We start from the raw sequence: 72,089 nt of genomic DNA, 5'->3' as shown, positions 1-72,089 counted from the left end.
ACCTGAATGTAGAAGGACAGGCCTCAACCTGAGGATGTGGGAACAGGAGAGTCAGCCCTGAACTGAGGACACAGGAGTTGGAGAGCGGGCCCTGCCCTGAGGACATGGGAGCAGGAAAGCCCACCCAGCCATGATAACAGCTGGCCCTGCCCTGAGGACATGGCAGCAGGAGAGCTTGTCCTGCCATGAGGACTAGTGAGTGGGGCCTGATTCGGGGTTCTGAGTCTACCTCAGAACCAACATCTACTCCATGTATGACCTTCTGGAACACATCAAGGGGCCAAGCCTGCAGATTCAAAGATTAAGAATCTCCTTGACCCACAGCAACAAGGGGATATCTGACAGCAGTCCCAGTGAGGATCCAGTAATGATAGAGTAGGCCTCCAACCAGACCCATGACTTGTAGCCATGAACATTTGAAAGTAAACATATGTGGACAAAAGGCTATACTATATAATACACTATAGCTTCTGTGACAAGATTTTTTGTTGGTCTGTTTTATTTTACTGGTGGGAAGAGAGGGATTTTGGTGCATGATGTGTAAATCATAGACATTCAATAAAAGTAAAATAAATGTAACTTAAAAATGTATAATATTTATACCAAGTCAGAAATTATTGGAATGTGTGACCATCACAAATTTTGTTTTCTGTTTCCTGCTTCAATTTCTTATATTAGTTAATTTTTTTAGGTAAGTTCACACATGTACACAATGCATACTGTCCACTCTCCTCCTCTTCTCTTTCCCATTTCCCTACCACCTCTGGCTACACCCATCTTCCCTCCAAATATATCTGTTATGTTCATGTCTAATTGTTTTATTCTTTGGCTTCTGGATTGAAAGCCCATTTTCAAATATCAGAGCCCACAAAAGGTAAGAAGAGAGAACAAACTTCTCCCATGTACAAATACACACTCAATAATAAATAAAAAGATTTTATTATATATTTATGATTTATTCCTTAAATATTTTATACATATGTACAATGGTTGCTTTTTTACATTTATGCTCCACTCTCCTACTACATCTCCCTCTAGGTAGGCATACATATGTGTATGCAAATACATCAGCAGCCACTAGCAATATGGCTCCTCAGCTAATGGTGTGGCCTCAGGATGCCTTCCCCATATCACAATGAAATTTGAAATTGGTTGACTTTTTTCAGGTCCTGTGCATGTAATCATAGCTTCTTGCATTCTTATGTGCAACAGGCATGCCATCTCTAGAAGACGGCATTAAAAAAAGGATACATACAACAAATTTCGTCGAAAATAAAAATGTTATGGATCTGTTTTAAACTAAAACATATTTTTTATAGTAGAATAACTATACAACTATCTATATAGAGCTATTCTTTAAACTTTTGTTTTGATATTTTTCTTATTTAGTATGTAAACATATTTTTGTTGAATAAATATGCCTGAATATTGTAATTTACACTTAAGAGTGGCTTTCTCACCAAGAGCTACAACAACTGAGCAGCTGCATGCTGATGACACGTGTCTTGGGCTCATTCTTGCTGCCACACAGCTCATCTTTCACTCTGACTGCTTTGACTGAGACTTTTAACTTTTACCATCTATTAATAACCAACTTTGGGCTGCATTGTATATTTGCTTAAATCCTAGCCTGAATATCTTGATTTATACCATCTTGTGGGTTGTTGCTTTAAACTCTCATTAGGTCATAGAGAAGCATTGTCTCTCAGAAGTATATCCAGCTGTCTGTTAGGATCAAAACCATCTACACAAGCAGAAACTTAAATTGTTTTTTAAACCATTTTCCTTGAGGCTTTGAATGGGACTAATCACAGACCAGGTACTCACAGTAAGTTTACTTTTGCTAATAAATGCACAGTTTTGTTTAATTTTGTTTCACAAAATCCATTTTCTGAAAAGATCTCTGTTGGAAAAATGAATAGTTTATCATGACAGCATATTCAGACAAAGATTTCCTATAATATCTTTTTGAGGAAGGGTCTTATGTATTTCAATATGGTCTCAAACTCAATATACAGTCTTAGATGACATGCCCCATGCTAAATTGCATTATACACAGTCTCTATAGTATGGACTCTTGTCCTCAAGGCTATGTGCACGCTAGGCAGGTATTCTGTGGGCTAAGCTACATCTGCAGCCCAATTTCTTTACAGATATAAAACAGAAACGTTTAGATGATTTTAAATTCAAAGACATGCTGACCTGCCCAGGACCAGTACTGCCAAATAAGTACTTCATCTCAGACAACAACTAAAGTGTCAGTTTCTAAAAGAACCTGCTTGGGTAGATTGACTGAGAGCCCAGTGATGATCTCTGTGTGAATGTTCAACATTTCTGTCCCAGAGAACTCTAGTAATTCTGGAATCTGATAGCACAGGCAAGAAGCCTGCCAGTTGGCATGGTAGCCTGGGTAGATTTTCTTCTCAAAGACGCAGTGCTTTAATCTTGGAATGCTAGTTGATTGAGCATATTAGGCTACACGGCAGGGAGAACTACTGATAAATATAGAGAAATAATATAAAGTTAACAAAGGTCATGAATCAAATGGACCTAATCGATGTCTACAGAAGCTTTCACCCAAACAGAAAAGAATATATTTTCTTTTTAGCACCACACAGAACCTTCTCCAAAATCAAGCATATGGTCACTCACAAAACAAACTTCAACAGATACCTGAAGATCAAAATAACCACTTGCACCTTATCAGGACACCATGGAATAGAGCTGGAACTCACCAACAAGAGAAACAACAAACAGCCTACAAACTCATGTAAACTGAACAACTCTCTACTTAATGACTACTGGGTCAGGAACAAAATAAAGAAAGAAAAGAAAGATATTCTAGAAACCAATGAAAATGAAGGTACAATGTAGCAAACTTAAGGGCCACAATGAAAACAGTGCTAAAAAGAAAGCTCATAGTCCTAAGTGCCTTCATACATAAATTGGAGAGATTCCATACTAGCAATTTAACAGCACACCTGAAAGCTCTAGAACAAAATGAAACAAGCTCAGCAAAGAGGAGTAGATGACAGGAAATAGTCAAAGTTAGGGCTGAAATCAATAAATTAGAAAAGAAAACAGAACTAAGAATCCATGAAACCAAGAGCTGGTTCTTTGGGAAAATCAGCAAGATAGACAAACCCTTAGCCAAACTAACTAAAAGCCAGAAAGAGAGTATCCAAATTTGTGGGACCAGTGCCAAATTCTGGCGTGCCAGAAATCCTGTGCTTAGGCTGTATGCTATGATCTTCAAGTTGCTGACCTTTACCTCACCAGGAGGTCTTGTCTTCTAGGCTATCCTTGGACTATTTACCTTTGAAAGAAGTAGAGAAATCTCAACTTGGAACCACCCAGAGGATCTAGGAAGTTCTTACAAGGAACTACTCAGAGAACTAGGAAGTTCTACAGGGAGCGATTTAGCCTATTGCATTCTTGCCCAGGGCCTAGGGTGAGTGAGATAAGAATAGATCCTGTTGACCTTGCCCTATATATGTTCCTGCTAGTCGGCAATAAAGTGAACCTTGATCAGAAATTTCCTGACTTGATTCATTATTTCTCGTGTCTCTGTATCCTACTTTCAATCCCCACTCCCTCTTTCAGGTAAACCCTGATTTGATTTTTCCCGTAGGCTGGGACCCAACACAAATTAACAAAATCAGATATGATAAGGTGAACATAAAACAGACACTGAGGAAATAAAAAAAATCATTAGGTCTTACTTCACAAAATAGAGGAATCTAAAGAAATGGGTGATTTTCTTGATAGATTTCAATCACTAAAGTTAAATTAAAATCATAAAAAAGGAAACAGAAATAGTCATCAAAAACTTCTCAACCAAAAAGAAACCACAGGGCCAGATGGTTTTAGTACAAAATTACCAGACATTCAAAGAAGATCTGATACTAACACTTCTCAAACTATTCCAGAAAATAGAAACAGGAGGAACACTGCCAAGGTCTATCTATGAAGCCGCAGTTTCCCTGATACCCTAACAACACAAAGATTCAATAAAGAAAAAGAATTCCAGATGTACTTCATTCATGGATATTGATAAAAAAATAATATACTTTCAAACTGAATCCAAGAGCACATCTAATACATGATCCACTATCATCAAGTAGGCTTTATCCCATTGATTCAGGGATGGCTCAACATACATAAATCCATCAATGTAATTCAAAATATAAACAAGCTGAAAGAAAAAAAAATCACATGATCATTTCATTAGATTCTGAAAAAGCCTTGGACAAAATACAATGTGCCTTCATTATGAAAGTCTTGAAGAGGTCAGAGATTAAAAAAAAAAAAAACTACACCTAAACATAATAAAGGGTATATACAGCAAGCTGATAGCCGTCATCAAATTAAACTGAGAGCATCACTACTCACAGATGATATAATAGTACACATCGATGACTCTAACATTCTACCAGAGATCTCCTACAGCTGATAAACACCTTCAGCAAAGTGGTTGGATGCAAGATTTAAAAAGAAAACATTAGATCCTGGAATGGTGGCATATGCTTTTAATCCCAGCACTTAGGAGGCAGAGGCAGAGGCAGGTGGATCTCTGTGAGTTCAAGGCCAATCTGGTCTACAAAGTGAGTATGGGGAGGACAGGTATACAGAAAAACTGTGTCTTGAAAAACAGAAGGAGGAGGAGGAAAAGGAGGATGAGAAAAAGAAAAGAAGAAGAGGAAGAGAACAAGTCAGAGAAGAAGAAGAAGAAGAAGAAGAAGAAGAAGAAGAAGAAGAAGAAGAAGAAGGAGAAGGAGAAGAAGAAGAAAGAAGAAGACTGTTCCTTCCAAGAAGATAGATGAACTTGGAGAATAGCAAGCTAAGTGAAAAGACACAGATAAATAGAAAATACACTCACTTATACATGGAATGTAAAAAGAGTCAGTCTGAATGAAACAAAGTAAAATGATAGTCACAACTGGTTAAGACTGAAGCCAACTGAGAAACTACTGGTCAAAGAACAGAAGATATTAGACAAAAGGTATCAAGATATCATCACATCACAAGTGATTCTAGTTATACATTATATAATGTTGTATAGTTGCATACATACAATAATTTAGCAATGTATTGTATAAAAAAAGTAGGTTTTCAAGTGTCCTTGCTGTTTATTTTATTTTACATCTATTTATTTTTTGTTTGTTTCCCGAATAACTGGACTTTGCAAAACAAACCAAAACAAACAAACAAAATCAGTACTCCTCCCATAAACAAATGACAAATGGGCCGAGAATGAAATTAGGGAAACTACACCCTACACAGTAGGATGGGGAGGGAGAGAGGAAGAGGGAGGGAGGGTGGGACTGAGAGGTGAGGAAGGATGCAGCTATGACCAGGATGCAAATTAATTATAACAAAAACCTTTACATCTATGGTAATTTGTCACAGCAATAAAAAGAAACTAATACATTTTCCCTGGTGATCTTCAACTCTCCTGGGACTCTCTTCCTCAGCAGATGTCTGAGCAGTGGGGAATGTATGGATGAGCTCAAAGGCCATGCATGTCTAAACCTTATGAAATAGATTGGCATCTCTGACTAGAGATTTCAAGAAGAGAGCAGGTTCTCACAGGGACATGGCATGTCCTGGAGAGACATTAGGATTACTTCTCTGTTTCCCTCTCCTATGTGCACCTTCCCCTCATGAGGAAATAAATAGTCAATGCTAGTGCTCTGGGCTCCTTGAAATTATGTATAATGTTATAACAAAGAATATTATACCTTTAACATGTTCAGAAAATCTCAAGTATTAGTCATCAAAAAACAGAATTGTTGGGCTGGAGAGAAGGCTCAGAGGTTAAGCGCACTGCACTGGCTGTTCTCCCAGAGGTCCTGAGTTCAATTCCCAGCAACCACATGGTGGCTCAAAACCATCTATAATGAGATCTGGTGCTCTCTTCTGGCCTGAAGGTGTACAAGTAGGCAGAACATGGTATAAATGATAAATAAATAAATCTAAAAAAAAAAAAAAAACCAGAGTTGTTAAATGGAACCAAATATATGAATTGTTTAATGAAAATTAGCATGAGAAATCACTTAAAAATATCCACAGCAATAACAATCATGTGCCCTTACCACACAAACACACAGACAGATAGACAAGACACATACACACACACACACACACACACAATTAGCATTTAAGGTGCTTTTCCAATAGAGCAATAGTTCAACCTGTAGGTTGACACTCCTTTAGTGGTCAAGTTACCCTTTCACGTGATTCACATATCAGATATCCTGCAAATCAAATGTTTACAATATGGTTCATTACAGTAGCAAAGTTAAAGGTATAAAGTTACAATTAAATAATTTTATGGTTGGTGGTCACCACAACTTGAGTAATTGTAGTAAAGGATCACAGCATTAGGAAGAGTGAGAAGTGCTTCAATAGTTTTTCACCATTTCTAGAATGAGTCTAGTTTGTTAGCATACAAAACAATTATAAAGCCACAAGTATTCTGATTCCATTTTGGAGAAATACTATTATAGCTAAAGGCAACAGAGTGTAGGCGCAATTTTCTTAACAGATATATTGTATTATGAACTTATTAACTGAGCATACGTCACTTATAACCTGACTAACTGAAAGAATAGAAAAAGAAGATTAAAGAATACAAAAACAAAACCGTAAGAATATCAGTTCTAAGGAATGATTCTCCTGGCATAATCAGCTGGATTTCTTCTGCTGGAACCTGGAGTAACCAGAACCCACGACCTCAGCAGGAGCCCGGAGCCCCGAAGCCTTCCCTCGAGCAGTTCTCTCTCGGAGCGTCTCACCTACTGTATTGTTTTGATGTTCTGGAAAGCTAATATGAACTGTTTCTCTTACCCATTCATCTAATGGAGCTCCTTTTTCATTTAAGGGTCTACTTGCATTCTTACGTTCTGTGTTAGCATTCTCATATGCCTTAATAAGTTTCAATGCCTGTTTGGTGTTAGCATCTGCTATTGCTCTATCTAGTGCTGAGAGCAATCTCTGCAAAACTTCTGTGAAGGCCTCTCCAGGCCCATGAAATATCTTAGTAAAGGGAATAGTTATCGTATCAGGTTCCTCCACCATGTCCCAAACTCTTTTTTTTTTTTTTTTTACTGTTTATTTATTTTATTTTATTTTATTAATTTATTCATATTACATCTCAATGGTTATCCCATCCCTTGTATTCTCCCATTCCTCCCTCCCTCCCCTTTTCCCTTTACTCCCCTCCCCTATGACTGTGACTGAGAGGGACTATGTCCCAAACTCTTAAGGCTGCAGCATGACATTGTTCGATCATCATATCATCATATTTTACTTGTCTCAAGTCAGCATATCACCCTTCACCAAGTAATTGCTCCTTACTAACATTTATGTCTCTTCTCCTATTTTCTTGTTTTATTCTCTTTGCCTCCCTTTGCCACCATGATAACCAGTGCAGCTGTTGCACTGTTTCTAATACCACTGAAACCAAACTTTTCCAATCTTGGGGAACAAGTCTATGCTGCATGGCCCAGTTGTTCAACATTTCTTTGATGAAAACGGAATGTAGTCCACAACTGATGACAAATTCTTTAAAATGTCTTAAATCTAACATATCTGTTGGACTTCATGCCGTTTCATCATAATCCTCAGAACCATTCTGAGCAAGCATACGTCTTACAGTTACTGGAAAAGCCGATGGTGATGGTGGGACTCTGGGGGGTTCCTCTATGGGAACATTTTCCTCCAAGGACCCTTTTGTTTTTCTGTTCTCCTGCTCTTGTAGTATTTTTACATCCTTTCTGGCTCTCTGTTTCTCTCTGCCCTCTTCCACATGCTGGTGCTCTGCCCACCTGGCCCATGGGTGGGGCAACAATTGTGGGAAACACTCACTCTCAATTACCAGGATTTTCTCCTTTACCAATGGCACTTTTCGTTTTCCAATTGCTTCAACCTCTATCTTTGAATTTTCGACTTGTACTGCCAACTCTGCAATCCTTTCCAGAATGATAGAATTTACTGACCCTTCCAGTTTTTGCATCTTATCAGTCTTTCTTCCAATCCTTTAAAATATGTTATACAGTAAAAAAGACCAAAAAAAAAACAAAAGATTCCATCTGGGTATAATGGGGAAGGCAGGAAAGGACTTTGTAACAGCAGCTGCAAATTTGCCGACCCTGAGAAAGCATTACTATCTCTTGAAAACCATTATCTTCCTCTACAACATTAGAAGTTAAGTTACCCATGATGCCCAGAGCACGTTGGGTGCCAACAGAGTATTTGGAATACTTTAATGCCTGACATGAGGTATCCTGTATATTTGTGACAAAAAGTTTGAACTTTGATTTTGCAGGGGATTACTTAAATTAAAAGTATGTACCAAAGTAAATATTTAATAGAGTTAAATTATAACAAAGTAAAATATAACACAAACAAATAAAAAATAACCCAGCTGATTAAATTCACCTGTACACATTTTACTAATTAAATTTTCAGGAAAAGAATTGGCTGAAGATTTAGAAATTTATTCAAATTACCACCATTTGTAGCAAATAAAAATATCCAAATTTTGTTATTTGAGCATTTATGATGGTGGGTATGTTCATCTATGTAGTTGACACAATTTATATAACATAACACAAAATCACATTCTTGTCATCCTTGCTTTAGAAGCTAGAACAGTCAGTGCATAAGGAATGTTTTATCTATTTCAGTCTTAGCTCCAAATTTCCTTCTAATAAAGATAATCAAGTGAGGTGCAGGGTTGATGTTCAACTCTGTTTCCTTTTGGCATCAGATCATTTTTTTTCTGCCTGTGGCACAGAGAAGCTGTGCAGCTCTTTCTCAATAGGGAGCTGTGTGCAACTTCCAGAATGCATGCTGTTGTAACCTTATAAAACAGCTATTAGATTATATTCACTCCCTTTCTGTATGAGAAATATGATTAAAGCTAGAGCTGTGAGCCACCCATATGGGTGCTAGAAACAGAACTTGGGTCTTCTGCAAGCTTAGAAATTGTTCTTATCCTTTGGACCCCTCTCCAGCACCATAACAATGGTTCCTAACTAAACATATTTTAAAATGGAACATCACGGACATTTATATAAAATAAGAAGGTCAGAAAGGATACAACAAAATAGCTACTTTTCAGATGTACTTGTGTGCATTGTGGCTTAAATGAATGTCTTTTTTTTTTAAATAGAGAAGTAACCCTTTGTATTTTATAGAATTCTACTTATATTTATGCTTAGGCAAAAAAAAAAAAAGTAACAGTTCATTTTAAGCTTATATTAAAATAAATTAATTCATGTTTGGAATTCTTGGTGATGAGATATTCTTTTATACTTTGTTTCTTAGCAATATTGAGAGCAGAAGAACCTGGAATTCCCTTTGATAGGTGTGCCAGCATTTAATAATTTCTACTTGGAGTCCTATCCCTATAATTGTGAGAAGAGACATGCTTTATCTGGGGTCTGTCTCCTGCAAGCATTTCCAGAACCCATTTTATCAGGACATAGGAATGCAAAAAGCAAAATAACAGATGTGTAGTAGCTTCAGTAACGTATGACTTCCCAAACTGAACCTAACCAAATAAATGCATTCATTATTCACATTCCTCCATGACATCACCAAGTGTGGGAGAAGAGGTCTGAGGAAGAATAGATATCCTGGCTTCCCCCTTACTTCCCTTCTGTGTTGTGTTTTAAAAGATTAGCACCAATATGCTCCCTGTCTCTTCAAATCATTTCTGGGTCTTCGGACCTGTTTAATGTTGTTTGTCTCTGCAACAAGAGATAACATTGTCATCCTCTTCTCTGTGGCTTGGATTAACATGTGGTGGACATTTTTTCCTAGTTATGTGAGCGATGATGCAGTCTATTAGATCGATAGCCCAAAACAAGCCAAGCCTCATCACACACTCATCACATGAAGGGGACACCATAGTTGAAGCAAAACAAAAACATCCACATAATTCAATAATGAAAAATGCATAATGTAGCGTATTTTAAAACAAAACCCTAAACATTTTATGAGATTGGTGTGTACAATAGGAAACAATTATCTATAATAACCCTGTATCATGGTTCTCTAGATTCATGGGTCCTACATATAGCCACATTGTTTATTTTGACCCATAGTTTCCGACTCCCAAGCACTGTTAATTATGTTTCTCCTCTGCTTTTGTTTATGCAATTCTGAAGTTATAAAAGAAAGGAAGCACATGTAGTATTTTGTTTCCCTAACCACTTCATTAAGGGGTGAGTAACAAATAAGAGCCAGTTCTATGGTTTATTCACAACTAAAGGAACCATCTCATGGAGTGCATGCGCACATCACTAGTTTTCTTCCTTCATGAACAGTAATGGCTCTCACTTACATTGGAGAATCAGTGGTTTCGACGTTTAAGCCATACAGTCCCCTGCTGATGTATCCAACTGGTCCATGTTTGTCCACACAGACAAAACTCAAATTATACTTCAGGTGTTTCCAAAACTGAACTAATACCTGGACAAATACCCACAGAAAATGAGTGCAAAATTTAGTGTAGAGAAATAAGACCATTTATTGAAAATCATATAGAACCACACTTCAGTCAGAAGATACATGCTGTGAGAATAGATATTGAAGATATAAGGATTCTAATAAGGAAAGCTGTAGATCATATCACAAAGTCCAGCCATAGGGAAATACCATCAACATTCAGCAAGCTTTCACTTCTCTGTATATAAGACAGATGCACAATATGAACCATATTATCACAGGCATTCAGTGTGATTAGTTATTATAGGGAAGCTTGTTGCACAATGCAAAGCTCTTAATAATGGGAAGAAGTAACATAACATCACATACATGTGGAAAACTACAGAAGAAATATCATCAAATTGCCTGACAATAGAGATTGCTTTCTGACAATGATTGATTCTGTCTTTGTGGGATGATAACGGAATACATTTTCACAAGCTAAGATGCTTACCAAAGCACTGGGCTACACAACTTATCAAACTATAATGAAGTGTACTTGGAGGATCCATGAGTATATGGACTGCTTATGTCATTACAGGATTCACTGCTCTCCCGCAGGGCCTAGTCCTAAGCATAGTGTTTCAGTGCAAAGGTGTGCCAAGAGATTGGCCTATAGTCTATGTGATGAGAAAGGAAGCTTTGACTTTCACATCCAAGAATGATCACAAATAGCCCGGTTAGCTGGACGCTTTATTTGCCTCTCTGAGCTAGTAGGTTTTTCACCCAAGCATTTGGTTCTTGAGTCTTTATTTGTAAAATGTAACGCAAGGCTACACATAGAAACCCTGCTTCCAAAGGCACAAAAAGCAAAAGAAAAATAACCCTCAAACAAACCAACCCCCAGAAACCAAAAACCAAAAAGAGAAGACTAGAAAATGGTCAAAATGGGGAAACTGTCAATAAAATGACAAGACATTAATTCTCCAAGTAGATGAAAAAGACTAGAAAGAAAATTCAGAAATTATTTTTAGGTAGGAAGATGTCTTCATAAGATATTTAAGAACCATACTTTGTAGCCTTAATTACTAGTCTTAACCTAAGGATTGCTACAATTTACAACAGAGAGAATATTATACACAGGGGAGTTAATGAGTGTCTCACAATCCATAAAAAACAACTTTTAATTGCTTCTACTTTCCACCAGTTCATCCCTGATGAAAGTATTTCTTCAGAGAGTTGCCTTCTATAAATAGTTATGACTTTACTTAAGTATGAACAATTTTTGTAAATAATGTCATTTTGGTATATTCTTTGGGTTGAAGCATGAGGAAGCTGTTAGATGAATCACAACATTTGGCTCATAGTGTGTATGTGAGCCACACAGCAACTAAGATCTGAAATCTGATGCTGAAAACAAAGGGAGCCAGAAGTCTGTTTTGAGTCACCAGCATCAGCTTCATTCTGAGCTCTTTGCTTCAGAAAGCATTTAGCCTAGCTTACTTCAGATCTGGACAAAGCTTCCTTTAAAGAAAGAGTAAGTACCTGAATTCCATTTGTGCTTTTAAACCTCCCCACATGATGTAAGACCCTCATGCAGAGGAGCGTCCCCACAACCTTGGGGGTTTCCTGACATTATCTGAAAGACATCAGTCAAATTTTGTTGAACCTACATCACAACAGTGCTCCAACTATCTGACCATTTATAATTGGCATTTCAGGTTTTGTTTGTTTTAAAACACAAGCATGCTTTATAATGTGACCACAAATCTTTAATCAGGAACAGAGGATAAAAGCATGTTATACTGTTTTTTGCACAGTCTGTTTCACTTTCTGCATGACGCTGTTGAATGTCTAGACCTAGATATATACTGTTTTAAAAATATTTTCATCCTGTCTAAGACGATATCATTAAATGTAAAAAGATACAGGCTTTTAATAATACTGTATTATGTTGTCATTTTCATGGATGTCTGCTATATGTTTGAATGAAGATCTTTGGTTTGTTTCAGAGAGTGTTCTAAATAATTATTTTCATGCAACTATATAATTATTTCAGACTATTTGTTTAAAAATCCTTCTTTTTTTCATTAAATTTTATGATTAAAACAAAACACAGTTATTCATTGGCATAACAAGTCATTGCCTGTTCAAATTTCTTAATATATGTTACCATAATTATTCAAATGGCTTCTACTCTTGATTATTATAACTTTGTATGCTTTTTCTGATGAGGAAATGTGAGCCCACTACTTTGCTCTTCTATATCAAACTTCTGTTGATTATTCCAGGTTCAGGTTCTTACGAGCATTTTAGAATCATCTTGTCAATACATGCAGGTATAAGAGCAGGGTTCTTGTAGGCAGCACATTGGACTAGAAACATTTGAGATGGACAGACATTTACATGGAGTGAATGCATTCAACTCTTCAACATAGCTTTCCTTTCAATATATCCCAAAAAAGCACCTTTTCTCCTCACAACAACATGTTACAATATTCTATTGAAAACGGATTTTTCATAATTATATTTTGATTACAGTTATCACTCCACCAATTCCTCCCAGATCCTCCTCATTTCCCCATTCTCCAAAATCTACACCCTTTTTCTTTTATTAGAATGAAAAAAGGCATCTGAAATCAATAAGATAAAATAAACTAAAAGAAACCAGATTAGAGTAGAACAAATTAACTGAAAAAAAGAACCAAAGGAAAAGTGCAAGAATGTAGAGAAACATACATTCACACACAGAGAGAAAGTCTATAAAAACATTAGGAGAAATCATAATCTATATGTAAAATATCTATATGGGGAGGAGAAAGCCCGGATAAAGCACTTGGAAACAAAATAAATGAAAAATTAAAATTAAAACAACTTAAAAACTCGAAAGGTACCAACATGTGCATTTTGTGTTGGTCTTCTACTGCTGACATCGGGCCTGCCATTAAATGTAGTTTGTATACCCACTGAGATTCCATTGGGGGTGGGGAAAGCTATTATTTTGACTTCAAGTGATTATCAATCAAAAAGAGCTTCTAGGTTAGGAATGGGCCATGTGTCTACTTCCCCACTTAAGGCAGAGGCCCCTTATGACTTAGACCTGTGCAGCTCCTGTGAATGATGGCATTATCTCTGTGAATTCCTATGTGCATCAGTCCTAATGTGTTTAAAAGGCCTTGTTTTGTTGGTGTCCTCTATTTCCACTGGCTCCTTACTACAGTTTACTGAGCACTGAGGGGAAGGATTTTATAGAGATAGTCCATTTAGGGTTGAGTGTTCCAGCGTCTCCCACTTCTGCATATTGTCCAGGTGTGAGTTTCTGGTTTTGTTCTTTTTTCTTAAATTTTTTATTAGTTTATTCTTGTTACATCTCAATGGTTATCCCATCCCTTGTATCCTCCCATTCTTCCCTCCCTCCCATTTTTCCATTATTCCCCTCCCCTATGACTGTTCCTGAGGGGGATTTCCTCACCCTGTATATGCTCATAGGGTATCAAGTCTCTTCTCGGTAGCCTGCTGTCCTTCCTCTGAGTGCCACCAGGTTTCCCCTTCCAGGGGACATGGTCAAATGTGAGGCACCAGAGTTCATGTGCAAGTCTGGTTTTGTTCTTAATCACTGGAGAAGGAAGCATCGCTGATGATGGCTGAACAAGACACTCTTCTAGGAGTATAGTAGTAGTATGTCATTAGGAGTCATTTTATCGCTGCAGTCCTTTAGCGGAACACTGGTATATAGCTTCCTCTAGATCCTTGGCCTATCCACTATCAGATTCTTGTCCATCCAGGCAGTGTTGGGCATGGGTTCCACTGGATGGATGTGGGAGAAGCAGATAGTGGTTAGTTTCTCTCACAACTTTTGTGACGCTATCGCATCTGCTTATCTTGAAGACAGGTCACCATTGTAGTTCACAGCGTTTGTAGCTGGGCTGATGTTTACACTTCTTATTTGGTAGTGTGCAGAGTACCTTTCAGTACCATGAATGCTAGTCAGTAGGGGTGAAGGCTCCAGGTATGTATCAGCTCAACTTCTCTTTGTTCTTTGATCCATTAGGTGTTGCTTTCAATAATAAGGTCATACTATCAATTTGTGGAGCCCATCCAATAGCCTCGCCGATACATTGGTTGTTTTTGAAGGCTTCCACAGGATGCCTTTGTCTGACAACTTGATTAGATGTGACATATTCCTCACACTGACGGTTTCATTTGGTGGCAGGAGACATCCAGTTGGGATTTTGTCTTCCCTCTTATTTTGTTATCTCAATGTATCTTTCTTTCATATATGTCTATATTATAAAAAGCTTCTACTGTGATAGATTTCCATTAGACCCCATGGACAGGTCTTATGGAATGCAAATGGAGAGGCGGTAACGGGCAGCTAAAATGTCTTACAATTTTAAGAGCACAGCCTTTCATTTTTTCCTTAAGATTTTCTACATAGGTCATTCCTTTCATTTTTTTTTTCAATTGGATTATTTTGCTTTTTGTTGCAAGTCTATAGAAATATAACTTACCTTTAGACTGTTTGGTGTTTAGTGACCTCACCTGACCCTAATTGGAGGTAGAGGTATTGTTTGTGGATGTGTTGAGATTTTAATATACACATGTTTATATAATGTACGAAGAAACCTTTTTTATTGTCCTACCAAGATGATTATACTTATATCTTGCCTCCACATTGCTTAATCTATCACCCATAGTATGAAACTGAATAGGATAGAAGGGATTTTTGTTTTTGCTTTCTGTTTGGTTTGGCTAAGGGAGGAGAGAGAAGTCTTTGAGACTTTCACTAGTAAATTTGGTGTTGGTCACTTATATGTGTTGGTCATTGATGTTGTCATTATCTCAACATATCAAAATCTGTTTTGCATCTGGAGTCCTAATATGATTACAACTCAGGCATGGGAACCTATTGAAACACTCACGTCAAGTTCTTAGAGTAATTATTGTGTGGTTCACACTTGGATATAACATGTAAGCCTAGAGCCTAGAGCATAAGTGAGGATTGTCCTATCTGATATTTGATTACGGGCCTCATGCATTTGGATTCCAGGACTCTGACTAAAAATATTGACTAGAAATTTGCAAGGAGCTGGAGATATTTGATGAAAAAGACTCGAATTCTTTTTGTAACTTTATTATGTAAAAGAAAATTAAGTATCTGTCTTAAAAAGTTATTTCTCTTTCAGCTTAGGAGCCCAGAAGAAAATGGCAGAAGGAAATTACTCCACTATGACAGAATTTGTCCTCACTGGCTTAACAGAGAAGCCAGGGCTCCAGCTGCCCCTCTTCTTCCTCTTCCTGGGAATCTACACAGTCACAGTCCTAGGGAACCTGGGCATGGTCATGCTAATCCTGCTCAGCTCTCACCTCCACACCCCCATGTACTTCTTCCTCAGTAATCTGTCTTTTGTGGACCTCTGCCAGTCCAGTGTCATCATGCCCAAAATGCTGGAAAAATTTTTAATGGTAAAGAGTGTAATTTCTTATGCAGGATGCATGACTCAGTTTTACTTCTTTGATGTTTTTGCTGTTTCAGAGTGTCACATGCTGGCTGCCATGGCCTATGACCGCTATGTAGCCATCTGTAACCCCTTGCTCTACAATGTTAAGATGTCCTACAAAGTGTGTTCCTGGATGGTAGTGGGGGTATACAGTGTAGGCTTGGTGTGTGCCACAGGGGAAACAGTCTGCCTGCTTAGACTGATTTTCTGCAAAGCTGAAGATATAAACCACTACTTCTGTGATCTTTTACCATTATTGGAACAATCCTGCTCCAATATATTTATCAACGAAACACTAGGACTGTCCTTTGGTTCATTTAATATCATTGTCCCAACTCTGACCATCCTCAGCTCCTATGTCTTCATCATCATCAGCATCCTCCGCATTCCTTCTACAGAGGGCAGGTCCAAAGCCTTCAGCACCTGCAGTTCCCACATCTTGGCTGTAGCTGTCTTCTTTGGATCTTTAGCATTCATGTACCTGCAGCCATCATCAGTCAGCTCCATGGACCAAGGGAAAGTGTCCTCTGTTTTTTATACTATTATTGTTCCCATGCTGAACCCACTGATCTACAGTCTGAGAAATAAGGATGTCAAAGTTGCCCTCTATAAGTTTGTAGGAAGAAGACAATTCATGTGAAATGGAGAATTTTGTTAAGCAAATTTTTCCACTGAGGAGCCTTTGGAAGTATACAGTGAAGACATGTAGTGCGTCCTCCTGAGTCATAAAGGGTACAGTGCAAACATTCTGTTCAGCCTCGTGAGTCATGAGGTTTGCTAACGCTTGATTATTTTGAACAAAAGTGACAAGGGCAGTATTGGATTCTGAGGATGGAATCCACCTCTTCTCTGGGGTGCCCCGTAGTCTGCCTGTCAAAAAGTACATATTTTGCTTCTAAATAGGTTTTTAGAGAGCAAATAAACCCACATAGTTATTTTGATCCCTAAGGCTAGAACACTTGTTCTTTTTAGTTAAAATTTGTATTTGTCAAATCAGATAATAATGCATTTTTCTGTTTGAATTGCTTAGTATTTGGGCTTCTTGAAATTATATATTAAATGTATTGATAGTCATGATATTGAAACTATGGCTTATAAGAGAATAATTATAACCATTTGAAATAAAAATGTACAACCTTACTTTTTACTACATTCATAGAAATATGGTAGACTATATATACATATATATATATGTATGCATAATTAAGGTGAGAGTTTTTACTTGTAATGGTAGACCATATTGACAAAGATTGAATTCGGTATGCACATGATGGCAGGAGTTAATGTAACATTACTTCTGGCCCAGTTTCAGGATTATATCACTGTCTGAGCTTCCTAAAGTGATTTTTATCTTTCCCATAATTCAAGGATTGTTTTTTCATTTATTTTTTTTTTTCATGACATTTACAAAATTTCGGATTCAAAATTGGCATTCTTGTGCGGAAGACATGGCTCTACGCTGAGTTCAAAGTTTTCTTAGAGAGCACCCAGCGATTCCTGACAGCCAAATTGGGCTCCCAACTCCTGTAACTCCAGCACCATCAGACGTTCTAGTTGTGCCCTCACGTGCACAAACTCATAATAGCTCACATGTAATGTAATTAAAAATAAAGACAAAATATCTTTTAAAAGGCATCTTTGTAGGCTTTGGGTTTTGTTTGTTTGTTTGATTGATTGCTTTTTTGACCCAGGGTTTCTCTGTGTAGCCTTGGCTCTCCTGGATTCACACTGTAGTCCAAGCTGGCCTCAACCTCACAGCGATCCTCCTGCATCTTCACTTCCAAGTTCTGGCATTATAGGTGTGCACCACCATGCCTAGCTTTGATTTTTTTAAAACCAACTTTATTTAGAGTTCCTTAACGCCACTACCTTCTTTCTAACCCACCAACCCTAGGTAGGAGAGTAAGATGGTTACTAGGGACAGGGGATGTTGACCTTTGGAGACCTAGTTCCTTGGAGTAATCCTACTCTTTGTTATAGGGATTCCAGGTGTCCAGCTAAACAGCAAACAGCAAGCAGCAAACAGCAGCAGCAACAGGAGCACACACCAGTAGCAGCCTTCTCAAAGTATTCTCTGGTATGTTTCTCTCTAGGTGCATCTTAAAGTACCTCCCCCCCACAACACACACACACACACACACACACACACACACACACACACACACACACACACCACAAACACCTCTCTCTGGGCTCCCATTTATACTCAGAGGCTGCGTAAGGATGCTTTCCAGCTGAGAAAAGACCACATCCCTTCACCAGGCAGTTTCCAGCTGACAAAGTTCACACACTCTCTCACAAGCCTGCTATCAGTTGTGGATAAACTAAAGGCAGTTTCACATCCCACACATGAGATCACAGCAAAGACATGTTTATATCTTTTAAAATTACATTCATCTTAGCCACTTATCCACATGGAAAAGTTAAAATGGGAAAACAGTTTTCTTACCCTTGAACTTATTGCTGTCCATTCTGAAAACATAATGTATTGCTATTTTGAGGAACATGAAAATAAACTTCCAATCAAAACCCTTACCCCATCCAAAATGAAGTACCTTGCTTGTTGTCACCTAAGACTTAGGTTATGCTGGTGACCCCAGGCAGGTTACTCACTGTTATGAACCTGGAAGGAGCCATTTCTACCACCAAGACCCACCAGCTGTGTAACCATCCATGGGCTGCTCAATTGCTAGATCGCCTCTGCTATAACAAATGCAAGGTGAATTCTTATGTCTCTCCCTAGAAATGCTTCTCAAACTCTAGCAGAAAACACGTTTTCATTTTGTTTCTGGAGCATTCTATATACTCTTTTTTTAATTTATTTTATTTTATTTTTTTAATATTTGTGCCCCAAAAAATGGAACAATGGGATGGGACATTGTCTGTCTGTTGCAATCATTTCTGGATTTTGTTTCATTCTGTTGTCTTTTCCTACACTAAAATGTCAGCTGTGATTTCCTGGTTCTAATATATACAGGCAGTGTGTATTTACTAAGGGTCTTACCTCTGTGATTTTATCCTTGAACAATTGCTGCAGCACAGGGGCTACTCTAGCCACTGCATTCCACTTACTGTGCTTTATTGCCCTCTGGTGGACATCAAAACATTTTCTATCTGTGCATAAGGAAAAGAAAACAAAACAAACAAAAACCCAAAAAACTCTCTCTTGGCCAAGGGTCATTATAATTTAAATGATTTGACAATCAGGGAAATATTCACCTTTCTATCTCTCAGATTCAGTTTTCAGTGTAGGCAGCAATCAAGATCAGAGCCATGCTGAGGTGAATGTATCTTTGAGACTTAGGATGCCTTTGTTCGCTTTTGTTCATAGTTTTGAGAGGTAGAAACATGGAAACTGAACAGCAACTATAAGTACTCCCAAATGCATTGCTTTTGGGGTTCTCCCCTCGCTAATTGGAAAAAAGAAATTCAGTCACCCCTGCATGAAGAGTTAAAGGCAAATAAAAATCACTGAGAGATGAATAACTAATCTCCCCTAAAAATGAGCCCACTGTTTATCCAATACCTAGACATAATCCCTAGAAAGATACACTTGACAGCAACACTGAGTGGACTGTGTAAGTTGTATTTATGTGTTGATTTGTTAGTATTTTTTGTTTGCTTTGGTTTTTTTTTTTTTTTCAAGGCAGTGTTTGTCTGAGGTTCCTCGACTCTCCTGGAATATTTTTGTAGATCAGGTTGGCCTTGGTCTCACAGAGATCCACCTGTCTCTGCCTCCCTGAGTGATGGGATTATAGGTGTGTGCAACTACACCCTGCTTGGCTTGTTTGTTTGTGTATGTAATAATGGTTAAAAGCTAGAAAGATTTAAATTCCAAAATTTTCTCTGGTGCAGTATCAGAAATGGGAGGGGTTGAAGGGATGAGAACAGAGGGAAAATTATGCAATTATACCTTTTTTAATTTTAATTTTATTAGTTTATTCATATTACAACTCAATTGTTATCCCATCACTTGTATCCTCCCATTCTTCCCTCCTTTCTGCTTTCACACTATTCCCCTCCCCCAGGTCTAAGACCAAGCGGGACCTCCTCCCCCAATTATATGGTCATAGGCTATCAAGTCTCATCTTGGTAGCCTGCTTATTCTTTCTTTAAGTGCTATCAGGCCTCCCCACCAAGGGGATGTGGTTAAATATGGAGCACCAGAGTTCATGTCAGAGTCAGTCCTTGCTCTCCACATAACTGTGGAAAATGTCCTGTCCATTGGGTAGATCAGAGTAGAGGTTCAATGTTTACTATTTTTATTGTCCTTGGTTAGTGCACTAGTTTGAGCAGACACTCCTGGGCCCCAGTCCACCCATCATGATGTTCTTCTTGTAGGTTTCTAGGACCCTCTGGGTCATTCTATTTCCCCATCTCCTACATTTCTCTTACCTAGAGTCTCAGTAGCATGTACTCGCATCTATCCCAATCTCCTAGTAAGTGGAGACTTTGTGGGACATACCTTTTGGGCTAGTGCCCAATTATAAGTGAGTATATACCTTAATTAAATAAAAATTAAAGAAAAAAGGAAATTCATGGACTGCAGAGGGTGAGTTTTAGAAGGACTTACTTTTCATGAGGAACTTTGGACAAAAGAACAAAGACAGACCTCCTGCAGATAAGATAGAGTCTCCAGGAGTGGAAGACAGTTAAGTCAGTGTCTAGGGATAATAAAGCTTACAGGATTATGAACAGAGGGGAATATGGCCTGGCCAATGTAGTTCCCATTGATATTGCTGCAGAGTGTGCATCCAGTGGTAACCTAGCAAGCTTTCTACCCTGATGATTTCAGTGTCTGATCCTGGGATATTCACTTCTGTCTCTCAGATTCAGTTTTCAGTGTAGGCAGCAATCAAGATCAGAGGCACAGTACCTGTTTCTTTCCTAATCCCAAATCTCAGAGTCTGGTCTATAAGGTCTGGTCCCTCCCAGTACAGGGGCAGTTAGTGATGAGGTCATGTGTCAAGTGCCACTTGCTTATGACAACTTCTTCCTAGGATGATTTTCACCTCAGCTTGCTTCTCTCCTGTCTCATCATTCTGTGGTTTGCACCTTCCACTTCTGTATCACACTCTCATGTGAATTTCAGATGGATAGCCTCTCTTTCTCTCCTTGGTATATGGACTTTTTCTTATCATCACTCTCCTCTTTCACTGGGTTACATGAACGCAGTGGTTTTTAATCAGTAAACTCAATCCCTTAAAAAATAGAGAACATGGGCAAGTTGTAGATAAGTTCTTTCAAAAATGTAACGAGAACATCCTATAGCACAGTTCCCAATAACACTAAAGTTCATTAGTACAGAGTTTTCTGTCCACAGTTCCATTGAGCTTCTGGTGTTCTGAGAACATGCCGTAATTGTCCTTTAAGCTCAGCTTGCAGACTTCTGTGTCTAGCCTATCTTCAAAGGAAAGTCCCAAGTGACACACTTCCTCCAAATATGCCTCCATTCCTAAGGTTTCTCCCATGTTCCAGAATGGTGAGGTTATACTTGGCTTTTAAAAGATAAGATACAGAGGTAAAATTATTCCAAGTTTTCTGAGAAAGCACCAGATTAATTTCCAAAGTGTTTGTATAAGATTGCACTCTCATCAGCAATGGAGGAGTGTTCCCCTTTCCCTACATCCTCACAAACATGTAATGTCCCTTGAGTTTTTTTTTTTTTTTTTTTTTTTTTTTTTTTTAATCTCAGCCGTTCTGACAGGTGTAAGATGGAATCTCAGAGTCATTTTGATTTGCATTTCTTTGATGACTACATTTGGCATTTCTTTAAGTGTTTCTTGGCCATTCGATATTCCTCTGTTGAATATTTTCTGTTTAGGTCTGTACCCCATTGGATTATTTGGTTTGGTGGTGTTTAATTTCGTGAGTTCTTTATATATCTTAGATATTAGCCCTCAGTCAGATGTAGGGCTGGTGAAGATCTTTTCCCAGTCTGTAGACTGTCATTTTGTTCTGTTGACAATGTTTTTTGCTTTACAGAAGCTCTTCAGTTTCATGAGGTCCCATTTATTAATTGTTAATCTTAGAGCCTAAACTATTGGCATTCTGTAGAGGGAGTTGTCTCCTGTGCCGATGAGCTCAAGGCATACACCCCCAAAATTCCCCACCGTACAAGGACATTTGCTCAACTATGTTCATAGCAGCTTTATTCATAGTAGCCAGAATCTGGAAACCACCTAGATGCCCCTCAACTGAAGAATGGATAAAGAAACAGTGGTACATTTACACAATGGAATACTATTCAGTTATTGAAAACTAGAAAATCTTAAAATTTGCATGCAAATGGATGGAACTAGAAAAGATCATCCTCAGTGAGGTAACCCAGACCCAGAAAGACATGCATGGTATATACTCACTCATAAGCAGATATTAGCCATATAATACAGGTAACCACACTACAACAGAGACTGCTGTACCAACTGAGGACCATGTGTGATGTGGACCTAGACACTCTGCTCAGATGCAGTAGATATGCAGCACAGTCTCCTTGTGGGTCCCATAATATGGGGAATAGGGACTACTTCTGACGTGGACTATCCCCCCCCCCCACACACACATTGATCACTTCCCCTGGTGGGGCAGCCTTGCAGGGCCACAGAGGAAGAGAATACAGGTAGTACAGATGGGACTTGATAGGCTGAGGTCAGATATTAATGAAGGAGGGTTTACCTTTCTGAGGACTGGGGTAGTGAGGGACATGATATAAAGGAGAGAGGGTGGGATTGGGAAGCAATGAAAGATCAGGATGTAAAGTGAACAAATTAAAAATACACTATGGAATACTACTCAGCTATTAAAAACAAGGAATTCCCTAAATTTGTGGATAAATGGATTGAGCTAGAAATGATCATAATGAGTGAGTTAACCCAGAAGCAGAAAGAATCAAATGTATTACTCACTTATATCTGCATACTAGCCCAAGGGCATGTCACAAAAGCCTTCACTTACCAGGAACCTGGGACAGAGGGGAAGCATCCTATTGGGACTCTAAATGAGAGACGCATGGAGAACAGCAAAATAAAAGGATCCAGAGGTTCCTAGAAATCTACAAGTAGAACAATATGATAGGCATATTTGGGCCCAGGGGTCCCGCTCAAACTAAGCACCAGCCAAGGACAAACACAGGAGGTAAACTTTAAAACCCTTCCCAGATCTAGCCAATGGTCAGAATATTCTCCACAGTTGAGTGGAGAGTGTGATACGACTTTCTCACGTGTTCTGGTGCCTCACATTTGACCATGTCCCCTGGAGGGGGAGACCTGGTAGCACTCAGAGGAAGGACAGCAAGTAGCCAAGAAGAGACTTGATATCCTATGAGAATATATAGGGGGACGTAATCCCCCTCAGGAACAGTCATAGGGGAGGGGAATAATGGGAAAATGGGGGTGGGTGGGAATGGGAGGATACAAGGGATGGGATAAACATTGAGATGTAACAAGAATAAATTAATAAAAAAAATATTAATAACAACAACAACAACAAAAAAAAAAAGATAAAACTTGCCTGGCAGCACTCAGAGGAAGGGAAAACATCCTATCCAGATGAGACCTGATAGGCTGTGGCCCTACGGTGGGAGAGGAGATATGCCCTTTTGTCAGAGGTCTAGGGGAGGGTAATAGGGTGAAAGTGGGAGGGAGGGTAGGAATAGGAAGATACTAGTGAGGGGATAACAATCAGGATGTAATATGAATGAATTATAAAAATGATAAGACTCATTTGTGTTACATCAGGGCATAAGCACAGTTATTTCTGCATCTTTTGGTTCTGTCATCAACGTTTCCAAAACTGTGATATCTGAAACAAATAAATAAGCACTTGAAATATATAATATGTATTCATAGTTCTAGCTAATTATATAAAACTACATTAGGGTACATGAAGGCACATCAAATATTATATTGAAGTCTTACCCATAAAGATAAGGAAAGATGATTGTCAATTTGTAAAGAAATGGACAAGAGGAAATAGTGGGACGAGAGAGGAATGTGACATAGCTGTAGTTAAGAATTCATAGTGCACTCAGATCTGTTCTTATTGGCACTTCCCTTCATATCTCAGCCAGGCCATGTTCCTTCTACTCTCTTTTTTCATTATCAATAGTCTCACTCCAGCTCACCTTTCCAAACTGTATATACCTTCCTACTTCAGCAGACGTCAGCTTCATCCTATATTTGCTAATGATTTCTTCTGTGACACTGCTTACGTTTAAAGGATTCTTTTGACTTATAACAACTGTCAAAATATTAAGAACATATTTGGGTCCTGCACTGTGGATTTCAGTACTAAGTTTCAAAAATTATTGAATACCATCTTTCCCGGTATTCAGGAAATGCTTTGCAAAAAAGCTCTTACATTTTAAGCTCCCAATGCTCTGCTACAGCAATTCACACATCGTCTTTAAGAAACAGGTTAAAGCTTTATGTTTAAACAGAATTTTCACATTTCAAGGAAATTTAATTAAGAAAGCAGCATTCAGGTATTAGGTGAAAAATATATACAATTTAATACATTAAACAACATTCAATAAAATCTGACTGCAAGTAAATGCTTTGATATGAAAATAATTGCTACATCATTGTCACCTTTATTGTTCTTTAATATTTTGTTTTACAAAATATTATATAACAATAACAATTACTATATCCTGACAAACAAGGAACAACTCACATGTCATTAGAAATATCTAAATTATTTTAATTATGAAACAGTAAAGTTTGCTTTTATTCAGTTTTCAAGTTAAAATGTTTTGGAAATATATCATAGTATCTAAGCACATTAAGCTTATGCCAATAAAAATATAAAAAATAAACCAAGTGCTCCTTTTCATTGTCCTTGGCTCTTTTCCCTACTTTTTCATTTTATTTCCTTATAAGATGTTACTGTAAACAATTCCTATACTGTATTTCTTAATAAGTTTATGAAATTTAGAATTTAGAAATGTATTATTACTCAACTTTCTGGAGCTCCAAATATTAATTCTCACATTGCTATTTTTCAATTTTTAAATTAATTATTCACTTTATGCCCTGGTCATAGCCTTCTCTCTCCTCCCCCCATTGTCCTCCCTTTCTCTGTGTTCCTCTCCCCTCTCCCCTATTCTCTAAAGAAAGGGAACCCCACCCACCCATTCCAGCATATCAAGTCTCATCAGGTCTAAAGGCATCCCATTCCCCATGTGACCCAGCAAGACATCCCTGCCAGGGGAAAGCAACAAAAGAGCAGGACACAGAGTCTATGTGAGAGCCATCCCCCACTTCGCTCTCTATAGTACCCATATGAGCTCCCTATAGGCTAAATCTGTGCAGGATGCCCTGATCCAATCCATGCTGGAGCACTAGTCTCCACAGGCCCCCTGGTCCCTGGTGAATTGGCTCTCTTGGTCATCTCATGGATCTTCTGTCCCCTCTGAGTCCTCCATCTTTCTCCCAATATTCCCCCAAGACTTTCAAAGTCCACGCCATGTTTGGCTGTAGGTCTTACATTTGCTTTCATCAGATGCTGGGTGGAGACACTCAGAGGGCAGCCATGCTAGGCTCCAATCCACATGCACAGTGGAGTATTGTCAGTACTGCCAGGGGCTGGCTGTCTCCCATGGGTGGGTCTCTGGTTGGACTAGGTACACCTGTTGGGTATTTTCTCACCCTCTGCTCCATTCCTGTCTCTGCACATTCTGTAGACAGGGCGGGTCCTTGGTTGAAGTTTCCATAGGTGGGTTAGTGTTCTCTTCCTTCCACTAGGTATCCTTTCTAGTTAGAGGGTGTTCTCTTCAGTCTCCATGACCAAGAGTCTCAGTTAGGGTCACCTTCATATCCTCCCTGGAGCTGTCATGGGTCTCCAGCTTGTCTAGAGAAGCTGTTGCCCAAGATTTCTTTTCTCTACAAGCCCTCTGTCTTCCTGCCCCCACTAACCCCAGGTCTGATATCAACTCTCATTTGTCTCTTTGCTCACTCTACTACCATGTACCCTCTCTTTAACCCCTTCCACTGTCTATTCTATTTCCAGAACTGAGTGAAATTTAGGCATCTGACCTTGGGTCTTCCTTGTTACTTATCTTCTTTGAGTCTGTGAATTGTAGTATGGTTATCCTGTAATATATGGCTAAAATCCATTTATACCATGTGTGTCTTTCTGGGTCTGGCATATCTCAGTATAATCTCTTCTAGTTCCATCCATTGGCCTGCAAATTGCATGATTTCCTTGATTTTTATGTAGATAGAAATTAATTCTTTTCTCAATAATATTTTCATAGTATATTTTTATTTAAGATATTTTTCAGGATCATTTATTAATTTATTCAGATTATTATCTCGATTGTTATCCCAACCCTGTATCCTCCTGTTCCTCCCTCCCTCCCACTTTCACCCTATTCCCTTCTTCAGGGGGGGTCTGCTGAAACTACTGCACCAACCAAGGACAATATAAGCAGTAAACATAGAACCCCTACTCTGATCTAGCCAATGGACAGGACATTCTCCACAGTTATGTGGAGAGCGGGTACTGACTCTGACATGAACTATGATACCGCATATTTGACCAGTTCTCCTTGGTGAGGATGCCTGATGGCACCCAGAAAAAAAATAAGCAGGCTATCAAGATGAGATTTGATAGTTTATGACCATATAGTGTGGGTGGGGGAGGTGCCCCTCAGTCATATATTTCCTTGTTTTTAATAGCTAAGAAGTATTTCATTGTGTAAATGTATCACAATTTTTTTATCCATTATTCAGTTGGGAGACATCTGGGTTGTTTCCAATGTCTGGCTATTATGAATAAAGCATATATGTATATATATATATATACACACGCGCCCAGGAGTGGTATAAATGATTCTTGAGGTAGAACTATTCCCAATTTCCTGAGAATGGCTACATACAGAAATATGCAAATCGATCCTTAACTATTACCAAATAAAAATTCAGATCCAAGTGGATCAAAAACATCAATAGAAAACCAAAACCACTAAATCTATTAGAATAGAAAGTGGGGAAGATCCTTGAATTCATTGACAAAGAAACCAATAGCTTAGGAACTAAGATCAACAATTAATAAATGCGGCCTCACAAAACTTGAAAAATTTCTGTAAACGATCAATAGAACAAAATGACAGTGTACAGACTGGGAAAACATCTTTACCAACTCTCCATCTTACAGAAGAGTAATAACCAAAATATATAAAGAACTCAAGAACTTTAACATCATCAGACCAAATTATCCAATTTTTTAAATGCGGTACATAGATAAACAGAGACTCCTCAAAAGAAGAATATTGAATGACTGAGAAACACTTAAAGAAATGATTAAAAAAAAAAAAAAAGAAATGATCAACATCCTTAGTCATGAGGGAAATGCAAATCAAAAGGATTCTGAGAGTTCATCTTACACTGGTTGGAATGGCTAAGATTAAAAAACTCAAGGGACAGCATTTGCTAGCAAGGATGTAGAGAAAGGAGAACACTCCTCCATTGCTGGTGGGAGTGCAAAACTTGTACAATCACTCTGGAAATCAACCTCACATTACTGTTTAGATACTTAGTCTAACGAAAGGAATGAACGACACTCACAGGAAAATGCTACTTGAGCCAGTAAGGAAATAAAGATTTCTAGTTATTGGCTTTCCCCATTATGAAACTTGTAGGATAAGGTTTTAGTGGGAGGTTATTTTCACTGTCTGAACAGTCTTATTGTCTCTTTGCATCATATAAAATAATGTTAATAATGCCTTGGCTTCATCAGAGTGCAGTTAATGACTCCAAGAATGCTCTGGAAGTATCCCTTTTTATCTTCAAAGCCAGCTTTCTTTTCAGAATGAGGAAATTACAGACCATAAGACTTTTTCAGAGAATGCCACATCTGATTCCCAGAATTCATCTTTTAAAATTTCATCACCATCTGTCCCCTGTCTCTTCTAATCCACAGAGAGATGTACATAAACACGTATGCATACTGCCCATGTGTGCTAGGAGCCAAGCTCACCGAGGAACAGGTGTAGTTAGCATCCTGTAGATCATGCAGTGCCAAGTCCTGCAATTACCTCCTTGTTTACTTTCTCTCACCTGGACCTGAGTGAGAGCTTGTTTCCGTTATTTTGAATCTGTGCTGACTCAGGTCAATACAGCAGTTTTATTCAATGCACTGTAATTATTACTTGTTATAAGCAGGACAAAATGAAAAGAATCATGCTGAATTTACAATTTCGTATAGAAGGAATGTTGCTATATGATGTGTGTCATAATAATTGATTCATGATTAAATATGTGCTATTTAAGAATATATGAAGCATACTTATGGGACTATAGAAATAGTCCTACTTCCTGGATATCACTATTAAAGGTCTTGCAGTTACTGCTGTTTTGTAGAATAAACTTAATAGAACAAAACTGGGATGAAACAATATGAGCTAAAATTTGTGTAGATTACCCCCTTATATACTCAGGTCATTAAATATCTGCTGGAGAATAAAAGAAAAAACCTTTCTCTTTGATTAACAAATGACATAATTTAAACATTATTAATAGTTTGAATTCTATCATACAGAGTGAAAAATATTACAATATAAAAATTGGATACCCAATAAAATTGTACATTATGACATCTATTAATGTAGACCATACCAACAAGTATGTTAATGGAAATAAAAAAATTAAAAACCTCCAAGATATTTCAGAGACATAGGAAAATAAAATATTGAAAAATTACTAACATATATGAACTTCTGGGTTCAGTGGGTAGCTATTTGATTTTTAAAACATGGGTCAGTTATATTCCTGTGTTTAAGAGACTTAGGTCATAGAAGACATTTTCCTAAGAAAACAGAAAGTACAAGTTGATATGAGACTGAAACCTGTTCAGTCTACAATGTAAGTTAAAGAGACACTACAGACAGTCTAGAACCTCTTTTTATCTAGTGTCATGCTTCTGAAAAACACTGGCAAAATGTTTATCCTTAGTATTTGAAGTAAATGTTTCACTTCCTCCTTTAGAGGCATTTACAGTGAAGCTAACCTCTATCAAGTTAGGCAACATGTGAAAAACAGGATGTAAACATCATGTGTTTGTGTTTGTCTTCACTGTTTGTATGATAAACAATGTGACAAAAAGCTTTACTTCACTTACATGTTAATGTCTGTCACTGAAGGAAGCTAGGACAGGAGCTCAGAGAAGGAATATGGAGGGAGGGGCTGAATACGAGATGGTGGAGGAAACATGCTTACTGACTTGTTTCCTCTCTTGTTCAAAAACCTTTCATATGCTCCCCTCACTCATCTGCTGAGGGATAGTACTCTTCACAGTGCCATAGTACATCAATTAGTAAGAAAAAGTCACACAGGTATGGCTGCAGACCAATCTGGTGGAGGCAATTCTCTAATTGAAGTTCCTCTTCTATTTTATCAACTTTGTCAAGTTGATAACCCTTACAAGTTTGACTTTTCTCAATTTGTAACACAAAGTTATTTCATAGTTATTAAGAAACAACAGAGCAAAGCAATATCTGCTATGTTGACATTAGTGACTCCTTGCCTTGAAATGGCCTTATGTCTTTATTGCTTTTCACTGGGTTTAGGGACATGTGTCACAGGTATGGCTATGCACCAGATCATAATGGCTGAAAACTAAGGGTTTATTTCTGCAAACTTTGTGTCAACCAGTATTTCAGGAACCTTCTCCCTTTCCTAAAAATGTCTTGTTATAGTAGTTACATGAACAAATTGCAAATTTTTCTGCATTTAGCATCTTTGGCCTGAACTTGACTATAGTTCTTTCTTTTTTTCCAGAGTAGTTACCCTCCTTTTGCAAGAGCTGGTTTTAATCACTTTCTTGTACCTTTCAGTGGCATTGTTTGTCAAACCTTCCCATAAAAGTTCAAAGTAGAATGATTCCAGCACTATCATCATTCATCCTCAAGTACTGTGTGATTGATTTGGAGGTAATTTACCTGTACCCCAGTCTCCAGCTTGTCTCCTGCTTTTCTTCTTCACTGAATGAGGCACAGTTCTGAGCACCAATAAAATGCATCCTCCCTAGGCATTTGAAACAGTCCCTGTAGCCCACTGGCTTCTGCTGGAAGTGCTCTTCCACGCCCCCACACACTGTGCAGCTTTCTTTTCCCAGGGATGTACGGTTGTGAAACCAATCCTGAGATTTTGCCCCAAATCCCATAATTTTAAACCATTGGATGCTCAGAGTTACTCGTCACTTCTTGTAGCATTGCAGAGAAGTGACTTTCTTGTGTTTCTATGCTGCTCCATGAATCTGCTCCTTGCCACCATCTATAGTACATCGGTTGTGAGAGAAGAGGGCACAGGTGTGGGTGTCAGATGGGCACAACAATGGATATCTTTATGTGCATGATGGCCTCAGTTTCTAATCCTTAGACAATGATACTTCTAAAGCTTTAGGAATCTCTCTTACCTGCCTGCTCCAATCAGTTTTTTAACTGGCAAAAGTACCCATTCCACCTTGAAGATGAGTCCTAGAGGCAAAGTCTTTGTAAAATTAGAAAGGAAAAAAAAATGGTATTTGCAGAAAAGGCTAGCAACTAGAAAGCAGTAGACGGCTCAAGGATGCTGGAAGCAAGCCTTTGCCTTGCACCAACTGACCTGCTGTGGGTGATGCATGGGTGGCAGGTAGGGCCAATGGAATGATGGCAGAGACAATGACCTGGATAAGCTGACACAGTGGCCGCCTTCCACAGGCTGAGTTTGGGGGTCAAACAGACCTGATGTGATTTTAGGGAAGAGCACTGAGTGCTGATGAACAGGACTAGGTAAACTTAGGTTGAGATACTTTGTAATTATTTTGCATTACTTTGGCTGGTGAACATAGTTATTGATACTTTGCTACTACCTTGCATTCTTTTGGCCAGTAAATTTAGGTATTAATACTTTGTAACTCTTTGGCACTACTACGGCCAGTAAATTTAGCTATTGATACTTTGTACTGATTTTGCATTGCTTTGGCCTTTAGCCAGTTTTGTAAACTTATTTCCCGGAACCATTTCTCTGATATTACTTGTAATTTCTCTTTGTTTTGGTAACAGATAATAATACTGATTAACTGGCTAGAAGTTTCTTTCTCCTGCTTCCCAGCATATTGTCTGTCCTTTAAAAAAATAATTTATTCAGATTACATCCTGAGTGTTATCCACTTACTTGTATCTTCCAGTTCCTTCTCCCTCCCTCTTTTCACCCTATTCCCTTCCCCTGGACCTGTGACAGAAGGGGACATCCTCCCCCACCATATGATCACAGTTTATCAGGTCTCATCCTGATAGCCTGCTTCCCTTTCCTATGAATGCCACCAGGATCCAGAAAAATACACATGGTGTATGTTCATTTATAATTGGATATTAACCCAACATGGATGTCCTCTGAGAATCTTCACTCAGTGAGGGATTGGGACAGATGTTGGAACTTGCTATTGGGACTCCAGGTGAGAGTGGTGTGGGAGAATGGGAGCTAGGAGGACCAAGAGGATCCAGGAACCTTACAAGAAGATCACCAAAGCTGGAGGATCTGGATCCAAGGGGGCCTGTACAAACTGCCATCCCAACCAAGGGCAATGAGGGCAGTAAACCTAGACCACCTATTCCTGTCTAGCACATTCTCCACAGTTGTGTGGAGAGTGGAGACTGACTTTGGCATCTATAGTTCTTAAATATACATCATTTTCAGTATCCTCCACATTCGTTAAATAAGGACAAGTGCAAGTCATCCAGCATGTGCATCTATCACTTGTTTCCTGTTGTCAGCCTTAGATGTAGGAATTTTCTGAGAATGCAAAAGGTAGTGCTTGCCACTACATGGTCCCTTGTTATATACTTTTTGATTGATTACACGTTTCTCTAATGATTCTATTTGTTGCCAGAGAAGATTCTTTGTTCATAGAAGAGAACTACACCTATCTCTGGGTGTAAAATAAGCATTTAGGGTACAGGTAGGGTTTATGCTGCCTTACTAAAGTGGTGATCATATAACACAAGGTTTACTTCCAATACTTTGAAAGTATTATTGAAGGCTGTTTAGGATAAATAAGTTACACAAGTTAATTGCTAATTGATCAAATCATGGTGATAGCAATTACTAGTCTACTTTTATCACAAATATACATCTTAGTTTGCAACAGATAGTTATGATTCTATAGAAAGATAAAGTAAAATAGAAAAGATCTCCAAAAACCTCAGAGACCTACAGAATATGGCATTTTAAAGTGTGTTTTATTATTTTAAAGATTCACTGGCAATCCCCAACCTACCTCAAAGAGGAAGATGAGCATCAAGGACCCTCCTTATGTAGATGGCTTCAAATGTTGCAAACTAGCCACTGTACAAAATGTCCTCATTTCTACCACAGACAAAATTCTGCCTAAAAAAGGGCAATCTTGGATGCAGGCAAAGTCAATGGCCAAACTCTGCCAAGACAGGGTAAACAAGTCTTCAATAGTTCCTGCCTCACAAATATGTCTGTCAGATATATTGGGCCAGAAGGCTGAAGATGATGCTCCAATGTTAAAGAGAGTTTTCGGTGACTATTCAGGTAGCAACCTGTCTCTGTCACTTTCTTATTTGGAGAGCTACTAACCTGAACTACTGGTATACTTAGGCAATCAATTTTATTCCTTTTCGAATCTCTGATGGAGTTGAAGACCAGATTGTTTAGTTTTACAATTAAGCTTGGTTGTTTAGGGGTTAAGACGTTTTTAGGTCTAGATAGATGTTTTACGTTGATAATGCCAAGATATAATACATTTACAATTTTAGACACACCAAGAAAGAAATGATTTTTTAAAGGCTGTCAAATACAAATGACCAAAACACTAAGAATGTAACATTTACATAATTCCTGATTGCTCCATGGTTCTTCTTGCTATAGGTTGTATATTGTACATATCTGTAATAATACAAATATATATGTAAAAATTAAAAGAAATTAAAAGAAACAGTGAAATAGAGCCTCAGACAGCATCCAAATAGTAAAAGTGTTTCAAGATCATTAATAGCTATAATGCTTTTAGTTTTTGTATGTTTAAAATTGGTCATGGCTTAAAAATTGTTACTTGTGATGATTAATTTTCTCTTAGGTGAATAAATATGCACTTTTGTGGAAAAGAATAGGGCTGAGAAAATAATTCCTTTGCTAAAATGCTTGTTTCAAAAGCACTAAGAACCGATCGGGATCTCTAAATTTTATTTTAAAAGTAGGCATGGTAGATTGCAACAGCTTGTTGTCCAATCAAACTAGTCTACTTGGCTAATTCTAAGCCATTAAGAGGCCTTGCATCAAGAAATTGGACAGCCAAAAGAGCAGCCCGGAGTTTGTTCTTTGCCCTTCACATGCTTATTCACACATCCACCTGCACCTTCATTTCATGCATACACACATACACCTAAATACCTAAGGTTCCTTGGTATACTAAGGTATGCCTGTAATCCCACCTATTTGGGTCACTGGTAAAAGTTCTCAAATATATAAATTACAGATTTAGAATTATTAAAATTAAATAAAATTAAATTCTCTAGCCTTCTTTTCTGTGAGATAAAACTGTCAGAACATTTTATAGATCCTAGACCATCTCATTTTAATGTGGGCTTAAACAACCATACTTTCTGTTTGCGTATAAGAAATGTAGAAACTTAAATTATATTCAGATTTCATTTGTTACAATATTTGTTTTAATACAGATAATCTCTGTATATAAATTGTTACCACCATATAAAAATTTGATGATAAGAAAAGATTAACCATCTGGGAAATAGCATTTGTTTCTCTTTTCAAGAGATTTCACCTTGAGAGATGGAAATCCTTGGAGAACATCCTGTCATGCTATTTGGAGTTGGCATATATAAGTCCAAGGTACACCTTCAGAGAGTAGGAGGCAGAACTGCTCAGCAGACTGTGAAAGGTAAGACTTTGCTAAGACTAGAAATGAAGAAGCACTTGGAGATGTTCACCTTTCATTAGGTGGACTTCACAAACAGCTCTGAGGCTGAGGCCTAGGCCCTGGTCTCCTAGCACTGATGACTGTGGCATGTCCAGCACACGTGAGCCCCGTAAGAGTATATTTTATTATGACCTCATAACCCATACACCAGGCTCTCAAACTTCTTGAATATACATAATGTCATCTTTGTTACACCATAGTGGGATGAATAGTTGAGAGGTGTTGTTTCTGATGAGAACCAACAGGCTTCTTCAGCATAAAGGACAAAACTCAGCAGCTCAGCACACTCACAATCTTTCCTGATGCTTGAATTGCCTGTCCTTGAATGTGCATGTGCATTGCATATCTTATATGAGTCATTATCACATTATGACCACTGCGTATTTATAAATGATGTCTCATAGGTCCATTTCCTTATACATGATCGAAGAATGTGTTTGCTTAAGTGGCTTAGTAAGGATTTATGCCTTGATGTTTTTATATGGATTACATAAAATAATTTATCTTGGATGTGATGAAATATTTTCACACCAAATTTTATATATTCTTCATTAAATTTAAAAAATTTTAAGAATTTTCTTGGTTTGAGGACCATTTTCATTGTTTCTTTTTACTTCTATGTCTGAAGTTATAGTAACTTTGAAAACATGCTGGCCACAAGAAGTACCCCTTACCATGAGAAAGTGGTGATGCTCAGCTCAATCTTGATGCAAAAAGGTTTCATAGTGTTTGACTCCTTAAAATCCTACTAATGTTGTCATTCTTACTATGATGACTGCTTTTCAAGTAACTAAGTTCCATTACAAGATTCGACCTTCTTTTCTACATTGCAGAACTTATAGGCCCACTAAACTCGATTTAATTAGAGACCAAATTTTAAACAAAATGCTTAAGTAAACATGCTTGGTATTTTTAGTTTATCCTAATAATCATTGGTTATCATAAGGTGTTTTACAAGCAAAAATTTTCAAAGAACCATATTAAATCTATAGGCATTGGAATAATTGGGTAGCAAAAGCATTTTATAAATTATAAAACATAAAATGATTAATTAGTGTTACACCTTTGAATTGAATAGAGGTGATTCCTTTGAAATAATTTATGATTGTGAATTTACTCAAGTTTTTCTCATTATGAAGGATTACAGTGAGTATTGGCACATTATTGTACTTAGTGTAAGCCTATCAGGATACAATAATAATAAATTCCTTACAATTTTATTGCTTCTCCCTCAAAGTTTTATTTTGCCTGTAAATTTTTATCACCTATTAGAGCCTAGTTCTAATTAACATATGCTAATATTGCAAATTTAGATTGTGTAATTTTTAAAGCAGAGTGGTTATCACTTTACATTTTACTGCTGCAATGAGCTGAGGTATTGTCATTTCCTTGTATGAGCTCCCAGTCTACCTACAATGAAACATAAAATTTAAATATAATAATGATTAAGGAGCTAATGACATTGGCTTAATATAACTGAGTGTAATATGTTGATATTTATTACAATATTAAAGTCTGTGAGTCTAGAAATAGAATAGGAACTAGTTATTTACAGCTGTGGAGGCGATCTCAAAAAGAGCTAGAACTTAAACTGGAGCTGTTCTGTGGAGATTCTGTTCTCTCTTGGGAATAAGGCTATGAGTATGAACAGAAAATGCAATTATTTTTTATTTTCTACATAATCATTCTTACATTGTTTTCACTGGCAAATTTTTATTAATGCTATATTCATCTTAGGTGACTTTGATGAATAACAGTATTAGAAAAATAAATAAATTAATGCATATTTAATATTCATATGTGTTTTGTATCTAATTGAAAATCAACTACACACATTACTCTTTTGCCATTAATTTTGAAATGATCTCAAGTAGAAAAAGGTTGCTTCAAGTTTTTTTAAAATTTTTTTTATTATTTATTCTTGCTACATCCCAATGGTTATCCCATCCCTTGTGTCCTCCAATTCTTCCCTCCCTACCCTTTTTCCCGTATTCCCCTCCCCTATGACTGTGCCTGAGGGGGATTATCCTATGTATATGCTCATAGGGTATCAAGTCTCTTCTCAGTAACCTGCTGTCCTTCCTCTGAGTGCCACCAGGTCTCCCCCTCCAGGGGACATGGTCAAATGTGAGGCACCAGAGTACGTGAGAAAGTCATACCCCACTCTCCACTCAAGTGTGGAGAATGTTCTGTCCATTGGCTAGATCTGGGTAGGGGTTTAAAGTTTACCACCTGTATTGTCCTTGGCTGGTGCCTTAGTTTGAGCGGGACCCCTGGGCCTAAATCTGCCTATCATAATGTTCTACTTGTAGGTTTCTAGGACCCTCTGGACCCTTCTACTTTGCTATTCTCCCATGCTTCTCTCATCTAGAGTCCCAATTGATGCCTTAAATGTGAAATCCAGTAATTGGGTCATGGAAAATCTATTCATGAGTCTATGAAGTTTGAGTTTTAATCATATTTTGTATTTTAAAAATTACTGTGGCGAGTTCTTCTCTCAATAAACTTTCCTTCAATCTCTCTCAAGACTACTTAAAGTATTCAGCACATGGGGATTGTTTCAGTCTTATTGAATTTACTTCTGGATATTTTCTTCTCACTTGTTAATATTTTATGCCATTCGTATTTCATTTTTAATTTGAGAAATTCCATTGGGATATGTTTTAATATAAGAACACATAGTAATAAAATAGAAATATAGAATTCATTGTTTGACATACAAAGACTAGCAAACATAAAGCCTGAGACAATGCACTTACATAAGACAAGCGAGGCTTAAAACTCTTCAGCAACAATGAGAAAATATGTCACAGCATAGTGAGAAAAGGCATGACTCAAGTTTGAAAAACTAAAGAAAAATATAATGAGAATTTTTCAGGAGTTATTACTGTGCTTTGCTTAAAAAGTATTAGATCAGTGAGCATTTGGAATATCTAAACAAGATAATTTTAAAAGCTCTCTCTCTCACACACACACACACACACAAACACAAACACGGAAAATCATTACAAAATGCAAAGAATTTAATAATTTCTATGGTTGTCAAATGTGTTGATATTTCCACTTAGAAAAAAAATAAGAAAATTATTATGGTAATTAAAATACAACAAAAATTTATCCAACTTTTATAATTTTCATAGATATAGTAAAACAATATGTAGATTGTTATATTTTTGAATATTATTAATGTCTGAAATATCTATTTTATGGCCATTCTAAAAGTACCATACTGTTGAAATTGTGGTACTGCCTGCAAGTGTGATTTATTCCTTTATAAATGTTAATAAGAATTCTAGTCTATCAAAAAGTCCAATCAAATATTTGTACTGTTTCCTACTTAATATTTAATAAACAAACAAATAAATCTGCCAGAATAATTTTCACAACTCTTTATGCAGACAAATGTTCTCCAATATCCTGGATAAAACTTAAAAACACATAATTGATGTTCATAGAAGATGTGTGTTCAAACTTTTAGTATGCTGCCAAGATGCTTTTTGCAATGTTTCAAGGTGTTCATATTTTACACCATTATCAAATGCTGTGTGATGTGCCTAGCTACTCCTTATCTACGATTGGCATTGCCGCAACTTTCTAAAATCCCATTCCAATGTACACCTAATGAAATCATTTTGATTTTATTGGTGTTTAATTTAACTCTTCACATGCTGATTTTGTAGGTATATTATTTTATAAGGTTTGAGTATGGGGAGCTTATTAGTAAGCACACAACTAAAGACTATGTCTACCCCATCTGAGAATCTATTAGTAGTCCATAGCTCACAGTGGGGAAGCCAGGTCTCAGGTCTTCCTTACACACCAATCTGTGGTTAATTGTGTACAGTCCCCACTGCTGCTGTGAAATCATGATTGCATTGGCTGGGTCATTCTAAGAAGAATTTTTTTTTTTTTTTTTTTTTTACAGATGTTATGTTTTGGTTCTTACATTTTTATGTCCTCTACCACTTTATGATTAGAATCATTATATTTTTATTGTTTCTTTATTTATATGTGGCTTTCTAAGAAATCTTAAAGTTGGACTCTTCCAAGCCTGTCTAGAGTTTCAACATTGTCTTCAAGACCTTTTATCTTACTCTGTCTACTTAAATCTTTGAGCTTTCTTGAGATTTAAGTTGTTTTCTGTACAAGACATAAATGTTAAAATCGTAAAAGCACTTCAAACTTTTTACCATTTAATAACTAAAATGTAACCCAATTAGGAATTTGCTTTGTGTACACAATGATTAGTTCATTCACAATTCAATAGTATAGAGGATAAATATACTTTCCCCTCATTTTATGTGTTTCTGCATTGCAATCCTTCTTAGTTCATAACATATAAATGGGAAAAATAAGAACTGAGCTGAATCTATTTCACTAATTTTAATGTGTAGAAATGGCCGATTTCCCCTCTAACAGATGCCAATATAAACTAACTACTCAAGATCATATTGTAGATTTTCTGAAAAATAGGATGCCAGCAATACTCATTTTTCCATAGTAAGTAAAAAGATATGTTGTACTAGTCAAGGTTGTCATCAGTAAGTCATGGGAGTAAGTATAGGCTCTTTGTCCTCATGGCCTCACAATCTATTTAACCACTAATGATCCTGTTCATTTTAAGACCTGGTTTTGAGACTACAAACCACTTCCTAGTAGCACCATATATCTAGTACCTAATGCAATGGATGCTCCAAATGTCATATAACTTTCAAATATGGAAATTTCAGGACTGTATATAACTTTATTAGAAATTTAGATGTGAAATAAGGACTTTGGAGAGCCTCTGGAAAGATCAGATTTTGGATAATCATTCACTGTTTGTATGGAAAACTTGCTTACTCAAGATTACCACTTTTTCTAACTGATAATTACCATATTTTCCAACATATAAGATGACCCCAACTTTACCTTTAACTTTTCAAGCTGAAATATGGAGTTTGCAGCCTGAGTCTGCTGCAATGGCTGTGCTTTGAAATAAGGGTAGTCTTCTATGGTGAGTATATTCTAAACTCTATATTTTAACTGGAAAAGTTAAATTTAAATTTAAAGTTGAGGATAGTCTTATAATGCAGGAAAATGATACTATAAGTGTCAAATTAGAGACATTGCTTTGAACTACAAAATTTTAAAACATTGAACTCATTGATAGTATTTTATATGAAACTAATTGTTAAAATTTTATGAATATGTTTAAAAATAATAATAATGGATAAATTTTATTTATCTAAGATAACCCAGTTAATGTAATTATATAGAGAGCAAAGGTATTCTAAGTCAGAAATAATTTATATGGGGACTTTATGTGCAAGGAAAAGAACAATAAACTCACTCTAACAGCCTTATGATTCTCTCACTCCTTCAGGATCTTAATGGAGGACATTGCATCAGGAAACCACTGCACAGTGACTGAGTTCTTCTTGGCTGGACTCTCAGAGAAGCCAGAACTCCAGCTGCCCCTCTTTCTTCTCTTCCTAGGAATCTGCTTGGTCACTGTGGCAGGGAATGTGGGCATGATCACACTGATTGGATTCAGCTCATACCTGCACACACCCATGTACTATTTCCTCAGCAATCTGTCCTTCACTGACTTCTGTCAGTCTACCGTTGTTACCCCTAAAATGATGGTGAACTTTGTGACAGAGAAGAACCTCATTTCCTACCCTGGGTGCATGACTCAGCTCTTCTTCTTCCTCACATTTGGCATTGCAGAATGTTACACATTAGCAGCAATGGCTTATGACCTCTATGTTGCTATCTGTAACCCTTTTCTTTACAATGTAATCATGTCCTATCAGACGTACACTTCTCTAATTTCAGGTGTGCATATTATTGGGGTGCTCTGTGCATCAGCTCACACAGGCTTCATGATTAGGATTTGGTTCTGCAAATTAGATGTGATCAATCACTATTTCTGTGGTCTTCTTCCCCTCTTGAAGCTTGCATGCTCTAATAATTACATTAATGAAATGTTGATTCTGGTTTTTGGTACACTGAACATCTTTGTCCCAGTCCTGACAATTTTTACTTCCTATATCTTCATTATTGCCAGCATCCTCCGCATTCGCTCCACAGAGGGCAGGTCCAAAGCCTTCAGCACTTGCAGTTCCCACATCTTGGCTGTTGCTATCTTCTTTGGATCTTTAGCTTTCATGTACCTGCAACCGTCATCAGTCAGTTCCATGGACCAAGGGAAAGTGTCCTCCGTGTTTTATACTATTGTTGTGCCCATGCTGAACCCACTGATCTACAGCCTGAGGAATAAAGATGTCATTGTTGCTTTTAAAAAAGTAATTGACAGAAAACATTGATGTAGTTAGAAACAAGATGAGGATTATTGATTGGAACACTATCCAGAGAGACATAGTTTGAAATACGAGTAATTTTAATCTACTTGTTACCTTCATAATTTTTACTATTATAATTTTCAATATAAATTTAAAATTCATTTTTCTCTGCACATATTATCCCATATTGTTTCACAGAGTCAACAATGTAAACAAATAATAATGGTGAAATGGTTCTATAGGTCCATAATGGTCACTCCATCACACACACACACAGAAACACACACACACACACACAGAAACACACACACACACACACACACATGTTTGTGTGTTTGTGTTTAAAGTATTCCTTTAAAAATAAAATTAATTGCAACAAAATGATACTTTTCTTTTTAATTCATTTTTTAAAATGTCATACGTAAATCATATAATTACCCCAATCATCCCATCTCCAATTCCTTCCATGCTCCCTCTGTTTTCTATGAAATTAATTGTCTTTTTAAGAAAGAAAAAAAATATGTACTGGGAGGCTTATCCTGAGGAAGACTGACTCCTTTCTTGACTGTATTTAATTGCATAAAGCTCTTCATTTAGGAGTAGTTTTCACTGAAATGTGCCCCTTCCATTTGTGTATGTCAACTGGTATCATTTTGGCTCTTGTTTCAGGAACCATATTGTTGAAATTTCATGATACCACGTTCCATAGAGGACATAGTCTCAGTGCTACTTCCCTGTCCTCTGGCACCTAAAACATTCTTTCCTCTGCTTCAAAAATTTCCCTGTGCCTGAGGTGGTGGGGTAGTATTGTAGATTGATTAACTATGGCTCTTCATGTCATCATCACTTGTTCAGAAGTGTGTGTGTGTGTGTGTGTGTGTGAGAGAGAGAGAGAGAGAGAGAGAGAGAGAGAGAGAGAGAGAGAGAGACAGAGAAAGAGAGGGAGAAGAGAGAGAGAAAGAGAGAGAAGAGACGAGAAGAGACAGAGAAAGAGAGAGAGAGAAAGAGAGAGAGAGAGAAGAGAGAGAGAGAGAAAGAGAGAGAGAGATTTTAGCTAAACATAAAATAATATGTTTCCCTATGGTATTTATCCCTCTTCTCTATTTCTCCTTCCACACTGCTTTTTTTTTCTCCCTCTCAAATGAAAGGATCCCCATTTTTCTCTGTTCATAGTACCTGCTATTTCCTGTTCTAGAGTATATGGCCAACCCCACATCAATTTTTATTTTTCTTATTTCTGCTCAGAACTAAATGTTTGGATCTAGGGAAAGGAAGATTTTAAATTATGACTGTGGTTCTAGTTAATGTACTTTTCTATAAAAGTCGTGTTATATAATACTTGGGAATAGAAAGGCTTCATGTTGGCCAAAGATTCTCTGTGACTTATTTACTAGAGGCCATTCTTAGTATGGCATGATGGAAGATTTGCAGATGTCTCATTTCTTCTCACACAATGAGCAGAGAATCAGTCTTAATTGCTCTGTGCATCCCACACACCTCATACAATTATAATGTTAGAACTGTATAATACTTGTGAGAAATTCTGTTTTCAGAACAAAAGAACTGGACACTGACACTGGATCAGACTTGACAGGATTTGTTCCCCTCAGCATGCTGGACATTGACATCCTGCATTCTCCTTGCTCCAGCCTCAGACACTTCTCTTGCAGTTACCCATCAGAATTGAACAACTTCCTAGACTGCGTTGTAGGAAGCTTCTGATCCCGTTTGGTCCAGCATTTCAATCAATCCCACACAGGACTCCTATTAACCATGGAATCTCTTCACATTTAGAAACTGGACCTCAAATGCAATCCTTGGCTTGCTTAACCATTTTCCCCAATTTTTGGGCCCCTTCTAATGTATTATATACCCCAATTTAGCCTGAAGAAACCTTAAGGGATAGACGTCCCATTCCCTTTAAGTGGGGTCGGGTAGGTTTCTGTTTGCTCTCTCGGTTTAAAAATGCTTATTTTCATCAGGAGGTAATTATAAGTTATTATTGGTCTTACACGGAGAGAAAACTAGCCTGAACTTAGGGATGTCTCTCTTCTCTATCTGTCATCCATAGGTAAGGGATAGGAGATGAAAAGAAAGAAAAGAGCATATAGAAATACAGAGGGAGGATGGAACAAATGGTAGATGACTGAACTTACTTCTTAACTCAAAGACCTAATGTTACTTACAAAGAAAGTTATCTCTAAGTCATTTGTACAGAATTTTGTATATTGATGCAAATCATGGTCATGTCAAATACTAGTCTGATTTAGCACAAGAATATATATCCTAAGTCTAACAGATAGATGTGATTCAATAGATATATAAGGTAAAATAGTTAAATAAGGTCTTCAAAAGCCTCTAAGACCCATTCATATTTTTTCTCTTAATTAAAAATATTTCTGAGATTTACTGTGACTGCACTATTTCACTGTCCCTTTCCTCCCTCCAAAGCCTCCATATACCACTTCTTGTTCTTTTTTAAATCTATGATCTTTTTTCCATAATGGTTTCCTACCCACATATATGTCAATGCTTTTTCATAATTCCCTAAACATTCTTTATTGACAGCTCTACCCCCACAATTATGGGCCAGCATAATAAAAGCTGTGCTCTACCTGTAATTTTCCACACACTGTATCTACCCATATGTTCTGTTTGCCTAGCAATTTTATATGGAATAATTGAAGTTATTGATAGAATTCGAAATTTAGGATAGAATTAGGAGACAAGAATGTAAGACTTTGTACTTTAAGAAAAGTATTGAGATAGTCTCTGAGTTCCTGTCACTGTCAGATACAGTCCTTAATACTCACCTACAGCATTCAACTATCCCACGCAATAAATTATTTAGGCTATACTAGCTAACCTATTCTTTTATTCTGTTAGACAAATAAATATTGAGTGGTACAAAAATTCTATATGTATAATATTATTGCTAAAGGTCTTCACTATTTTCCTTTCATAAAAATTCAACTTCAATAAAGGAATCATGCTGATTCAAGGAGCATTTTAAATAGTTACCTGTTTACCTTTAAGGAATTTTTAATTATTGATTATATTTCATTTTTACATATATATATATATTTATATTATTACATATAACTAAAACAAAGTACATTCAAGAAGAAGAACCATGAAGCAACCAGAAATTATATACTGTTACATTCATATTGATTTTGGTATTTGTATTTGGCAAACTATCTTTACTACCTTGGTGAGTCTAAAATTCTGAATTAAAACCAATATCTAGGAATGCAAACTAGTACAGCCACTTTGGAAATCTATCTGGTGCTATCTCAGAAAAATGGGAATAGGGCTTCCTCAAGACCCAGCTATTCCACTCCTTGGAATATACCCAGAAGATGCTCCAGCACACAACAAGAAAATTTGCTCAACCATGTTCATAGCAGCCTTATTCATAATAGCCAGAACATGGAAACAGCCTAAGTGTCCCTCAGTAGAAGAGTGGATAAAGAAACTGTGGTACATATACACTATGGAATACTACTCAGCTATTAAAAACAAGGAATTCCCGAAATTTGTGGATAAATGGATTGAGCTAGAAATGATCATAATGAGTGAGTTAACCCAGAAGCAGAAAGAATCAAATGGTATATACTCACTTATATCTGCATACTAGCCCAAGGGGCATGTCCCACGAAAGCCTTCACTTACCAGGAAACTGGGACAGAGGGGAAGGCATCCTATTGGGACTCTAAATGAGAGACGCATGGGAGAACAGCAAAATAAAAGGATCCAGAGGGTCCTAGAAATCTACAAGTAGAACAATATGATAGGCAGATTTGGGCCCAGGGGTCCCGCTCAAACTAAGGCACCAGCCAAGGACAATACAGGAGGTAAACTTTAAACCCCTTCCCAGATCTAGCCAATGGTCAGAATATTCTCCACAGTTGAGTGGAGAGTGTGATACGACTTTCTCACATACTCTGGTGCCTCACATTTGACCATGTCCCCTGGAGGGGGAGACCTGGTGGCACTCAGAGGAAGGACAGCAAGTAGCCAAGAAGAGACTTGATACCCTATGAGAATATATAGGGGGACGTAATCCCCCTCAGGAACAGTCATAGGGGAGGGGAATAATGGGAAAATGGGGGGGGGGGGAGGAATGGGAGGATACAAGGGATGGGATAAACATTGAGATGTAACAAGAATAAATTAATAAAAAAAAAAAAAAAAAAAAAAAAATAAATAAAACCAATATCTATCATATCTCATCGCTATGCACTTAAAACATCTATCTAAACCTAAAACATCTTAACCCCTAAACAACTAAGCTTACTTGTAAGACTAAACTATCAGTTCTTCAACACCATTAGAAACTTGAAAAAGCAAACTTTTATTTTATTCATAAGAATTATGCTTTTCCTGCCATGTATTGTGTACTGAAAGTCGATGTAATAAAGATTTTTAGTTAAAATAGTATGATATGTTTTTGTTTCTTGCTAAGAGGTGTTTTTTCCCTTTTTGTAAGACTAATATAGTAAACCATTACTTACGTGACATTTTTCCATTACTGGAGTCTAATGGTTCTAGCACTTTTAACATCGAATTGTTAGCACTGACCAGTGCATTTGACCTCACTGTTCCATGTCTAGTCATTCTCCTAGCTCTTATACCATCATCATTTTCAGCATCATCCATAGTCCTTCAACTGAGAGTATATCCAAAGCTTTCAGTACCCACAGATCTATTTTGGCTTTTTCTGACTTTTCTTTGGATTGTTAGCATTTATGAGTCTCCAGCCATCATCACTCATCTCCATAGACCAAGGGAAAGTGTAATCTGCATTTTATACCATTCTTTTGTCCTGAAATCTGGTATTTGCACCATGAGAAATAAAATTATTACAGATAAATGGACTTTGAAGCAATATCAAGGTGTGAATCTAAAAATATTCACCTGCCTTTAATACTTTTAAATGTTTTTATTATGGCAATAGCTTCATTAATGGTGACTTTTTCATTGCTTATAGTCATTCTCCATACTCCAGAAAAAAAATGCTCTTTGTTCAGCAGAAATTTCTGCTTTCCAGCACCACTTTTCTGTCATAATAACTTATAACATCTCTTAAAATTTCTTTAGCATGTTCTTTGTGCAAGTTTGTATATTTGTTATTTCCCTTGGTTTATTTACAAATAAATATTTCCTTAATGATAATCAATGAATCAATATAGTTATGTACTTTGATTTACTTCTCTTAATACTTTTTTGCAGCTGGTTTTCTTTATTAATTTCATTAACAAACCTATCTTAAAGTGTTAATCAGAATTGATTAAACTAAACATTTACAGAGTTCTTGTGCTGGTCATACAAAGAGCAGAAATCCAGACTTAATTGTTCTGTGCATCATGCACACCTTATACACTTATAATTTTAGGATTGTATAATGCTTAGGAGAAATCATATGCTTTCAGAACAAAACAACCAGATACTGAATCAGGTTGAATCAGACCTGACAAGATGCATTCCTCGCAGCATACTGGACATTGACATCCTGTTTGGAGAAAAGGGTTAAAAAGAAAGAAGGGGGAATATAGAAATATATAGGGAAGATAAAACAAAAAGTAGATTAGTCAATCTATTCCTCAACTTAGTGCCTCAATTGTCACTCACATGGTATTTTTAATTCACTAGCATAGAGTTTTGTATATAGATGCAAAATAAGTTTAGTTCTAGATACAGTGGTATAGAATTCAAATGTGAGATTATTTTTCACACACACACACACACACTATATATATATATATACACACACACACTCTCTTATAGGAGGTATTGTACCCATATAACTCAATTATAATGCAAGGTTTACTTTCAATGCTTTGAAAGTGCTATAGCAAGCTGTTTAGGAGAAATAAGTTATACAAACTAAATGTTAGTAGATTAAATCATGGCCATGTCAATTGCTAGTCTACTCTCATCACAACAATATACATTCTAGGTACAGCATATGGATATGACTCCATAGAAAAATAAGGGAGAGAAGGGGGGAAGTGGGAGGGAGGGAAGAATGGGAGAAAACAGGGGAAGGGCTAACAATCGAGATGTAATATGAATAAAATAATAAAATGAAAAAAAAAAGAAAAAGAAGGGAGGCTAGGTAGACAAGTGAGGGGATAACAATTGAGATGTAATCTGAATAAAATAATTAAATAAAAATATCAAGAATAAACCTATGAAGAAAAGAGAAAAGTCAGGCCCATGTTAGGGTCCCACACATGTGGTAACAAACCCACTCTCCTAACAGTATTAATCAATGTGCCACATGACTTGTAATGATTGAGCTTCTTCAGTATGGTGCATGGAACACTAAGTTTCTAACACCCCCAATTTGTATGATGCATTCTGTCACAGTATTTGGCTCTCAGATTTTATAGAAGAGATATGTGTAAGGGAAGTATTAAAACAGAAATGAGATATTTTCTAAGTTATAGTAGTAAGGAATCGAGAAATCTGGTATTACCATATAAACAATGCTTCAGATGAATATGCTTTAACAGTAGTCACTGTGAAGCTTTTCCTCATAATTTGGAATTGGCCCAGAATGGAGACAACTATATTTTGTGGATGATAGGCAGCCACAACTGCTGCATTAAAGGAAACAAGGGGAAAAAATTTCCAATGTATCTCACTTGAGTTTGTTGTGATTTTCTTAATACTTCAACTAGGCTGTGATTTCTGTGTTCTTGAATTACCTTGATATACTCTTCAATACATTGAATATTTCTCTATATGTTCAGCTATATTTATGTACTAGTAGATGTTTTATAGTCTTGATTTCTAATTTTCCAGCTTTTAAGTTCATTTTACTATCTGATTTTCCTAGCTAAATATTTAAAATTAAAGCAAAGTAATAGGCAATTCTCTTGTTCATTATTTAGTGTAAAATCTTCAATTCCTTCACCGTTAACTGTAATTATGGCTATGGGCCACTTGTGGATAATGTGTTTACACATCCCTAAGTAAAACATTTTCTACCAAAAGAGAGATGCTATAAAGAGGTAATTAAAAATTCTCGAAATTCTCAATAAAAGGTGCTAGAATGGTTTTCACATGGTACAGCACAGGTGCCAGTGAATATAATTTTTTGACAAGGTCACAGTATATGAACATGCATAGAATTATTTATTTACATGTTTATATTTTTCAGGACTGCTAAGTGTATAATTGCACAAATATAAAACAGGGTGGCAGGTGATTGGAGACACTGAAAATATTTGAATTTGGTTTTATAATTCATTGAGTGATAGGACAATAAATAGCCAAAACTTTAATTCGGTATAAAACTTTACTTCACAGAGTTTCCATAGGCAATGGAAGAAATAAATCACACTGCAGTGGCTGAGTTCATCCTTGCTGGGTTAACAGAGAATCCTGAGCTGCAGCTGCCCCTGTTCCTCATCTTCCTGGCTCTCTATGTGGTTACAGTTGTTGGAAACCTGGGCATGATCATCTTGATTCTGTTTAGTTCCCAACTCCACACACCCATGTATTATTTACTCAGCAGCCTGTCCTTTATTGACTGCTGCCAGTCCACTGTCATCACTCCCAAAATGCTGGTGAACTTTGTGGCAGAGAGGAATGTCATCACTTACTCAGAATGCATAGCTCAGTTCTATTTCTTCTGTACTTTTGTTGTTGCAGAATGTCACATGTTGGCTGCAATGGCATATGACCGCTATGTGGCTATCACTAACCCTTTACTTTACAATGTAACCATGTCCTATCAAGTCTGTTTATTGATGGTAGCTGCAGTGTACGCTGTTGCCTTTTTCAGTGCCACAGCTCACACTATCTTCTTGCTAAGAGTGTTTTTCTGTAAGGCTGATATAATAAACCACTACTTCTGTGACCTTTTCCCATTACTGGAGCTCTCTTGCTCTAATACTTTTATCAATGAATTCCTAGCATTGTTCTTCAGTGCTTTTAACATTATTGTGCCAGCTATGACCATCCTTAGCTCCTATATCTTCATCATAGTCAGCATCCTCCACATTCAATCCACTGGGGACAGAGCCAAGGCCTTCAGCACCTGCAGTTCCCACATCTTGGCTGTGGCTGTCTTTTTTGGTTCTACAGCATTCATGTATCTACAGCCATCTTCCATCAGTTCCATGGACAAGGGGAAAGTTTCCTCTGTGTTTTATACTATTGTTGTGCCTATGTTGAATCCTCTGATCTACAGCCTGAGAAATAAAGATGTCAAAGTTGCCTTAATAATGTTACTACAAAAGGTGTTCCCTCAAAACTAAGCATAGATTTATTTCTAATAAAGTATAAAATTTTTCAGTCTAGGATAGCAATGATAACATTAGATATCAGATATTCTTAGTACATTTTTAATTGGAAAAATTTATCAAATGTAGAAGAAGGTTCTCAGATTTATCCACATGGGGAAATATTAGTCTCTGGTAATACCAGACTTCATTCACAGATAGCAGCATATATCACCTCCTAAGAATACTTCATTATTCTTTATGTGGTTAGGTATATATAAACCCTGCTTGAATAGATAAGCTTCCCTACACTTAGTTTGGAATAAACTAATTTCTTCAAAATCCTTGGGGTGTTTCTTGTTTGTGGATGACTTTCATAATTAATTGGCAAATGATTCAAAAAATACTTTCATGCGAAAGTTAAGCTATTGGAATAAATAATGCACAGCTGATATTTGAACAGTATATAGATCTATGAATAGTGTCAATGGGAGCAAAAATCAGATTCTGTTATAGTCCTATACACAGGGTGATTACAATATCTTACACTAGAATAGTAATAATAAACAGGAACAAATGCACTTTTCATGTTTATGGCCTCCTGTTCAACATTATTAATGCTTCTTTTTGACTCCTACTCACTTCCCTACAATTCTACATTCATATTTCTTCATATGCCATATTTGCCTTGTCAGTCTTCATTGGCAGTCAAGCACTGGGCATTCAGTGTAAGCCCTCGAATAACAGGAGTCTCAGATGGTCATGGTGGAGGAATGGTGAGGAAGAGAGAACAAGCCCTCCCAGCAAGCCAGCCACCTGTATTTATAACACGTGGGCAGTGGGGAGGAATTCCGAAGGTGGATGTGTCAGTTTCACCAGGTACATATGGTACATGTGATGTATTTCTTCACTGTCTTGTGAGTTTAAGAGTCAGAGGTTTATTCTTTCACTGTCGATTCTATTGGTATCATTTATCACACGGAAGAAAGATAAGATTGAAAACTTGTTTTCTGATTACTTCCCCTTAAAAAGTCATGATCAGTTCTGAAGGATAAAAAAGATCAGGAGAGGCGACCTTCAACTAATGACTGCTTTTGCTCATGATTGCCCAAGTAAGCTCTTGTATGATTTAAAGGAAGAAGATCAAATTTACTGTAGTATTTGCTAATGCTTTATCAAATTGGATGTTTACTTCATAGCACTGAAGGACAGATTACTGATAAACAAAAAGTTGTGACAGGAAATGGCAAAAGAAAAACAATTAAATTTATGAAGATTCACATTGTAAGAAAGCTGTGTGTGTGTGTGTGTGTGTGTGTGTGTGTGTGTGTGTGTGTGTGTGTGTGCGCGCGCGCGTGTGTTTCAAGACAAGGTTTCTTTATTTAGCTTTGGCTACTGTCCTGTACTGGAACTTGCAGAGATCCACCTGCCTCTGCCTCTTGAGTGCTGGGATTAAAGGTGTGTGTCACCAAGCCAACCTCAGCGAGCTTGAAAAACACATATATTGTGGGACTCTGCTGGATAAGGCTGAAGTCTGACTTCTCCTGATAGATGTTCTGTGCTTAGTCTATGAAGGCAGATTCCCTTTTCTTAGCCGTTTCTCACTCCACCTGATCTGGCAACCCCAGGTCTTGTAAGGAGTGTTCCATAGACCTAAAGGAAGATTACAAGCCTGACCCTTTCCTGATATGAACTTGATCAGCAAGCACAGGAAATTCCAAAATGTACCCCACCCTATGCTGAGATCCTAGCCTACAGCAAATGACTTTTAATTGTACCTATAACTCATCCCGTAACACATAGCATAATTACGTGCTGTTTTCTCCTTGTAATAGGACTCCTGTGTTACTGTACCAATGTATTTAGATTAACTATCCTGGCACATTTTGCCCTAGTGAAACTGACACATCCACCTTCAAAACTCCTCCCCACTGCCCACGTGTTATAAATACAGGTGGCTGGGTTGCTGGGAGGGCTTGTTCTCTCTTGCTCACCATTCCTCCACCATGACCATCTGAGACTTCAATTATTTCAGGGGTTAGGTTGAATGCCCGGTGCTTCCCTGCCAATAAAGGCTGACAAGGCAGATATAGCAGAGCTTCCTTGGCAGCTGTTCCACTACTGCTAGCTTGGTGCTGAACCCAGTGAGACTGTGAACCTGGATAGTGTTCCTCATATCAGGCCTCACCCTAAACACCCTAGTTTCCCCTGAATCGGAAACTGAAACTTTGATCTCAAAAGAGTCCAGGACACTGACTAGACGTTGAACGACAATAAACTACACACAGAGGCTAATAGCTTTAAAGAATTTTGGGTGACTTCTCAAGCAGCAAACTTTCTCTGTCAATTTTTTTTTTCACTTTGGAAGCTTCTGACCTGTACTTCCTATTTACTCAAGTTATTAATTTTATTCCTTCTGAAGACTCTGAAAGAACTGAAGACCAGATAGTTTAGTCTTACAATTAAGTTTACTTGTTTAAGGGTTGAGATGTTTTTAGGTCTAGATAGATGTTTTAAGTTGATAATGATGAGATATGATATTGATTTACCTTCAGAATTTTACACTCACCGAGATAGGAAAGATGTTTTCCTCAAGGCTCCCAAATACAAATACCAAAAACACTATGAATGTAACCTTAAAAATAATTCTTGATTGTTTCATGGTTATTCCTGCTGCAGTTAGTTTGTTTTATATATGTGTAATAATATAAATTTACATGTAAAAAATAAAAAAGAATGTTTCCAAATATGTCTTTAAAATATTTACCGATAAAGGTTTAATAAAGCAGGATGTTCTGTCAGCATCTTTTTTCTACAAAACCAATGAGACTGTAAAGAACCAGAATTTCACTAACCTACTGTCTAATTAAGCAAAACCCACTAAAGGTTAAGAACCAGGCTTTCCCAACACGGTCTACAATATAAACCACCAAGTTATTTGCCAAAGAGATTTCACCTCCTTGTACGTGTTATATTCTTCCAAGTGGAAGAACAAATGTTCTATTTGTAACAGGCATGTTTTGCACAGCTATTATACAGGCTACCCTGAGCTAGTCTTGTATCCTAATGGAAGTTTAGTGATATATAAAGTATGTACACACAGGAAACATTGTCTTCATCAGGAAGCATCTAATCACCAGATGTGTCTTTGAAAACAAGTGACATCCAGAAGAACACTGGATCTGGAAGAGAACGTGAAACTCCCTGGTTGACTAAAATTTCCTAGATATTTTATGTTAAAAAAACATAAACACAACTAATGAACTCTGCATAAGTCACAAGGCAGAGTGCCTCTCAGGCATTACTTCATTTTATTCTCATGTAGGGGAAAGCCTGTAAGGACTGAACCCTAACAAAGAACTACAGGCAAACAATTCCCATTTTGTTCTTGAAAGCAATAAGCAAGAATTTGTCTCATCGATCTTTGGAAGAAACCAGCTCCTTTATACAGTTTAAAAGTTCTCTGTGACATCTGCTCCAGTCCCCAAATCTCCTGCTGGCAGAAACATGGAACCATTTTGTTTCATCTCTCTCTAGAATGGTTTGTGAGATGATTGGACACCAAATAAGTTCTGTCCTGAGTTTGCCTTCTCTTCATACTGTATGTTGGGAAGAAGATTTTCTAGGGACTCTTATTCTAGAAATATGCTCATTAGAAAAATAAGCAATTATCAGTGCTGGTTCCCCGACTGCCAAGTTATTCCTCAGATGGATTCCTGCAATTTATAACTTTCAAGCCTTAATAAAGATTTTGAATTTGTGGATCACCAAGAAGCTGTGTTGAAATTATTACTCTGATCCGGCAGATGTGACTGGGGTCTGAGATTTTATGTGTTTCTTAGGAGTCTCTGGCTGACACAGCAGGCAGAGCCCACAGTGGGGTTACCAGGATTTAAAGGAACAATGCCTTTCCTGATGAGTTATATTGTGTTGTGTAGAAATTTATCATTGTTTAAACAATACATTTAGCCAGGAGTTTGCAGGTCACATGAATATTATTAAGTTTAACGAAAAATAAAAACTACATCATTCTGCTCCTATTTTAAGAGACACAGGAGAACATTAGAATGGGCTAAATGGAGGGGATGTGGGCACCACTGGGACTGTAGAAGCAGGTGAGTTATATTATAGTTAAATAGATAGAAACCAGGAAGTTTAATGTTTTAATTGAAAATCCCAAATCATTATATTTTACCAATAAAGACTCAGGGGCCAGATGTGGTGAAAAGCCTGCTAATTCAGACAGACAGAGAAAGCACCCAGCTTAACTTCCTACTAAGCTCACATCCCAGTGAAAAAGGCCCAAAAGACTCACTAGATCAGCTGAGAGCCCAGGAGGAAGAGGCCAAAAATCCCAATGCAGAAGGCTTCCTAGCTCAAGGCCCAAAAAGCCAAAGGACAAGGAGAAGAGGAGCTCAAGAGCTAGAGAGCTAAGAGCCATAGCGACAAAAACTAAAGCTAAAATCCCAAGAGGTAAAGTCCAAGAGCTAAAAGCTCCAAAGACCCTACTTACTTCTACTCCCTGTCTTAAATACCCCTCAACTCAAAGTCCTTGAGACCGTTTAATCTCTGTCAGCTGGTTTCTTTCTCCATCTCTTGACCTAGGGTTAATCTCATTAAATCCTATTTTCAGGTAGCTCTTGGATTAAAGGCGTGTAAGGTTGGCTGAACAATACCTTAATCACCTGTTTACAACAAACAGAAAGTTCTTGGAATAAAGGTGTATTAGGGCTCAAGTACAAGAAACAGGGATTTACAGGTCAATCTCAGGGTTCACAGTGGGATGAAGGACAGATTTTATAGTTCACAATGTCAGGGTTCACAATGGGATCAAATATAGGTTTTTACAGTTCTCAGTTTCATGGATCCCATTGGGATCAAATATTCTGCAACAGTCTAAATTCTTTTTTTCATGATAACAGTATATCACTGTCAGTTTCTTTTTTAGCTTTTTATTTCCTTCCTTCTCATATTCATCCTTCACCCTTACAGCCTCCCCAAACAAGAAACAAAACAAAACAAAAACAAAAAACAGCCAAGCAAAGAAACAACAAAAGCATAGAAAACATCTTATTGTGGAAGATGGAAGATGTCACAGTGTCTCACCCGAAGTATATCTCTCTGTCCACTCAGCTTCTCTTACAAATGTTCATTGCAATGAGTCATAGGTCCGGTTCAATATTTCTGGCTTCTGTTACATCATAGATAGTCGAACCCCCTGGAACTTTTCTCAGTTATCCTATTTTTCCCTGTGTCATGGAAATATTACATTTTTGAAACAGCAGGGCCAGCCCTTTAAGGTGCCCCAACCTTTTGCTATCTCAGATCTCTGGATCTGACCCTGGGTGGTAGCAGAGCTTTTCAACCCACTGGCTTTCCATTTTCTGATCCACTAGGGTGAGCTCTGTCTGGAGCACTGATATGGCCAAGCCACCTTATATTGCCATCAGCAGGAGGTAGTCAGCTCTCCTTTCCACAAGAACATACATGCATGCTACCCACTTGCATTCTAGAAGCAGTGTTCATTGATGAGCAGGCTTCCTTATGTCTACAGCTGGATAAAACCATAGGAAGCACCCGTGGCAGGGTGCAGGTTGGCAGCAGTTATTTTGACCTTTTCTTCACTCTCAGTACGATTAAGCCATTTTTTAAATGTATTTATTCAATTTACATTCTGGTCTTGGCCTCATCTCATCTCTCCTCCCAGTTCCACCTTCCCTCCTTCTTCCCTATCCTCTTCCCCTATTCCTCAGAAAAGGAAAGCCCTGCCCTCACACTTTCCATGCACCCCAGCTCATCAAGTTGCATCAGGGCTGAGCAAGTCCTCTTTCCTGTCGCGGCCTGTCAAGGCAGTCCCGTCAAAGGGAAGTGATAAAAAAAAAAAAAGCTGGCAACAGAGTCCATGTCAGAGACAGCCCTGGATCCCCTTATTAGAGGACCCACAGTAAGCTTGAGCTGTGTGCATTGGTTACATTTTTTAGGGGGCCTGGGTCCAGGCCATTCAAGATCCTTAGTTGATGCTTCAGTCTCACCAGGGATAAAGATAGAGCAGACAGAGCAGAGATTGATGGAATGTCCTACCAGTGTCTGGCCCAATCCAAGACCCATCCACATGGGAGAGAACCAACTACTGATACTATTAACTATACTGTGCCGTGCTTGCATATGGGAGCCTAGCAGAGTTGTGTTCTGAGAGGCTCCACACAGCAGCAATTTAAAACAGATGCTGCAACTCACAGCCAAATATTGGGCAATGTGCAGGAAGCCTTGTGGAAAAGTGGGGAACTGTGAAGAGAAAAGGTCCTGGAGGTGACAGGAGCTTCAGAAGACCAAAGGAATCAACTATCCAGGGCCCAGAGGGACCTGCTGAGACTGAAGCACTAACCAAGGACCTTGCATGGATTGGACCTAGGCCCTCTACAAACATGTAGCTTTTGACTTCATGTGAGTCCTCTAGTAAGGGCAGCATGGGCTATCTCTGATATGATCTCTTGCCAGCTTTTTATTATTTCCCTCTGGCATGACTATCTTGTCAAGCACAGGGGAAGAGGGCACATTCAGTTCTGATAGGACTTGATGAGGTGGGGTGGTTGGGAGGGAGGTGTCTCTCCTTTTCTGAGGAATAGAGGTAGGAGGATGGGGGAGGGTGAGGGAAGGTGGACTGCTGAGGAGGGATGGGGCTATGGCCAGGATGTAAAGTGAATGTGTGTGTGTGTGTGTGTGTGTGTGTGTGTGTGTGTGTGTGTGTGTATGAGTTTAGGTGATTCTAAAGTAATATTTTGTGTTATAATTGAAAAATGTCCATAATTTCCTCTTGTTAATCAGCATATACAATATGTTTTAGAGAATAACAGAAAATAAAACATCTTTGCTAGGTGGTAATACCAATCATTTTATACCATAAAATGTAGATTGAACTTTGAGATACTGGCAAATATTGACAGCATAAAAATTAATATGCAATAAAATATCACAGTATAATATGTACTATATGAGGCATGGACAACTATGCTTAAGGAGAAAGAAAACAAAAACCCTTAAAAGAAAAGCCTTCAAACGTAACTATGGGAATGAATGTGCAGATATTTCTGGGAGAAATTTCATAGACCATGCTGTAATGCAATATTAATTTTTATGAAGTTCCACAGTATGTAGATATTTAATATAGTTTTACACAGTACAGTTAGTAATGTTTCTGCTCTTTTAAAGTGCAGGGAGCTGAACAACCCTTCTTGACTGGGACAATATGTCAAGATTTGAATATGGATGCTGTGTCCTATATGTATCTGTCTACGTCAGCTCATCATCCCATTATTTAAACTACTCTTCAAACGACAGGACATCATTGACACTACCCATAAAGCTAACTAGTCCTTAAATGCTAAAACTATGCATTCAGTTTTCTCCTTCAAAGTGATTCATTTGCAAATATAAATGAATGCTGCGCCATGCTTTAAAATAGTCATGCATCTGATTATTATTAGCCAAAATAGAGTGAATTTCCTAATTGTATTTTACTAATCCACATAATATATTTAAATTATACAAACTATCATTATAATTTATGAGCAATGTAGGAAATAACATATTTACCCTCAAAGACTTCTAGTAATTTACATTTGTGAACAGTTTCACAGATTGTCTTATGCAGATTCCCTTTTTAAGATCCATAACCTCACTGGCCCCCAGGAAGTTATCTAGGTTTCTGGTACCAGGAATGATTTCTTTCCTGTTGAGTTATTCTTGAGTCCTGTCAGAAAACTTGTTTACCGTCAATCCGTGTGTGCCATTACTGTGCATCTAGAGATGTCTTGCCTCTGGCCCATTATTGCAGGTCATACACAGGTGCCATCACTGGGTAGGACTGTTAACTATAGCTTCCCTGGACAGCTTGTCCTGTATTTTTTGATAACATTGAAGCTAGACTGCAGGAAAGAGGCATTGACATTAGAACCTCCTAGAATAATATGAGTCCTGTGTCCCAGGTAAATGCTTTCCGCAGCAGCTGCAGCCTACCTTCAACCACTGAGAGGTAACTAAGAGCAACAGCGATAGTCTATTGTTTTGAGAGTCATGTGGACTAGTCTGACAGACCATTTACAATCTTTTTTAATGCCTTATACTGGGGATTTTTATTACTTTATGGTTCTTGAGAGATTCCATGTATATGTGTAGGTGCACGTACACACACTTATTTGTATTGTTTATAATTTAGGTAAATAAGATTATGATTCTTTGAGGCCTTTTATACAGCCTTAGTGTTTTCTGTCCCTCCTCCTCCTCCTTCTGTACTGAATATCCTGCCATATTCCAAGTTGGAACCTCCACCTCATTTTTTTTTCAGTTTCCTGAATTTGAGAATCGGACAGGGACATAGAAGTAGTTGGTAACTGTAGCGAGGAGACTGGAGATGGGCAGAAGGGAAAGAAAAGGAAAAAAGTTATATAAATATATTTTAGTGAAAATACATTAAAATGTAAAGATAAAAATTGTAAATTGTTTTAAGTTAAAAAATGCATAAATTTGAAAGGTAAATGTAGTAGAGACAAGAGCAAAAATAGGAGGAGGAAATGGGTGTGCCTTTAATCATACTATATGCATGTGTGAAATTTTCAAACAATAAAAATAAATTATGTGAAAAAAGAAGGCCATGAATATGAGAGGCAGCAAGCAGAAAAAGGAACAGGAAAGGATAAATGAGATAATTATACTATAACTTTAAAAAATAATTACTATTTCAAAAGCAAAAAATTACCTTACTGGGACATGGGAAAGGCAAACACTTCTCTTTTTAAGAGTCTTCTTTCTGATCATTTGAAATTTGATCATTTGAAATTCGACACCTGGATTGTTTCCAGCGTCTGGCTATCATGAATAAAGCAGCTATGAACATAGTTGAGCAAATAACTTTGTTGTATGATGGAGAATCTTTTGAATATATATATATATATGTATATATATATATATATATGTATATATATATGCATGCCCAGGAGTGGTATAAATGATTCTTGAGGTAGAACTATTCCCAATTTCCTGAGAATGGCCACATGCAGAAATAAGCGAATATATTCATATCTATCACCATACACAAAACTCAAATCCAAGTGGCTCACAGATCTCAGTAGAACACCAAAAACACTAAATCTATTAGAAGAGAAAGTGGAGAAGATCCTTGAATTCATTGACAAAGGAAACAATATCCTAAACAGAACACCAACAGCTCAGCACTAAGATCAACAATTAATAAATTGGACCTCATAAAACTTGAAAAGCTTCTGCAAGCCAATAGACTCTATCAATAGAACAAAATGACAGCCTACAGACTGAGAAAAGATCATTACCAACCCTCCATCTTACAAAAGGCTAATATCCAAAAATACGTAAAGAACGCAAGGACTTAAACATCATCAGACCAAATTATCCAATTTTTAAAACGGGGTACATAGATAAACGGAGACTTCTCAAAAGAAGAATATTGAATAACTGAGAAACACTTACAGAAATGATCAAGGTCCTTAGTCATGAGGGAAATGCAATTCAAAAAGATTCTGAGAGTTCATCTTACACTGGTTGGAGTGGCTAAGATTAAAAAACTCAAGTAACAGTACCAAGGATTGTGACCACTGAATAACGCATTCCTATTATGTAGCCATACTATCCAGAAGTGTGTGCCAAGTCTATGTTCAAGAAACATCATTTTTTTCCTTATAGTTGTAATAAGGCTAATTAAGTAGCTAATTTCTGTACTGTGCTCTGTGAAGGACATCTGTACATTTTAAGTGCTTGGAATAATAAAACATTGTGTACAAGAAAAACAATTATTTTACAAAAATTTAAACACAAGCATTTAGTGTAACTAAAAACCCTTTTATATGTGTGGAGATACTAGCAGAGACTTTGTATTTTATTTGATATTAATCTTATTTCTTATACTTCTCACTGGTGAATCCTCACGAGAACTTTAATATCTGAATTACACACACATAATATACATATAGTAATATACAGACACACACATCTGTGGGCGTGTGTGTGTGTGTGTGTTGTATTTCTTTCTGTTGCAGTGATAAACACCATGACACCATGGTGAAAAAGGAATTTGAGGACCAAAGAGTTTACATTACCAAACACTCTCAGTTGATACTTCATTCGTGAGCAGACTCATGCCAGAAACTCAAGGCAGTAACCTAGAGCAGAGAGAGTTGAAATAAAGAAAACAGGCTCCTGGCTTATAGTCTCTGGCTCACTTAGCTAACTTTCCTATACAGATCCTTCCTACCTCCCTAGTGATGGCACGTCCCACACTGGACTGGGCATACCTACAAGCCAATTATCAGTTCAGAAATGCTTCACACACATGGCCCCAGACAGGTCTGAATTTTGAGGTCTCTTCTTTCCAGGAGACTCTCTGTATGTGTCAAGTTGACAGCTAAAGTCATGGCAATCATAATAAAACATGTTCACTGCTCTGTTGTTTTGCCTTTTAGGAAGCAACAATTAGATAAACAAGAAACTAGAAATTAAATTACATTATCCCTCAATCATAAAATCATTATTTAAAAAAAAGTACATTTTTTAAAAAGTTTAATTTTAGATACAAAGGTATAGAATTCAGATGTAAGGTTATTCTTCATACACATTAGATATATTTCTACTCTAATATGAGGTATTGTACCCATATGACTCAATTATATATATATAATTGGTCATGGTTTATAAAAGTTGTTGCCTGTGATGCTAAATCTTCTCTTAGGTGAATAAATATGTACCTTCATGGAAATAATTAGGCTGGGAAAATAACTCATTTGCTAAAATGCTTGTTTTACAAGCATCAAGACCTGATTTAGATCTCTAAATTTTATTTTAAAAAGTAGGCTTGGTGGCTGGCAATTGTAAGCATAGCACTCAGGAAGTAGAGACAGGTAGGTTGCAACAGCTTGTAGGCCAATCAAACTAATCTGCTTGGCTAATTCCAAGCCATTGAGAGGCCTTGCATCAAAAAAGTGGACAGGCCAAGCAACAACCCTGAGTTTATTCTTTGCCCTTCATATCCTTATTCACACATCCACCTGCACCTTCATTTCATGCATACATACATACCCCTAAATACCTAAGGTTCATTAGTATATTAATGCCTGCCTGTAATCCAACTAGGTTCCTAGTTAGAAGTTCTCAAACATATAAATTACAGATTTAGACTTGTGAAAATTAAATTAAAATAAATTAATTCTCTAGCCTTGTTTTCTGTGCGATATGACTGTCAAAATATTTTCTAGAACCTAGACCATCTCATTTTAAGGTGGGCTTAAACAACCATACTGTCTGTTTGCATATAAGAAATGTAGAATCTTAAATTATATCCAGATTTCATTTGTTACAATATTTGTTTTAATACAGATAATCTCTGTATATAAATTGTAAGCACATGTAAAAAATTTGGTGATAGGAAAAGATTAACCATCTGGGAAATAGCATTTGTTTCTCTTTTCAAGAGATTTCACCTTGAGAGATGGAAATCCTTGGAGAACATCCTGTCATGCTATTTGGAGTTGGCATATATAAGTTCAAGGTACACCTTCAGAGAGTAGGAGGCAGAACTGCTCAAGAGACTGTGATAGGCGAGACTTTGCTAACTCTAGAAGTGAAGAAGCCCTTGGACATATTAATCTTTGATTAGATGGACTTCAAAAACAGCTCTGAGACTGAGGCATAGACCCTGGTCTCTTAGCACTGATGACTGTGGAATGCTCAGCACACGTGAGCCCCTTACCAGTATTAGTGATTTGGCAAGTGGCAAGATAAAATTTGGTGCAGAGACTTGGAAAGAAAGAAGGTGAGTGTGTTCATCTCAAAATGTGATTAAAGTCACGAGTCTAGAAGAACCACTGTGAAAAGTCAGAAAATACTCCCCAGTAGCTTCATTAATTATTCACAGAGTAATCTTAAAAGCTTATAGAATACACCTGCTATGTTTCCAGTTCCTAAGAGTACAGAGTTTAGTCCTTCTGCTTTCTGCTGTGGCTCACATTATGAAGATTTGCTGCTTAGAAGTTAATTTTCTTGTATTCACTAGGACGTTTGAGGCAGTTATGTTGAATGGAGATTGTTTGCATGATGTCTTCAATTCCAAATATAAAAGAAGTGAAGCTTTATCAGAAAATTGGAATAGTTCTGTCCTCATCTCTGACTTTTCACATTTTATGCCCAAGAATGAGGCTCTGGTTTCCTTATTTAAATCAATATTAATGTAGTTTAATAACTTACATATCATACACAAAATAAAGCTCTCTTTTCTTTTGCTTCCTTTAGAATGTATTAAAATCACAACAAATCAGCACATTACTTAAGAAAAAGTATTTTCTGGATGACTTTTATTTTATATTTTATTATGACCCCATAACCCATACACCACGCATCCGTGTATAGCAGTGCTCCCAAACTTCTGGAACATACATAATGTCATTTTCGTTACAGCATAGTGGGATGAATAGTTGAGAGGTGTTGTTTCTGATGAGAACCAACAGGCTTCTCCAGCATACAGGACAGAACTCAGCAGCCCAGCACACTCACAATCTTTCCTGATGCTTGAATTGCCTGTCCTTGAATGTGTATTGCATATCTTATATGAGTCATTATCACATTATAACCACTGCGTATTTATAAATGATGTCTCAGAGGTCCATTTCCTTTTGCACGATCCAGGTATTTGTGGGCTTAACTGACTTAGTAAGGATTTATGCCTTGATGTTTTTATACAGATTACATCAAACAAATTATCTTGAATGTGATGAAATATATTCAAACCAAATTTTATATATTCCTGTTTAATTTTATGTATTCCTGTTTAAATTTTAAAGTAAAAAAATTTTCATCGTTTGTGGATCCATTTTCCTTGGGTTTGGTTTTTTTTTGTTTTTGTTTTTTTTTTGACTTCTATGTCTGAAGTTATAGTAACTTTGAAGACATGCTGGCCACAAGAAGTACCCCTTACCATGAGAAAGTGGTGATGCTCAGCTTAATCTTAATGCAAAAAGGTTTCATAGTGTTTGACTCCTTAAAATCCTACTAATGTTGTCATTCGTACGATGATGACTGCTTTTCAAGTAACTAGGTTCAATTACAAGATTAGACCTTCTCTTCTGCATTGCAGAACTTATAGGCCCACTAAACTAGATTTAATTAGAGACCTAATTTGAAACAAAATGCTTCAGTAAATATGGTTGGTATTTTTAATTTATCCTGATAATCATTGGATGTCATAAGCTGTTTTATAAGCAAACAATTTCAAAGAACCATATTAAGTCTATAGGTATTGGAATAATTGGATAGCAAAAGCATTTTATAAATTATAAAACATAAAATGATTAATTAGTGTTGCATCTTTGAATTGAATAGAGGTGATTCCTTTCAAATATTTTATGAGTGTGAATTTACTCATTTTTTTTCTCATTATGAAACATTACTGTGAATTTTGGTACATTTCTGTACTTAGTGTAAGCCCATCACAATGCAATAATAATATATTCAATTACAAGATTTATTTCTTATCCCTCACAGTTTTATTTTGCCTGAAAATTTTTATCACCTAGAGGAGTCTAGTTCTAATTAACATATGCTAATATGGCAGATTTAGACTGTGAATTTTTTACCTCCTCTGTATGTAGTTTATTTTATCCATGTTTAATAATATAAAGGTATATGTTAAAATTAATAAAAATATTTTAAAAACATAAAATAACAAAATAAAATATTGACAAGAGTTATAGGCACAGGAACAAAGAAGACAGTCTCAGTAACTATGACATATGTAACATTCTTATCTATAATCACTATTTTTCAGATATTCACCCTAATTCACATGTGTCGTTTCTAGACTGTGAATTTTTTTAAGCAGAGTGGATATCACTTTTCGTTTTACTGCTGCAATGCGCTGAGGTATTGTCATTTCCTTTGTATGAGCTCCCAGTCTACCTACAATGAAACACAAAACTTAAATATACTAACGATTAATGAGGTAATGGTACTGGCTTAATGTAACTGAGTGCAGAATATGGATAGTTGATATAATATTAAAATCAGTGAATCTAAAAATAGAATGGGAAATAGTTATTTACAGCTGTGGAGGTGATATCAAGAAGAGCTAGAAATTAAACTGAAGCTGTTCTGTGGAGATTCTATTTTCTCTTGGGAATAAGGCTATGAGTACGAGCAGAAAACGCAATTATTATTGCTTTTCTACATAAACATTCTTACATTTTGCACTGGTTAATTTTTAATGCTGTTTTTTATCTTAGGTGACTTTGATGAATAACAGTATTTGAGTAATAAATAAATTAAAGCATGTTTCATATTCATGTTTTATATCTCATTGAAAATCAACTACAGACATTACTCTCCTACTGTAAATTCTGAAATGACCACAAACTAGAAAAAGTTTGCTTCAAGTTTTTTATTAATGTCTTAAATGTGAAATCCAGTAATTGGATTATGACAAACCTACTCATAAGTCTATGATGTTTGATTTTTAATCATATTTTGTATTTTAAAAAAATTATTATGGCAAGTTCTCTCATTAAACTTTCCTTCAATTCTCTCAAGACTACCTGAAAGATCCAGCATATGGGAATTGTTACAATCTTATTAGATTGGTTTTCTGGATATTTGCTGCTAATTTCATATTTTATGCCATTTGTATTTCATTTTTATTTTTAGAAATTCCATTGGGATATGTTTTAATATAAGAACACATAGTAGTAAAATAGAAATATAGAATCCATTGTTTGACATCCAAAGACTAGCAAACATAAGCCTGAGATAATGCACTTACATAAGACAAGCCAGGCTTAAAACTCTTCAGCAACAATGAGAAGATACATCACAGCTTAGTAAGAAAACGCATGACTCAAGTTTGAAAGACTACAGAAAAAGATAATGAGAATATTTCTGCAGGCATTACTGTGCTGTGATTAAAAAGTGTTAGAACAGCATCCATAAAGACATTGAGCATTTGGGATATCTAAGCAATATAATTTAAAAGGTAACACACACACACACACACACACACACACACACACACACACACACACACACACAGCTTCAAGATAGCCATTGTATATTTTGTGACATTTTACTCTTTAATATATTTTGACAACATTTTTAAAAAGTTTAAAACAACAGGTCCTTTGTCTGACAATAACATCAGGCATGGATTTCATCTTCTGAGAGAATAGATCTATATTACCATGATGTTTATGCTACCATTTTACTAAGGAGAATGTCTTCCACTCAAAATGATAATTTGCTCACAGAGCTTACAGCTGGATAGGATTTCTTAACATGGTGGGGCATGCCTTTAATCCCAGCAATCTGGGAGTCAGAGGCAGGAGGATCACTGTGAGCTCAAGGCCAGCCTGGCTACACAGAGAAATCCTGTCTTGGGAAAAAAGAAAAGACTGCTGAGCATCTTTTTTTTTTTCTCCAGTAGTGTCCATAGTAGCTCCCATACTGTGAAAGATAGCCACTGGGGATGAAACTTGCAGGCCAGGGTAGGTATCTTGGTATCTCTGTTCTTTATGATGTGAGTACAGGGGGACTTCAGCAACAAAGCCTTGTCACTGAGCCCTGGAACATAATCAATAGCATTGAGAAGAGCCTATAATTTTTACAGGGGCTAATGAACCTTCCCTCACTGGCCATCAACTCTAAATAGAGAACCAATTATCCCAAGGTGATGGATAAATAAAAAGATCAATGTCCTCCAGACACTAGGGGACAGTGGCACACATGAGCTTAGAGTGATTGTGACAGTAAGCCTAATTCTTGTGCAAGCACAAACCAGAGCAAATCTCTGAATGGAGTGTGTAGATAGGCAGGAAAATTCTCCTCTACCTCAAAAGCTACTGGGAATCCTTCTCAGGAACAGTCATAGGGGAGGAGAATATTGGGAAAATGGGAGGAAGGGAAGAATGGGAGGATACAAGGGATGGGATAAATATTGAGATGTAACAAGAATAAATTAATAAAAAAAATTTTTAAATGCTAATAATAATAATTCTATTCTATCAAAAAGTACAATCAAATATTTGGGCTATTTCCTACTCAATATTTAAGAAACAAACACATCTGCCAAAATAATTTTCACAATTATTTATGCAGACAAATGTTCTCAAATATCCTGGATAAAACTTAAAAACACATAACTGAAGTTCATAGAAGATGTGTGTTTAAACTTGTAGTATGCTGCCAAGATGCTTTTTGCAATGTTTCAAGGTTTTCGTATTTTACACCATTATCAAATGCTGTGTGATGTGCCTAGCTACTCCTTATCTATGATTGGCATTGCCGCAACTTTCTAAAATCCCATTCCAATGTACACCTAATGAAATCATTTTGAATTTATTGATGTTTAATTTAATGAGCCTATTCTCATATACATATTAACTCTTCACATACTGATTTTGTAGGTATATTATTTTATAAGGTTTTTTTTCCAGTTAACATATTCACTTTACAATAGAAAATTGCTGTTTTTATGGTATCACTTATACAAATACATCATGTATTTCATAGTAAGCTCTTTGACAGCTATATTTAATTACTGTGGGTTTGGCACCTCATTTTTATCCCTTTAAGCTTTACAATATTTTTTATTCTTTGAAATTTCATACAATATGCTTTGGTCATATTCTCTCTCCTTCCCCCATCTTCTCCTATGCCCATGCTCCTCCCACTCCCATGCAGCTTTGTGTCCTGTTGTTTCAGTTTTCCGATCCTGGTCAATCTGTTCCACTCGGATACTCTTGGATAAGTAGTCTCCTGTGGCATGGTCAACTTGTATGGTACTGCAGTTAGGGACATGCTGATGTCTTCTTTCAGCAGTTAAAGACTGCCAATAGCTCCTCAGCTGTGGTGAACTTTTTACTGGACTCCCCTTTTCTATGTCGGGACTTGGTCTGGCTTTGGCTTATATAAGTCCTGTGTGTGCTGCCACTATCACTGTGAGACTTAAGTGCAACGGGTCTGCTGTGCACAGGTACAGTTTTCTTGTAGTCAACCACCATCTCTTATGTGCATTCTTACCCCCTTTCATTGTCATTCCTGAGTTATTGGAAGAGGGCTGTACTTTTACATTTGAGTGATGAGAAAATTAGTTTTTAATATAAAGTTAATGACAACTTCAATTATGCACACACAGAGGCACAATCACACACACACACACACACACACACACACACACACACACACACACACAGAGGTTGCTGTCATCTCATCATTATATGTCCAGTAATCTCTAATACACTCCCTCCCCCTTACAAATCTTTCCCACATACATGACTTTATGTTTTGTTTTTGGACCCATTTATTTTAACAAAGTCATCTATATGACCATATGTTTAGAACTATCTGCTGGAGTATGAGGAGATTATTAGTTAGCACACAACTGAAGACTATGTTTACCCCGTTCCAGAATCTATTAGTAGTCCATAGTTCACAATGGGGAACAGAGGTGTCAGGTCTCCCCTACGCAACAATCTGTGGTCAGTTATGCAGAGCTTCAGTCTTTTATGGTCCACTGAGGCCCTCACTGCTGTGAAATAACGATTGCTTTGGTTGGTAATTCCAAGAAGAGATTTTTTCACTGATCTCGTATTTTGGTTCTTAAATTTTATGTTCCCTGTCATTTTATGATTAGAATCACTGTATATTTTATCTTTTCTTTATTTATATATGAGTTTCTACAAAATCTTGAAGTTGGACTCTTCCAAGGCTATCTAGAGTTTCTTCAATATTGTCTTCAATACCTTTTATCTTACTCTGTCTACTTAAATCTTTGAGCTTTCTTGAGATTTAAGTTGTTATCTATGTAAGACATAAATGTTTACATTTTAAAAACATTTCAAACTTTTGACCATTTAATAACTAAAGTGTAACCCAATTAGGAATTTGCTTTGTATACACAATGATTAATTCATTCACAATTCAATAGTATAGAGGATTATTATACTTTCCTCTCATTTTATGTGTTCTTGCATTGCAGTCTTTCTTAGTTCACAGCATATAAATGGGAAAATTAAGAACAAAGCTGTCTTTTCCACCAATTTTAATGTGTAGAAACGGCCAATTTTCCCTCTAAGAGTTGTCAATATGAACTAACTACTCAAAATATATTGTAGATTTTCTGAAAAACAGGATGCCTTTAATACTCATTTCTTTCCATAGTAAGTAAAAAGATACACTGTACTAGTCAAGGCTGTTATTAGTAAGTCATGGGAGTAAATATGGGCTCTTTGTCCTCATGCCCTCACAATCTAGTAAACCACTAATAATCCTGCTCATCTTAAGACCTAGTTTTGAGACCACAAACCACTTTCTAGTAGCACCATATATCTAGTACTGAATGCAATGGCTGCTCCAGATGTCATATAATTTTCACATTTGGAAATTTCAAGACTGGTTATCATAATAATTAGAAAATTTTAAAAATCTGAAATAAGAACTTTAGAGATCCGCTGGAAAGATTAGATTTTTGGTAATCATTCACTGTTTGTAGGGAAAACTTGCTTACTCAAGAGTGTTACTTTTTCTCACTGATAATTACCATATTTCCCAGCATATAAGATGACCCCAAATTTAACTTTAACTTTTCCAGTTAAAATATAGAGTTTGTAGCCTGAGTCTGTTGCAAAGACTGTGCATTGATAGAGGGGTAATCTTCTATGGTGAGTGTTTTCTAACTCTATATTTTAACTGGAAAAGTTAAATTTAAAGTTAAAGTTGGGGGTAGTCTAATAATGTAGGAAAATATGGTTGTCAAAGTGTAAAATTAGAGGCATTACTTTGAAATGCAATTTTTAAAAATTTGAACTCATTGATGGTATATTACATGAAATGAATTCTTAAAATTTTAAGAGTGTTTAAAAAATAATAAAGGATAATTTATATTTATCGAAAGTAATCCATTAAGGTAATTATAAAAAGAAAAAAGGTATTTTAAGTCAGAAATAATTTATATGGGGACTTTGTGTGCAAGGAAAAGAATAATAAAGTCACTCTAACAGCCTTATGATTCTCTCAATCATTCAGGATCTTAATGAAGGACATGGCATCAGGAAACCATAGCACAGTGACTGGGTTCTTCTTGGCTGGACTCTCAGAGAAGCCAGAACTCCAGCTGCCTCTCTTCCTGCTCTTCCTAGGAATCTACATAGTCACTGTGGCAGGGAATGTGGGCATGATCACACTGATTGTACTCAGTTCCCACCTACACACACCCATGTACTATTTCCTCAGCAGTCTGTCCTTCATTGACTTCTGTCAGTCTACCGTTGTTACTCCTAAAATGCTGGTGAGTTTTGTGTCAGAGAAGAACCTCATCTCCTACCCTGGATGCATGACTCAGCTTTTCTTCTTCATCATTTTTGCCATTGCAGAGTGTTACATATTGGCTGCCATGGCCTATGACCGCTATGTCGCCATCTGCAACCCCTTGCTTTACAATGTAACCATGTCCTATCAGACGTACATTTTCCTGATTTTGGGTGGGTATATTATTGGGGTGCTCTGTGCATTAGCCCACATAGGCTTCATGATTAGAATTAGTTTCTGCAAATTATATGTGATCAATCACTATTTCTGTGATCTTCTTCCCCTCTTGAAGCTTGCATGCTCTAATACCTATATCAATGAAATGTTGATTCTGGTTTTTGGTACATTTAACATCTCTGTCCCAGTCCTGACAATTATTACTTCCTATATCTTCATCATCGCCAGCATCCTCCGCATTCGCTCCACAGAGGGCAGGTCCAAAGCCTTCAGCACTTGCAGTTCCCACATCTTGGCTGTTGCTGTTTTCTTTGGATCTCTAGCTTTCATGTACCTGCAGCCATCATCAGTCAGCTCCATGGACCAAGGGAAAGTGTCCTCTGTGTTTTATACTATAATTGTTCCCATGCTGAACCCACTGATCTACAGTTTGAGAAATAAAGATGTCATTGTTGCTTTTAAAAAAATGATTGGAAGAAAACACTGATGTATTTAGAAACAACATGAGTATTATTTAGTAGAACAACACTGTCCTGAAACATATACTTTGGAATGACACTAGTAATTTTAATCTACTTGTTACCTTGATAATTTTTACTATTATAATTTTCAATATGTATTTAAAATTCAATTTTCTGCACATATTATCCCATATTGTTTCACAGAGTTAACAATGTAAACAAATAATAAAGACAAAATGGTTCTATATGTCCATAATGGTCACTCCACCATATATATATTTGGTGTGTGTGTGTGTGTGTGTGTGTGTGTGTGTGTGTGTGTGTGTGTGTGTATTTAAAACATTCCCTTAAAAAAATTAATTGCAACAAAATGACACTTTCCTTTTTAATTCAATTTTGAAAATGTCATATGTAAATCATGTAATTTCCCTAGTCATCCTATCTCCCTCCAGTCACTCCCATGCTCCCTATGATTTCTATGAAATTAATTGCTTCTGTAAAAAAGAAAAATATATATACTGGGAGGATTATCTTTGGGAAGACCAACTCCTTTCTTGCCAGTATTTAAATGTATAAAGCTCTTCATTTAGAGTGGATTTCACTTAAATTTCCCCCTTCCACATTAGTATGTCAAATGGTATCATTTTTTCTCTTGTTTCAAAAACTTTATTGTTGAAATTTCATGATGCCACTTCTCATAGAGGACACAATCTCAATCCCTGTGCCTGAGGATATGGAATTTTGTTGTAGATTGATTAACTATGGCTCTTCATGCCATGATCAATTGTTCAGTAAGGATGTGTGTGTGTGTGTGTGTGTGTGTGTGTGTGTGTGTGTGTGTGTATGAGACAGAGAGAGAGAGAGAGAGAGAGAGAGAGAGAGAGAGAGAGAGAGAGAGAGAGAGAGAGAGCTAAACATAAAATAATATGATTCCCTATGGCTTTTTCAAACATCCATATTGTTAGTTATCCCTCTTCTCTATTTCTCCTCACACACTGCTTTCCTTTCTCCCTCATAAATGAAAGCACCCCCATTTTTCTCACTTCATAGTACTCACTTTTCCCTGCTCTAGAGTATTTACCCAACCCCATCATCAATTTTTAATTTTCTTATTTCTGCTCACAATTAAATATTTGGACCTAGGCAAAGGAAGATTGTAAATTATGACTGTAGTTCTATTTAACGTACTTTTCTATAAAAAGTCATATTATATACTACTTGGGACTTACTTAATTAAAAATATTTTTTTAGATTATACTGTAATTACACTATTTCTTTTTCCTTTTCCTCCATCCAAAGCTTCCATATACTTCTTCTTGTTCTTTTTCTAATCTATGACTTTTTTTCTATAACTATTTCTCCCTGAATACATGCAGATTTTCTTTCTCATAATTCCCTAAAAATGCTTTAATAACAGCTCTACCCTCACAATTATGGGCCAGCATCATAAGGGCTATGTTCTACCAGGAAACTCCTACATATTCTTATCTATCTGTATGTCCTGTTTGCCTAACATTCTGAAGGGCAATTTTATATGGAATAATTGAAGCTATTGATAAAATTCTAAATTTAAGACAGAACTAGGAGACAAGAGTATAAAACTTTATACTTTACTTGTAGGTTACTTCAATATGATAGGCAGATTTGGGCCCAGGGGTCCCGCTCAAACTAAGGCACCAGACAAGGACAATACAGGAGGTAAACTTTAAACCCCTTCCCAGATCTAGCCAATGGTCAGAATATTCTCCACAGTTGAGTGGAGAGTGGGATATGTCTTTCTCACGTACTCTGGTGCCTCACATTTGACCATGTCCCCTGGAGGGGGAGACCTGGTGGCACTCAGAAGAAGGACAGCAAGTAGCCAAGAAGAGACTTGATACCCTATGAGAATATACAGGGGGAGGTGATCCCTCTCAGGAACAGTCATAGGGGAGGGGAATAATGGGAAAATGGGGGGGGGGATGGGAGGATACAAGGGATGGGATAAACATTGAGATGTAACAAGAATAAATTAATAAAAAAAATTAAAATAAAAACTTTATACTTTAAAAAAAGTGTTGAGATTGTCTCTGAGTCCTTGTCACTGTGAGCTACAGTCTTCAATAGTCACCTACAACTTTCATCTATCCCATGCAATAAATTATTTAGGTTGCACTAGCTAACGTATTCTTTTATTCTGGTAAACAAGTAAATATTGAGTGGTACAAATATCTATATGTGTATTATTATTGCTAAAGGTCTTCACTGTTTTCTTCCCATAAATACTCAACTTCAATAAAGGAACAATTTTAAATTGTTACCTGTTTATCTGTAAAGATTTTTTATTTTTTATTATATTTATTTTTTACATATACATTTATATTATTCCACATAAGGAAAATAAAGTACATACAGAAAGAAGAACCTTGAAATAATCAGGAATTATATAATGTTACATTCATAGTGATTTTGCTATTTGTACCTGGCAAACATGAAGAAAATATCTTTCCTACATTCGTGAGTCTAAAATTCTGAATTGAAATCTATCATATCTCATCTCTATCATCTTAAAATATCTATCTAGATCTAAAAGCATCTTAACCCCTAAGCAACTAAGCTTAATTGTAAGACTAAACTATCTGTCCTTCAACCCCATTAGAGACTTGGGAAGGAAATTTTTATTTTATTTATAAGAATTATGCTTTTTATGTCACGTATTATGTTCTTGTTTTCTTTATGCCACCAGTTCTAAGACTGTTTGACAACAACAAACTTCCTGATATACCGGGTCATAGAACATTCCTACTTCATATGTTGTTATTTCCTTGAGGCAGAGATGCAAGAACTGGGAAGTACTTGTACCAATTAGTGCTGAGATCCCCAGGACCCGTTGATCTCTGCGTTGTGTCCAGTTGTGGTTTTCTGTGATGTTTTCCATTGGCAGTAAAATGGCTTTTTAGATCTGTGGTGATAGCTACACCTATGTGTGGGTATAAGACTAAGATTCATAAGGTAGAAAAATGATATAATAATGTGTACTACTCTAATTGTCATATATATGTATATATATATATGCTGAATAGAGGTTATATATGAATTAAACTTCATGATCTGAAAATTATTCATACAAAACCTAAAGACTAGAAACTCCTCCCATCCCAAATTTTGACACAAGAAATGCTTTGAGTGGTTTGGTCAGCATAGTCCATCTGACTCTGAAGTTTATATAGACAGATAACATAGCTCTTCGTGCCTCTCAGAGCTTCAGGATGAGGCCCCATTGATGAAGTCACTGTACACTTTGGAAACAAGAATCAGAGGATCTGAGAGAAATCAAGCATGGACACCTTTTTCTTGCAGTTTGAATTCTATGTTGCCAGAAAATACTCTGCAATCTGGTGAGGGAGGTAAAAACTTAAGCAGTCTATCCAGCTGCAACATGTATGGACCATTGTAGCCAGCATGCCAAGATATTGGTACAGGTGCAATAAGTGTCACTTCTGTGTTGGTGGTTGCTCACCACTGTCTGGCAGAATATAAGTCCCACTTTTCTGCACGGAAATCAAGCCATCAACATGGCCAAACTTGCCCACTTTTAGGCAGAATTCTGTCTCTGGCAGAAACAAGGACATTTTGGCCAGTAGCTGGTTTGCCACATTTGAAGCCAACTCCATAAGGAGGTTCTTTAATGCTCATCTT

General features: G+C 36.9%; 4 protein-coding genes across 4 annotated transcripts; all 4 read left to right on the top strand.

The window, feature by feature from the left end:
* The first annotated feature begins 15,642 nt into the window (after window positions 1-15,642).
* Window positions 15,643-16,578, top strand: LOC127198312 (olfactory receptor 150-like). Its single transcript, XM_051156209.1, has one exon. The coding sequence runs from the start codon at window positions 15,643-15,645 to the stop codon at window positions 16,576-16,578; it is 936 nt and encodes a 311-aa protein (XP_051012166.1).
* A 22,675-nt stretch (window positions 16,579-39,253) lies between these two features.
* On the top strand, window positions 39,254-40,192 carry LOC127198308 (olfactory receptor 1537-like). The gene has a single exon (XM_051156205.1). It carries the CDS (start codon window positions 39,254-39,256, stop codon window positions 40,190-40,192), a length of 939 nt encoding a protein of 312 aa, XP_051012162.1.
* A 7,310-nt stretch (window positions 40,193-47,502) lies between these two features.
* LOC127198307 (olfactory receptor 150-like) lies at window positions 47,503-48,441 on the top strand. The gene has a single exon (XM_051156203.1). The coding sequence runs from the start codon at window positions 47,503-47,505 to the stop codon at window positions 48,439-48,441; it is 939 nt and encodes a 312-aa protein (XP_051012160.1).
* A 19,057-nt stretch (window positions 48,442-67,498) lies between these two features.
* On the top strand, window positions 67,499-68,437 carry LOC127198306 (olfactory receptor 8G1-like). Its single transcript, XM_051156202.1, has one exon. The coding sequence runs from the start codon at window positions 67,499-67,501 to the stop codon at window positions 68,435-68,437; it is 939 nt and encodes a 312-aa protein (XP_051012159.1).
* The last annotated feature ends 3,652 nt before the right edge of the window (window positions 68,438-72,089 follow it).

The sequence above is a fragment of the Acomys russatus genome, chromosome 14, assembly GCF_903995435.1.
Source record: "Acomys russatus chromosome 14, mAcoRus1.1, whole genome shotgun sequence".
NCBI classification, from domain to species: domain Eukaryota; kingdom Metazoa; phylum Chordata; class Mammalia; order Rodentia; family Muridae; genus Acomys; species Acomys russatus.
This window is presented reverse-complemented; position numbering and strand designations above follow the sequence as displayed.

Excerpts from the sequence above, each read along its gene's own strand:
- LOC127198306 (XM_051156202.1), top strand. The coding sequence starts at position 67,499 with ATGAAGGACATGGCATCAGGAAACCATAGCACAGTGACTGGGTTCTTC.
- LOC127198307 (XM_051156203.1), top strand. The coding sequence starts at position 47,503 with ATGGAAGAAATAAATCACACTGCAGTGGCTGAGTTCATCCTTGCTGGG.
- LOC127198312 (XM_051156209.1), top strand. The coding sequence starts at position 15,643 with ATGGCAGAAGGAAATTACTCCACTATGACAGAATTTGTCCTCACTGGC.
- LOC127198308 (XM_051156205.1), top strand. The coding sequence starts at position 39,254 with ATGGAGGACATTGCATCAGGAAACCACTGCACAGTGACTGAGTTCTTC.